Source organism: Argiope bruennichi, chromosome 3 (assembly GCF_947563725.1).
Source record: "Argiope bruennichi chromosome 3, qqArgBrue1.1, whole genome shotgun sequence".
Classification (NCBI taxonomy): Eukaryota; Metazoa; Arthropoda; class Arachnida; order Araneae; family Araneidae; genus Argiope; species Argiope bruennichi.
The window spans coordinates 93477574-93549662 of NC_079153.1; the positions used below are offsets into that span (position 1 = coordinate 93477574).

The following is a 72089-nucleotide window of genomic DNA, read 5'->3' on the forward strand; positions in this document are numbered from 1 at the left end:
TTTGAAAAGATTCCGTACAATACGTAACCTAAAGCTTCACACATTGTAGCTTTTAAGTTTTTTTCAACTATCTATTTCAAATTATTAACTATTATATGTATTTGTTCTCTATCCTCGAATTTTAATTTTAGGATGGAAGTTTCTATTTGAAAAAAAAACATTAATAAATCAATAAAAATATCTCAAAGAGTATGCTAAATCTGAAACAAATAATCAGAAATTAGATTATCTTGCTTTCTAAGAAATATTCACTTTTAATTAAAATGGTGAATAATAAATTAATAAATTAATTAAATAAATAAATTAATAACATAATTTATTGATATTCTTTCATGTTATGACTTTTAATTTAATTTTAACTATGTTTTTTTGCCTGAAAAAAAATTAAGAAACATCGCAAAAAAGAATGCTCGCACAATTTAAAAATGACTTAATTTGGCATTACATCAAAAATAACTTAATATGCATATTATAATTTATTTATTGGATTTAATTATAAACAATAATATTGAAGCATTCATTCTTTTTAAACGAAATAAGCACTTATCATAGAGATTCAGTTTTAAATTACTATGGGAAAGAAAACTATTCTTATTGTTCGAGGTTCTGAACCAAAATTTGGCTTATATTAAACATGAAAATTTCATTAAAAAATTGAGATAAAATTCATTTCAATTATTATTTTATTAAAAAAAATAAGTTTTTATAAGCAAATATAATATACAATCTCATATGTACAAATTATCACAAATGATTAGATGAGTTTTATCACCATATTCATGTATAATACGTAGTTTAACGCATTCACAAAATCAGTTCGGAAACCTCTTCAATGTGTCTAATGATTCCAAAAGATCAAATCGGTTGTTAGTTGATTTCAGTAGACTGGGATTAAATCGTTGGCAAGGCCTCCTGTATTTCTTCTTCTATGAATCTGTAAAAATAGAAATTGTCAGATCTCCAATGAATGTACAAACCAAATACTCTTTAAAACTAAAAAAATCATAGACTTATAATGATATTAATGTTATAAAATATATAATATACTCTTCATTTATTTAATAAAAATAAGTCGACTTTAATTTACAATGAAATTAGATCCAACGTATTGAAAATTCTAGGAATTCTCTCTATATATCACAATTCATTTCCACTTTTTCATCAGTTCATTTTTTCTTAAAATCACAAAACTGCCTATTTATAGCCAATTAATTGAGAAACAGCCATGAAAATTCATCTCTTCATTCTCGGATGATTGACAAATTTTACTCCCAAATCAAGAGCGTAAAATATGTAATTGCAAATAAATTTCAAATCAATATATAATTAAAATTGTCAAGTATATTAACATACCGAATAGTCAAGCACAATAATAACATGAAAACATTATTCATCCTCTGAATCCTCCTGCTGGTGGACCCGCCACAGGTGGTTGAACTGGTCTTCCAGGGATCATAGAAACTGCATTGGCAGCATCTTGATCATTGTGAAGAGGTACATCAGACCCAATATGTAGATTGGCATTCAGATAGAAGAAATCGCCTGATCTTGCGCATGGAATGGAATCCTCGAAATTAGAGCAAGTGAAGGAATACTGATTGAACACAGTCTGGTTGCCGCACAGGAAAGACCAGTGTTGCATTTCAGAAGTGCCATCAGCGTGGACGGCGGTGTGGCAGATATGGAAGATCTGACAGTTATTCTCGATGTCGGCATAATATCCCTCATTACTGCATACAAAAGTTGTTCTTATAGGTCCAACAATAAGCTCTGCACCGTCCGGAAGTTCATAGGCTGCTCGTTTGGACTAAATAGAGACGAATAACATAAAACGCTTGGAAATTTGGATTAGTTTTTGATTGATTACATAAATGACAAGAATGAATTTCTCAAGCTATTTAAAATAAAAATATGGGAATTAAAAATTTACGATTGATTATTTAGAAGATTTTATAAAGCATTTGTGTAAAAATGAAGACATTGTAAAATTTGGTGATAGTAAATGATAATGTAAATTTGGTAATGTAAAATTTCACAAAAAAAATTCAGGACACATTCAAAAATTTTATTTTAACATTGTATGTAATGATTAATATTTCGATGCACAATAGATGCATAAATATTAAATTATTGATAAATTATGTCTTATCACCAACTAGGAGTTACCTAGATTTGGCTTTATGTAATTGATAATTCTTAAATCAAACCAAGGCATTAACATTTTTATGTGTAAATATATGATAATGTAGAATAAGTATTCCGCCAATGAGGTATAATTTTTTTTATTTTATTAAATTGGTTTCAATTTATTTAATTTCCTTGTAATATGGAAATAAAATTTAATATTTATTAGGGCGGATAACTAATTTTTAAGAAAGTAAATTATGTTACTTACTCTAGATGCAGATAATGAAAGGGCCAATCCAGATAAAACTGAAAAATATAAATTTTATATTACTTCAAATTCCTTTCAAATCTAAAAAGTCATGCTTGATTCATTTTATTTTAGTTGATAGAAATATAATTCGTTTTATTAAAACTGATATATAATATTTTTATCAAATGTATAATGGATATAATTCATAGAATAACTAAATAGATCTATTATTACTTTTAAATAATTTGCCTCTATTTAAATGAAAAAAGTGAATAGAATTCATTTTTTTTCTAGGCATGAAATATCAATTTTTATATGAAAACTTTTTAAAATCATATGAAAGAAAACTATTCTAAATATGTAGCTGTTACGTTATTTTTGAAATCATTTATTATAATATGATATTTTATACTTTATTAATATTATAATATGATAATATTTTCTTCATTTATTGTAATTTCTCTGGGACTTATCAAAAATTTCTGCTTTTGTAATATAGAATTAAATCTAAATCAAGACTGAAGAACATGAAAAAAATTATATTTTTCTTTGTAATAAAAATTTATCGAATTTCGTAATTATTATGGACATCATCCTTATTTGCGTGCATCCTTAGTTCGGCAAATATGACACAGGAAGCTAGCATCTGATATTAGAATAAAGCATTCCAAATTGACAATATTTTATCTAATGTTCATGTCGATTTATTAATTTGTGTCAACAAATTGATTAAACAACTAATTAAAATTGATTATGTTCATATAAATGTATAATAAATAAGAAGAGAGTAGAATTTTCAAATTATCAAAAATGATGATTGTGATATAAGAATCATTAATTAATCATAAAAATACATCAAATTGATGTTTGCCAATAATAAAGGTTCAAAACATACGTTTTGGGGCGATAAGAATGAAATGCACCTTTTATACAACAACTAATACTGAAAAATATTCATAACAATTTGACATATTCTTTAAAATATATATGTATTTAAAAATTTTAAATTGATTTTTGATCATAAATCTGCAATTCCATAATTATAAATTTTGATTTTAAAGATCAAAATATTTTATGAGAAATTCTGTTGATGACACTTTAAAAATGACTTACAGATTAATGCTATAGACAGCTTCATCTTGAAAGCAAAGGAAATTATTGATCCTGTAAAAAAATAATAATTTTAGTCCACAATTAATCTTTTTCAAATTCTAAAATATAAATAATATTATATATATATTAATATATATTTTATTTATATATTTATATAAATATTATATAATATTTATATTAATATATAAATATAATATATATATTAATATAGTTATGCAACTTTAATAATAAATATTTCCTTGGGATTGTCACTCTACATTTGTATTAAAATTGGTAATTCGAAAAATAATAAATACTTCTATATTAAATGTTTGCAATATTTACTCGCTATAATTGGCCTAGCTCCTGAAAGGTTTCATCAAATCGATACAAAAATATGGAATAATGTTCCATATAAGGCATTCAGAAAAGCAATCCTCTCTCACATATTAAAGTAAGATGGGAGTCTCCCTCAGATCATATTATCAAGGGGCTCTAAAATTGTTTAAATCGATTAAAGAAGCAACAGTTATCATATAGAATGAATGATATGAATTCTTAACTCGTTGATATTGTTTGGCATGCTTTTCGAAGTGGAATAAAAACCAGTATTACCATAGTTTTATTATAAGATATTTTTAAAATAAGATGTCAAATATCTCTGAACTATAAATAAATAGATATACCTTGTCTTAAATTATATTTGTTGTTTAAAAAAATATTTCTTAATTATTTGCATAAATATACTTTATTACATAAAATATCTTCTTAAATATATTCTTCTTGTAAACTAATGCAAATTTTAAAAAAATTACATCAGTGTAACGATAAATTTCACAAATGTTGCAACTACAGAACAATCACATTTAATTTCAAACATTTTTCAATAATAAACGCTTGCAAAACGCTTTTGTTTCAGAACCATAAAAAATGAGCATTTCGAATTATTTAAGTAGACATTTTGTGAGATTACTAGAAAATTCCCACAGAAAGTAATCTCATTTTATAGTGAAAAGGGGCAACAAAAAGACACGAGAGAGAACGAAACTCATACAATATACTCACGTGTATTCTAGATGGGGGGACGATTTCAATCACCCAAGGAAGGAGAGTGATTCAGATGGTGAGAAGGATCGGAACAACCTCTCATTTTATACCCTAGAATCGCCAATGTCCAGCCTGACGAAATGGGTCGTTTAACCAATCAGAGCGTAGACTCTGACTGACCACAAGTATGTCACAGGAACTCTTCCTCATCCGTGCAAGATTGAAAAAGTAAAAATTAAAAACAATTTCCTGGAGATAGATTATAATAGAAATAATTTGTAAAAAATTTAACTCAAACTCTATCTAAATTTAACTCGCATTAATATTAGTATACATTTTCTTTTTGAAATTTCAGAATTACGAATAATATATTTAAATTTATTTGCAAATATTCATACCAGAATTTCGTCTCAGATTTTTCTTCATCGCACTTTTAGGTGTCTTGATTACGTTTACAATTGTCTGACATGAACAAGCACAACTTTTACATTTGATAAGCAGTGCAATACATGATATATCCTTTGAAACGTAAAAACATGCATATTCTTGGAAATCATCAAATTTTTCATAATAAAAAAAGCATCATCAAAATTGGACTTTTATTATATTTTATACATTTCATTGCTTTTTTTTATTAAAATTATTTGTCTATAACTGTAGTTTATCGTATTCCAATTTAAAAATTACAGAAGTAGATTCTTTAAAAAATAAAATATATATTTAACATTAGAAGATCTAGATGAACACAAAGTATGGCTTATGAAAATTCTTCACACATTTTTGGAAATATAGTTCATAAGTATTAAGTTGATTTTACTTAGACTCTACTTTTTATTTAAAAGTCACGGTTGTTATTAGATGAACTAACGGAAGCGCTCTGCCAAAAAATGTCTTACAAATGTCAAACAAATGTACTTGTGTATTATTCACAGCATGTCAAACAATAATTAGCAAACAATAATTATAAAAAAGCCTAATAGCGTGCAAACTTTGGGAATTTTTTAAAAATTTAATTGCAGAAATGCAGTTAATGCACAAATACCCGAAAACCGAATGTGTATTTTGGGCGCCTTTTTTTCTGATTGATAGAAACTAAAATTGGATCTGAATTATATAATTAAATGAAGGAACACATGTCAAATGGCATACATACAAATCATTTCGTTTGCGAATTATCGGTTTTAGATGCTTGTGAAGGGCCGGGATAGCCTGGTTGGTAGGGCGTTGGATTCGCATCCCTTAAGTTGTGACTTTAAAAGCCAAAGACTCCCCGTGGGTGGCGATGGCTGGCGCACGCATAATTCTGTCGTGGTCATAAAGTCCTCAATGTCGACTATAACTGGGGATACCGGATCAGAGGTGATCGTTCTCTGGTTCAGTTCTAAATTACTATCTGGTTGAATGAATGAATTGCATGAATGAAGTCCACCCCGTAAAAAGGATTGTGACACAGTGAGTGGCTAAGTCGTACTTTTGGACCTAGATGGCGCTATTAAAAAACAAGAGATGCAAAAAGTTCGATTTAAATTCGCTAACTTAGTCAGCGGGCTTATTTATGACAAGTACCATCAGAAACAACAACAACACATGCTTGTGAAAATATAGACAAACAGACGATCAAATCTTTGCAAGATGTGGTTAAAAATTTGATAAAAAAATCTACACACTGGATGCTTAAACTAGGAAACAAATTTCATTCCCCTAATTTGTTACGCTTCTTAATGATCTCGTTTGCATGCATGGAAAATAATAGACGGTCAGCCACTGGTCAGATTTGGTTTCAAGTTCAAAACTTATCTATACCGAACATTTTAAATCTATTTACCAAATTTTAGCCATTTAGCTGTCTGCGTTTTATAGTTATTGTTTTAAATTATATTCCGTCAGAAAGACACAGGCTTTCACTTAACGGATTTCTTTCGAAATTCGAAATCTATAAATTTGATGTAAAAGCCATTTACCAAATTTCATCTATGTAAACCCATTTTTGAATTATCGTATTCAGACAGACAGATATAATTTCAAATATGCGATTTTAGTATTCAAGGAGCTCTGGAAAACGGAGATATGTCGAACTGTCGAGTTCAAATGTTTTAACGATGTCGTTACTTTCTTTCGAGAAACTAAAAACTAAAAAATGCTCATGATGTTTGTCTGATATATTGTAATACGATAATATTTTAAAGCTGAACCATTCTTCTTTATATTTTTTAATAACTCTTAATTCTATCAATGATAGCTTGGACTCAAAACTATATTTAATAACGTTGCAAAGCATTTGAGTATAATCATTGTTGATAAAATAATGAAAATATTGCTGTAAAATGTATTCACATTTTTTTTAATTAGAAGCATGATGAAAATAATACTTTTTAATAATAATTTTTAATAAATTTTCCGTATGAAAATATGCTTCAAAGTTATTAAGGAAAAAGTTTGAATTTATAAATGTTTTTCTAAAATTTTGCTTGAAAAATTAAAAAAAAAAAAAAACCATCTTGTGATCTTCTACTATCCAAGAACAACTACCCACCAAATGGGCAATTTTAAGTTCAGTGTCTTCTTTGTAAAGATTTTGGACAATTTTTAATCTTGCAATCTTTATAAGTCAAAAATGGTACATCTGCCTAAAGACATATATGTTAAAGAATTAGCTTAAACTTTTATATTTTTTACCTGAAATATATGAAATTCCAACCTTCTGTACTGTTCTAAAGGAATTTTAACCAAAGTATGAAATATAAGAATTATTTGAATAAGTAACGGATAATGTTGTAACTTCGAGCGCTTTTCAATATCAAATTTCTATTGGCTTCGTCTGTATGTAAGTTCCTAATTTTGCTACGAATACTGATCTTGAATCCCCTTCACTTTACATTTATTACGTATTTTAAAGAACAAAAATTTTCAATTTAAACATTTTTTTTTAAATTTTTTAAAATTTTTTTACACGATGTTCAAAAGTAGAAGTAGTGTTATTCTTTTGACTTGGACATATTATAGAAGCAAACACATATAAGAAAATTAATTTTCTTTACGTAAAAGGATAAGATAGTTACTTTTTTTATTAAATCTCAAATTTTTATACATAAAATCAAATTATTTACAAAAGTTAGTTTTTTAATGGTTGGTTCTTTTTAAAATATATTCATTATGTTACTATTTAATGAATGATAAAAATCTTTACTGAATTTTATAATTAAAAAATTATCACTACTACTGGAATTCATTTTTTAAACTTTTTGTTTGTTTGTTAAAATAGCAGAATTTCGTTTTCTTTTTATTCAGTTTTGGAAACGTTATTTGATTGCAGTGCCTGTTAAGCTAGTTTTTAAGGACTGTCAGGACTAAACTTAAAATTCGGTTTTTCTTTTTATATTTCTATTATTCGCTGAGTATTGCAGAATAGTCTCACATTTTCATTGAATAACCCTACGAAAAGTATGGAATATTTATATTGGTAAGACTTGGGGTCAGAATCTGTATTTATGAACTTGCAATGGCTGAATTACATATGAGATATAGATGAATTATTGGTTAAAAGGGACAGATGAACACAGACACTCGTTATTAGCAAAAATATTCTTATTCAATACAACAAAATCAATAGTCTATATTACTGAACCCTTCCATCATATTATTTTGAGTGAGATTTGTAATCCAATTTAGCCACTTCATAACAGAAATAGGCTTACGTTTATTACTTAATACTAATCAATTTTGATCATTTTTTTCATTGCCGAGTTGTAATAAGTTTTGAATGAGCCAAATACATTCTTGTCTAAGCGATTTTTTCGACGATTGTTGGGAGAATAAAGTATCATGATAATCACACTGATTTTTTTCTTCTTCTCGTTAACAATAAATAGTAATTACGTGCGTTTAGTGGTTGTCAGGTTGTCAAGGATTAACAAAGCAAATTTTCGGGTCTCTGTCGGATATGATCGATAAAATATTTAAATAACTGTAAAGAAGTAGTCGTGGTGGAAATGAAAGATCGAAAAGTTATCTAAAAGTTGAAAAATAATCCCTTAAGAAAAGAATCGGAGACAAAAAATAATCTAAATAATAAACAACTTACCATTAAAAGATTGCGCAGAATCTTAGATTGAAGTATGTTTACAATTCAGAAATATTTTATTCAATCTTCTTTCAAGTGTAAGCCTCCAATCGACAAAGAAATGAACAGAAAAAATTTACTTTGTTCTTCTGAAACATATTTATCTACCCACTATTATAATGATAATATACTAATCATTATATATTAGTGTATTGTCATTATAATTATAATATTTAATTCCTTTTATAATGGTTGAAAGGAAACTGTCTTGTGATAGGCAATAAGATCAAAAACCAAATACAGATAACAAGCACAAACTATCTTTTTTCTCAAAATACGAAAAAAGCATTATTCCTATGAACATTATTCCTATTTTCCTCTATATATGAATTACTTTACCTCTGACATGGTCAAAGGACAGTACCTCGTCACTATGATGGTCGAAGGTACAACATGGTATACTTTCGCATTAAAAACTGTATAACCTAATTTTCCTTTAGAATAAGAAAATCAGAATTTCCTCAAATAAAAGCATTAGTCTAACTATAATATGCATACACTAATATCATTTCTTAATTGTACTAAAACAATGCTATGAGACAAAATGTTATCTTTGAAATGTTTTCTTTTAATTGTAAAATCGAACAAATATTTTTAAACATTAAGTTATCTATTTCTTAATATCAACCACAATTTATATTAAGTGATCATTGGTAAATCTTTGTACTAAACACAAAAAAAAGCCTTCAAAATTTGTCGACTATTACCAGCACACAGAGAAGTGTCCAAAGACGCAACATTCTCCCCTATATGCTTTCCCTGGGCAAGGTATGTGTAGCTAAGCCTTTTATAGAATATCAAAAGATATATATGTAGAGAGTGACAAGAACGGTATGATAAGAGTTCTATTTAGCATGTATTCTGCAGAAATAAAATGCTGTATAGAAAAATAAGAGTGACATTATAAACCTTTTGTTTAAAATACGTAAAGCAAGCTGTAAGATTTTATAAAATAAAATTCATCGCAATCTTTTTAAGGAGACAAAATAAAATATGAAAGTACTGATTATTAACAACACATTAAGAACGGAAATACTTTTGTTTTGTAATAATTTTATTTTTTATAAAAAGTAATTGTTGATACATTTTCGGTTTGTCATTTGGCATTGTTTAAAATCTTTTGGGAATGTGTTACAAATGCCTAGGCGTTCTAGAACATTGAATTTTAAACTTACGAGTAACATATTCAAACTGTCAAGAGAGAGACTGCTTCACGAGATTTCCCCTTACTTTCTTTCGATGCCTTCTTTTTAATATTTTTATTTATCTTGACTTGTCTAATGTTTGTAAAGATGAATCTAATAACAAAATTTTCTCCTGGTTTGCAGTATTTTTCAAATTTGATTCATTTACAAATTTTGGTAATACACAATTTAGATATTTTTAAAATGTAACTTTACATTTATCGAGTAATTTAATTGAATTTCGATTCTATTCGTGTAACGCTACCTGATAGTAAATTTGAAACAGAAGTAAGCGCAAAATTAAGGAATATTTGTGACAAATAATTATGACTTAAAGACTAAAAAGTAGCAAAATAATTGAAATAAAATAATAATATTTCATTAAAACGGTTTTTAAAATTTTTTTATTATTTTCACTTTAATACAATCAAACATTAAATATGTACTAAATCATCGTGAAAGTTTTTTGATACCCTTCTCGGGGTCTTTTCCTTTATATTCTTTCTTTTGATTCTGTATACCATTTATGGTTTTTTAGACTGAGATGCAACTCAGAGTAATTTTTAAATGTGGTTATTTTTCTGGTTTTAGAATTTTGAAGGGCTCATTTGTAATAATGGTAGTTGAATCATAACACCAAGGTGTTGGTGTGGTTTCTTCTTTCAGCTTTTAGCTAAAAGTGAAAAAAAGTTTTTTTATTTAGTGGTTTTGGCGAAATTATAAATCATTAAGCATATTGAGTTAATAGCATTTGTTTGTTAAATTAATTTTAACTTATTTTAATAATGCCTTTATTTTTGGTTGGAAATGTACTTTGTATGCGTAAATGTATGTGCCTTTATATTGGTTTGAAATAAGGTAATGAAAAAAATTATTGTGCCTTGTTCTGAAAACTTATATTTATTTGTATATAGCGAAGAAAAAAATAGCTTTAAATTATTAAATTGAAAACTTCAGAATTAGTAGAGCGACAGTGATTTGTACAGAATAAACTTACTTAGTACTCAATAGTACTTATAGCAATCAATAGTACTTAATTGGACCGCTTTTCAAAAATTGCGTTTTATTATTAATGTTCAATAAATTAAAGATTTATCAAACCTTTCTCTAAACCTAATTAATTTTCATCATCAATTGTTATGCATTTAAAAAAATCAATTTTATTGTTAGCTAATTGAATTTATTTGTTACTTTATACTTCTATAGATAATCTGTTATAAAAAAAGCATACATTATAAATGATAAATTATAATTTTATAAATTTTTTTAGTATTTCTTTTGAATGAAATGCTTTATTCTATTTTGCATAGACCACCATGGGAATGAATTGCTTCGATTAACGAGTATATGGCATTACGAGTAAGATTCAAAAACGAATTATGTTGGTTAAGTGAGGTTCCACTGTATTTATTTTCTAAAAATGATAAAAAGTTTATTCTAATTGTTCGATTTTAATAATCTGTAAAACAGATCGGAGTATCTTAAAGTTTTTTTTATTTATCACACATATACTTTAGATAATATATTGAACATTAGCTTAATTACATAAAATTTTTATTAAAATAGAAGCAAAGATTTGTATTGCTTTAGTTCAAACTTTTCTGATAAAAATTTTGAATGAAAGCTATTCTAACTTCATCTTAATATGCTTATTATCCTTCTCATGATAATAATTTAGATGTCGAATCATTTTTTAAACTAAATTCCATCTACGGCTAAATGAGTTTCACATAGTTGTCTCTAAAATTGTCACTTGAAATGTCCAATTAAATCAGACAAAAAAAAAAGATTAAATAATTAATATGTAGTATAAGAGATATTTAAACATTAAATCAAGAAATATTTAATTAAAGTTTTACTTTATTATTATTACCATTTTATTTTCTAAGTCCGTTATTTTTAAACACTTTCTGAAGAAATGATATTTTTTTTATATAACGGTTTCTTTTTGATTTACGTAACGTCTGTATAAAGCCCCGTACAGTATCACGACCCCCGTTAGACAAGGCCGGAAAACTTACGTCACAGAAAGTAATGACGTCGCTCCGAGAGGTTACACGAGTGGGTGCGAATTGGGGGACCGAGGGAGGAATTTCACCCTCTTCAAGTTTACTGATAAGAAACGAACTCTTTTCCTCCCACGCCATGTTTTAGCCAGTGGCCCTCCTGGGTTTGAGTAGACAGGAAGCGCCATTTCTTATTTGCAAGAAAAATCATTTGGATTACTAAAAATAAGGAATAGAAATGCCTTTGATCTGTTGTGTTCCAAACTGTAATGGAAATTACAGGAATGGCCCAAGAGTAAGTGTTTTTGCCTTTCCTAAAAATGAAGAGCTTAAAAAGAAATGGTTAAGTGCCTTACATCGTGAAGGATTTTATCCGACGCAGCATAGTAGGGTAAGCTTATTTAATTATTTTTAACTAATGCTTAATGTTTCTAAATGAAAAATCATTTATTCTCACATTAGAAATTTAACAGCTCAGTAATATCCATTATTCGTGATTTTAATCAAGTGCATTATGAAAAGAATTATATTATAAAATGCTGTAATACAGGTAATAATGTCTGTAATTATTGTCAATAATAATTATAATATTTGCCGTAATTATGTTTACATGCTTTATTTACTATTATATCTATAATTACGTTTATATAGGTAAATTTTATTATATAACATAACGATAAAAGCATGAGAGTAAACAATAAAAATTATATATGTTATGTTGTATATTTGTTACTGTATTTAAGTTAAACATTAAAGGAAGTCAATATTTACGAATAATTTCCTTTACTGTAGGTCTGTGAATTACATTTAAAAAAAATGATATTGAAAGAGAAACTAGTCTATTTGATTCGAAGTCAGGAAAATTATTAAGTGCTCCTCTTAAATATCCGAGACTAGTGATTGGAGCAATTCCATATATTTATCATGTAATAACCTTTCATTTTGTGGAAACCATGAAAATAATAGAAACTCCTAATAATAGAAATTTTTGTATGTTTAATCGAATAATTCAGTAAATACAAACTGTACTAATAAATCATATAAACAGAATTAAAAATTCGAAAATTAGAATTGGGCATCATTTAGCACTGCGATCAAATGAACAAAATATTCCTGCATTATGAAATGAAATCCTTAGCAAAATTAAAGTCTATTCAAAATCATCCAAGTACAGCAGTAACCAAATGGAATATAATCTTGATTTTTCCCCATTAAGAACAAACGCACTTCAGTCATTATTAGGTATGAAAATATTGAAGAGAAAAGATTAAATATAAATGCGTCGTTTATAGGGTTTATTAAAGTAATCATTGTGACTGGAGAAGGATTAGTAAAACCTCTGTTGGAAAGATTAAGTGAGCTGGATTTAAATATTATGAATTGTAGAAGATAGGCGTAAGGCAAAGATAGCAACACGAAACGGAAGTACAAAGTTTTGCAATTTAGAATAGTTGCTCTAAATCCACATGCAATTTATATGTCTTGCACATCATATTTTTTAAATTTATTAATTTGTGATACCATTTCCAGCAGTATATATTGTAACTTTTTTTTTGGATATTACAACTTCTATATGCTTTTTTATACCCTTTGGGAAGCCAGAATGAATTCAGTTAAAGCAATGTATACACAGTTTGAAAAAATTTTTAATGTCCTAGAAGAATTTATTGAGGTAAATAGAGATAGTACAGCGGTATGCGAAGTAAAAATATTGGAATCAATAAAAGAAATGCCATTTATTTTATACTTAATAGTATAGTTTTCAATATTGCCCAAAATTAACACTACCAATGAACTATTTCAACTAAAAACAGTTGTTTTTTATTCGGCTTTTAAATTGATCAGCAAAATTAAAACTGAAGTTCACAATTTTAGTACAAAATTCAACACATTTTTAGACGAATCAAAAGTGATAGAATGCAATTTGAATAATTCAGAAAATTTTCTTAAAACACGAATTTGAAAAAGAAAAAGACCATATTCCGAAATAAAAGAAGATGAAGTTAAAGAATTTGGGTATTAAAAATATCACAGCAATTGATACTGTTATTGTACAGAGCGAAGGTAGATTTAAAAATGTGTCAATTTAATCACTAATATAAAAAATTTCAAATTAAATTCAGCAAATTAAAAGTAAGGAAGAAGTGTAGTTGGTCAAGGCGTGAAGAAGCTTACAAGCATTTGCTATACAAATCATCGAAAAAAAATGGTTATTTTTCTGAGGTAATTAAAAGCAAAAACAAATTCATTTAACAAATATACACGCAATAGCATTATATATAATGTTTGTAATTTTTTTTTTTTTTACTTAAAAAAAAATTGCGGCTCCAAATGGTTTCTTGCACCCAATCTCTTTTATATTTAAGGCCGGCTCTGATTATAATTCAGAACTTCTGTACCTTATGTGAATAAGAAATTTTGAAATTTTCTAATCAAAAATATTTCGCAACAGATATAATTTTTAATGATGTAGTGAATGAAGAAGAAGTACATCATCATGGCAAAGGCATTTCAGGACATAAACCGGAAAATGTTTATAGATTGGCAATCTGGTCTGCAGTCAATGCATTATTGAATAATTACATGATAGTTTGAAAAGCTCTTCTAAAACCGGAACGGAAAGAAAATTTGATAAATTTAGTAAAGATATTTCTAACAAAGTAATGATAAAATATATAGTTAAATAAGAAAGCTCTTCTAATGTTTCAAAGATTTATTGGATATTTTTTTGAATAGAATACTGTTTCGTGAAATATTGTTTTTATTGCTTTCTTGGAGTTGAAGCCACGACAAATATTCATAAAACCATTATTGTATGGAATTGTTTTGAAATTAATCAACAAAAGCATTGCAAATGTATTTTTTATATTATAATTTAAAAATTTATGTACCATATATGAATAAGAAATTTTGAAATTTTCTAATCAAAAATATTTTGCAACAGATATAATTTTTAATGATGTAGTGAATGAAGAAAATAGTTTTAAATCTAAGGGAGATACACCTACTGGGAAACCTGCCCTGCACTTAATGCAAAAAAGGTAATGCATACCAAGCACCCTACCTCCAGGGTGATGTGGAAAGCGGCTGCATTTTTATTATTAATGAATTCTACAATATATGTGTGTTGAATTGCATGATATGGAAGTATATGAAATGATATTAACAAGTGAAAAGTAATTTCTCTTCACTCTCTAGCGCGCTGAGACTTGACGTTAAGGGAATGGAGTGTGCCGTCTCGTCGTGACGTCACGGAAACCCGCAGAGGCCTTGTCTATCGCGGGTTGTGACAGTATTGTCTTAAATAATGCAGTGCTTATCTTTCTTGGCACTTTCATTTCAAAATATTTCACGACAAAGCGGCGTGAATTCCAAATTAATTAACTGATAAAATATTGTTATGGATGATACTATACAGCTTGCTATATTACGCCTTTCACCTATAATTTTATCTTTTATACATTTCAGCCAAAGAATCTCCAACTAAATAATTTAGATATTTTTATTATTTTTGTTTAGATTAGCCGTTTATGGAATTTATTTACCTCAATTATTTCTTCTGAAGTTCAATTCTATATTCTCATTTAAATGTTGACCATATCTTTAAAATATTTAAACATTTGATGAATTATTATTATTTCTATTTGGCTTATTATAACATAATCTGTGTCTGTTGGCTTATTATAACATATCACTACATATCTGTGTCTTCTTCCTTTCATCCTTCAGAGGTCATCGCCTTATTCATTCAGTAATTTTAAATTTAAATGATTTGATTATTTTCTGTTTTTTAAATGAAAAATTGCCAAATTGCAAATTTGATTTATTTCACTTTTACAGTTTTTTAGGACTACCTAGAGAATCACGTAGGAAGGCATGTATTGATTCTTTTAGTACAATCAATATAATATAATACTGATCAATAAGAGCACCATAGTCAAAAAGTCTAATATCTTTTTTATCTCAGGAAATATTTCGGCGCTGGTAAAATATAATCAATAATAGTATTATTTATTTTCAATAACGTTTTCTCGGTGCAAGTCTTAAAAAATATTTCTGTAGGTATTATAAGTATTTTATGTATACTTCATTCTTTTAAATATTTGAAAACTTACTTATTTACTATTAAAACATATCTTAATAATAAATCACGAACGATATATATGAAAATATGCAATAGACAATCTAGAATGTTGTTGGTTTGTTTCTTTAGAAAATGTGTCCTTTTTCCATAAAAATATGATAAGCTTATGAATGGATTTCTTGGAAAAATCTTAGCTTTTTACTTTCTTTAGAAATATTTTTTGGAATAAATTTATATAGATAAAAATTCGTTTCTTTGGTTAAAAAAGCATTTATTGTAAATATGCACTAATTTCTTCAAGAATTCATTTTTAGCATGCTAGATAATATTTTAATAATCAAATATTAATAACTCATTTAAAGTAAAAATTATTTAAAGCATAATAACAAAAATGTAACTACGCGTGAATATGAAAATTTCATAAAAACAATGACTCAGAATACTGTCTTTGAAATCATGATTTTATTTTTAAAAAAACAAAATTAAAAACTTTTTTATATTTATTATACACAAGCTAATATGTACAAGTTATTACAGATGAGAAAATGAGTTTCTTTACAGTGTTTAATTCTTTTGTTATTTCCAAAACAAAAGAGTTACTTGAAGATCTCCAATAAAAACAGATCTTCTTTATGCAGACATTTCCAAAAGAAACATTTATTCATTCCTTGAAGGTGACTTTCATTCAGCAGGCAATGAGTCATATCCATGTAGTTTGGGGTTCTACAATAAAACAATTTTGTTATTTAAGTCAAATCGAATTATTTTATATATTTAGATGAAACAAATCGAATAATCAATAAAAAAGTTCTATAAACATACTCCTTTCTTCAACAGTTAAGTTAATGTCTTCAATATATATGTAAAAATTTCCAAAATGTTGAAAGAATTTTTGCACGTTACCTATTATTTCAAATTTTTTCAGAATCAATGGTTATTAAAATAATTCTTTTTCTGAGGCAATGGAAATAAAGAATTTGCGATAAAAAACTATCAACATAAATAAAATTTCAGCTCTCAACGTGTTTTCTTACATACCAATGATGTAATAGAACTTTCATATAAAAAATAAGAAACTATCTTCTTAAATTTTAATTTGCTAATACTTACATTAATTTTTTTTTAAATATTCAGCTCTTAATCCTGTCATAGTTCAATTGCTTTTCTTTTTCTATCAGTTTAATTTTTCTTAAAATAACCGCAATGTAATGGCGAATTGGAACAAAGTATTTTCGATTTTCTCGATTAGGTGCGAAAAAATGAGGAACTTTCCTCTGACACCAAGAATGAAAAATAATCAAATAAATTTCTGATAAACAGACAATTAAAATATTAAAATTCTTTAACATACCGAGCCGTCAAGCAAATAAAAGCATAAAAATGTAATTTATCCTCTGAATCCTCCTGCTGGTGAGCCTGCCACAGGTGCCTGAACTGGTCTTCCAGGGATCATAGAAGCTGCATTGATAGCATCTTCTTCATTGTGCAGAGGTACATCAGACCCAATATGCAGATTGGCATTCAAATAGAAGAAATCGCCTGATCTTGCGCATGGAATGGAATCCTCGAAATTAGAGCAAGTGAAAGAATACTGGTTGAACACAGTCTGGTTGCCGCACAGGAAGGACCAATGCTGCATCTCAGATGTGCCATCAGCATGGACGGCGGTGTGGCAGATATGGAAGATCTGACAGTTGTTCTCCATATCAGCGTAGTATCCTTCATTACTGCATACAAAAGTTGTTCTTATCGGTCCAACAATAAGCTCTGCACCGTCCGGAAGTTCATAGGCTGCTCGTTTGGACTATGTAGGGAGAAATTGAGAAATATTACAAAATGAGTTTAAATGTTTTATACATTGAATAAAATTCAAGAGAATACATAGACTATCTTATACCAAAGCTAAAAATGTAAATAATTTGTGAATATGACTTTTTAATATCAAACAAGTAAGTGCAAAATATGATTAGTTAGTATTTTGATTTATAACATTGAACAGCAGCGACCCAAATGTTTAAAAATAATGTTGCAACACCGTTTAAATTTATGAATGTGACCAAAAGGAACAAAAGAAGTTAATAATGTAGTTCTTAAGTATCCAAAATTTCTCACATTGTTCAATGAATGACATAAGATTATAAATAAATAATTTTCTTAAACAAGATTGTTGCCAATATTTCCTAGGAGTTCCAGGGGAACTGCCATATTTCTCCATTAGCGCCTTCTTCATTTAATGAATATTTGCTCATACATTTTGATGATCAGCAATATTTTTCATAGTTTTTTCTTGATGAGATCGATAATATTTAAATTTGGTCAACAAAAGGAGTAGCAACTAAAGACATAAATTTATAAAAGAAATGTAATACCATGATTCAAAATACACTTTTGAATTCAAGCAAACTCATATAAAATTTTAAATATATTAAGTTTTAAAACTATATTTAATTTATTAACATTAAATACTCACTCTCGATGCAGCCATTGAAAGGGCAAATCCAGAGAAAACTAAAAAGAAAAATAATTTTAGCATCAATACAGATTATATCGAAAATTGGATCATTATATTTTAGTAACTTAATATGATTTGATTGAATATTGGGTGTTATTTTATTTTTATTTAAATAAAAGAGCGAATATAAGTCATTTTTTGTTTGCATTATTTAAAATAAGAGAGTAAGTTCTTGATGAAGTGAAGATTGTCTGTGAAGAATTTATCGGAAAAAATATCTTGACAGTACTAGACACTCCGAATAATTTCTAAGCTATTTTAAATCTAAAAAAAGTTTTTTAAAAATACTTTTTATTTAAGTGAGAAATTAGAAGTAATGTTTGTAACTTGCTATATTAAATATGATGTTAATAATATCAGTGAAACGTGCCATAAAAAGACTTGGTAAATTAATTAGAAGCCCTTTTAAATTGGAAGATAAAAGATAAACTAAATATGATTTTTTAGGTTATGAAGTATTTTCTCCATTATGAATTATTTTTCTATTTTTATTTGGCTTTTAATTCATAATTTATTTTAATTAATGCAATAAATTTTTTTCGTTTATTTTATACTTTCTTGCTTAGTTTCATTTAGATTTCAAACTACATATTTGGCATAATTATAATGTTTATTGTTTTCCAAAAGCTACATTTTTTAATTTAAAGTTAACATAACTTAAAATCAATTTGTTGTAAAACACAAAAATTTTCGGTTAAGTTCACTTCAAATAAACCAGATTAATTAAACACATAATTAGTAGTAATTATATAAACCATGTAAAATTGCAATATTTTCGAAGGGGATGATATTGATAGTAAAAATACATTTTACATAAATACATCACAAATCATACATATAATATATAATTTAAATAATACATTTTACATAAATATATTACAAATAGAAAAACTAAGAATCATCTTTTTGCTAAACTAGAAGACATAAACCATTTTTACAAAAATTAAAATGGAAAGTTATTTATAGCATCAGACTATATATATATATATATATATACTAGCCGCCTTTGGCGACCAGCCGGTTCGCCAATCTTAATGCTCGTTAAAATTTTAATAATTAAATATTTTATGCAATTTCTACTTTAATAGCTTCTTCATCAAAATATTTTAAAACTTCAAATTTTGATTATCATATAATTCATTCATAATATTATAAAGGCCTTCAGTCATAACGAAATATGTATCTCTCTCATTTTCTGTTAGCACCCGTAGAATTTATGCTTTAAATTAAAGTGGAAAGAATTTATCTTCAATTAATATAATAATATTTTTTACTGAAACAAAGCATTTTTTTATAATCTGATTACTGAAAATAGAGTCACTCAGCGTTTAAACTTTATGGGAACTAAAGAATATCTGTTTTAATTTATGTAATATCTCAAGAGTTGGTCAACAAAATTTTCTTAGATTCATTATGAGCAGATCGATTCATTAACAATGTTTAAATTTAAATGCATCAAACACTAAGAAAATAAAACGAATCGTTAAAAATAAACGGTTGAAAACAGGTTTTAAAAAAACTACTTAAAAAACGATGTACTTAAAACTATAAGCATATACAAAAAATATATAACTAACATAAATACAATTTACTTACAAAGCATGCAACTAACCCAAAAATAATTTAAATCATCCATTGATAACGTTGTCATGGCAACAATCAGAACAGAATGCGCATGCGTGAATTTTCTTCGCCGGTTACGTAACGCTAATACGTGATTTTTTCTACGCCAGTTGGGGTAACGCTATGCGGATTAGAAATTTTTAATTTCCTTTATTCTGTTTTATTTTAATTCAAAAGTACTTCAGAATGAATCTGAAAGATTGATTCATTAACAATGTTTAATTTTAAATGCATCAATAATTAAGAAAATAAACAGAACCGATTGAAATAATCCGCCGAAAAATTTTAACCCTAGCCTCATTACTGTTGGGAGAAAAATAAACTGAATCCTTTCTCGTTTGGCGCTGGGGATAATGGAAGATTTTTTTGGCGGAAAAGTTGGCGGTGGGGAAAATGGAAGATTTTTTTGGCGGGAAAGTTAGTTTTTAATTAATAATTAAAATTCTAATTAAAAATTCGAAAAAGAAACCCCAGGTGCACATTCCCAACCTCCAAGGTATACATGTACCAAATTTGGTAGCTGTATGTCAAACGGTCTGGCCTGTAGAGCGCCAACACACACACACACACACATTGAGCTTTATTATAAGTATAGATATATTCTGAGTGAATAATCTTTGTTTTATGTATTGATATAATCTTTAATTGACTTTCGTTGGTAAAAGAATAACTCATACTAAAAAAATCTTTAGTGATATTAAACTATTATTAATAATTTTCTAAGAAGGAGATCCCATAGATAACTTACGGATTAATGCGATGGACAGCTTCATCTTAGATGAAAAAGTTCTTGAAACTATAAATAAAGCAAAGATTTTTAATCATTTGTTGGAATATTTAGAAATATAAATAATATAATAATATTATAAAGTTAAAAAGATGAACATTTTCTTTCGATTTCGCGTTACTTTTAGATCTATAGCAATAAATTGTAAAGTAAAACAGAGCATTTTAAGCAGGTAACTATTCATTTACTAAAACTAACTATTCACTAAAAAATAAGTAATTATTCATTTGTCCGCTACAATAAGACTAACATCAAGAGGTTCATCTGGCTTCCATATGAGACGCAAATGATGACTAGTTTCATCTGAAAGTCCTTCAAAAAAGCGAACAACGCCCCCATTTATTGGATTGAAGTCAGAATTATGCCTGATATCATGTGATAATGGTTTTATAGTAGCATTTATCAAAAGAAGTGTGACATCAATCTTAATTATTAATTCTAGAATCGTGGACTTAATCATTTATGCTAGAACAAAATAGACTAGAACCACCAATCACTGTTTCATCATTAGTATCTTTTTTTATTATTATTGGATTAAATCTAAATACATTTCTTTATAACTTAATAAATCTATATTCATCTAAAATGTTATATTTGTTGTTTTGAAATTCAAGTTCTAAATTACTGGCATCAACATACTAAATTATAATGTACCTTTTCTTATACATTAAAATGCTAGCGTAACATATGAAAATCGTGAGGTAAATATAAGATTAGTTTTGATAAAATAACAAATACTATATCCATGCAATCGTATTTAACTCTGTGATATATTTTAACAAGAAGCCTTAAAGGAATTTTGTCTATTAAATATGCTCTAAGTACTAAAAAAATAGACTTTCAGATAATTCTTTGTGAAGACTCTTTAAAGCATTCTTTTAAATTGACATATAGATTTCACCAAGATGAAAGTGTAATTTCAAATTACTTTCCAATATGTAGAGTAATTTTATTTTACTGAGTAATAAAGAAGATAAATTGTAGAAAAACAGCATCCAATATACTCACGTGTATCAAATGAAGGAGAGGAAAGGTACCTTAGTAACCCAAGGAAGGAGAGGGATGCAGATGATGAGAGAGGATCGAGACACCCTTCATTTTATACCCTACCACCTGACGAAATGGGTCGGTGGACCAATCAGAGCGTGGACATGGGCTGACCACAAGTATGTCACAGGAAGTATTCCTCATCTGTTAAGTTCGAGAAAGTAAAAATTAAACTTTATTATATCTAGAAATATAATATGATGGAAGTAATTTAACATTTAAATACATTTTAAGCTAAAATCTTGAGCATCATGTATGGATATTTGTAAAAAAATTAAGAAGAAAATCATTTGTAAAGAATTAAATTTAATTAATGGAGAGTTAATAAAAAAACCCAGAAAAGGCCTTAAAATTTATAAATCAAACATTTTTTTCAGAAAACTAACCAAATTTAGAATTATGAAGTAACTTTGATTTTCTTTAAAAAAACGATTTTGACAGAAATCCTTTAGCTAAAAGAGTGTAAATTGCTGAAAAGTTAAAAAGAAGAGAGTAAATAGTACTCAATTTAAAAAGAAAAACTTCACGGAGAAATGGAAAAACAACATTTTTTTATGGTAAGCAACGTACTATAAAATCTTAGCTTCTAAAAATTTTTCTGGTGTATAGACAATACTAATGAAGATTATAAAATTATCCAAATGACTTTATTGCCTTCCTGATGTAGAATTTCTCCTTTTATTTTGAGTGCCGTAATTAAGACTCGAGCCAAATAAATCTTGAACAACGTGTAATAAATCTTGAAGGAAGTTAAAATGTCATTCTGCATTACATATTATATTATTAAATAATCCAATAGTTGAGAGGAAAATCCAAGGATAATGCGAAGAATCGTCATTTGGGTTGCGGATATCCAACTAGACTTCGAAGTTCTCAAACACGTTTCGGCGCATTTTTGTGCATGCTCAATATGCGTTTTATATTTACGCGTTCTCAAGACCTCTTTAGTTCTGATTTGTATAAATAGGAAAGAAAGTTATTGCAAAGATGTTGACCATTACACTTCATTATTCGACTGAGATGCCATAAAGGATATTATTTTTTTCATGTAAATTTCATTTTCTTTACAAAAATTTTAACAGATTCTCACAATGGCTCCCGCTGTTCTTAGCATTATCGAAAATGTGAGTGAATGCACGTTGAAATATGCTGAGTACTTTTAAAAAATATTTTTTTTTTTGCCATGTTGCTCTTTTTAGGAAAGAAGCAGGAGTTAGAATGGCATGTCAAAGAGAGTTTTATTAGATATTTTTTTAATTTTATTTTTTTGCGCTGGAGGCTTTGCAACAACGGAAGACGCAAGAACTCATCAAAAGGTGGCACGCTCTCATCTCTTGTCCTGCAAGGCGATTTCGAAAATCACTCAGAACAATAGGTAATTGTTTTTTTCTCCATTTCAATCGTCATTAGATATGTTCTGTAATTTAAAAGAAGGTGTTTCCGACTTGAGAAGAATTAATTTAATTTATTTACATTAACCTTCTACTTCGAAGTTACATTGGGATGCATAGAATGACTTTTAGCCGTAATCAGAAGATGAGGATACCTATGTTATCACACAAATGCACACACACTTCAAAATGAAGCAATTCCAGCAAAAGGTATTCCCTCTGGTGTGGTGTGGAAGTTTGGAGAGGAGGTTTCAGCTCAAATGCCGTCCCCGTCATCGTACCGTGGTTCAAAATTACGAGGTCCGTCCCAAAATAGCCCTAGTGTTGCTTTAAACCATTCTAAGGCCGTGGGAAGTATGCTTCCCACCAAATTTATCAATCTTTGTATGAATTTATGTAGGTTGGCATAAGTTCTGACAATTTTTTTTAGAATGACAGAAACTTAGATGCTTCAGTTTTTTATCTCCCCCAAAATGATGTGTCTTGATTTAATACTTAATAATTGATTAACCAAATTAATTAATTAATCAAATTAAATTTATCTAATAACCTAAATGAATCCCTTTTCTTATTCTAATTTTAAGCCTAAAAATATTTTAGCATAATATGACTAGAAAAAAATGGCCCTTTGAAGGGTTGAAACGGGACGTTAATATAACTTAACTAAACAAACTAAACAAAATCTAGTAAGAGGTTGATCAATCCATGCTATTAGATTTAACGTGTTCTAGCCCCACATTTATAGCTAGTGAGTAAATTTAGGTCTCTTTCCAAAGAGCTAAAGTCGAAGGAAATCTGAGAAAAAAGTGTGATTCTCAGTTAAAAGTGATTTGCTTAGTGTGGAATCCCTAAAAAATTCCTTAGAAATGAAAAATTTAATATATTAATGAGACTGAAGTAAAGCAATAAAAGGTATCTTTTAAGAGCAGCAGCTATGCCCTTTAAGATGATTTCTTTTCCTCTTAAATTCTAATATTCGCTCTTTGAAGGTTAAGATTAAATAGATATTAACAAAGTAAAGGAGATATTAAGAAATTTTCTAAAGAACAGATTAAATAATGCTCTGGAGATTTGAGAACTGCATGAAATTTTCGTTTCTTTAAATTGTTTATCATGTCGTTGAGAAAGTTGTAGTGAGAAAGCTAGTAACTGTGTGATAACACTTTGATAATTGTATATAATGTATGAAGTAGTAGATTATTTTCAATACTTTTATACCACAGCAAATAGCGAAGATTGCATTCATTGTCTCCAATATAGATCATCTACTTTAAACAAATTGACGTTAACGTATTTTAAACTGGTGACGTAAGTAATTCGAGCAACTGACTGAAAAGGCATTATGAAAAAGATAGTTTTGAAAAAGACAGCTTAGAAAATTCTTATTATACACCAAATGGGAAAAAAAAATGTTTTAATAGAAGAATAGTGACTAGGCACGAATTTCAATATGCGGCAATCCTTAATGATATTTCAATTAAATATTCAAGTAAATCTTCTAATATTACTTACTAGTCGCCTTTTGTGACCAGTTGATTATACATAATTAATAATTGTTAATAATTTTAATTAAATATTTTATTATATTCTCAGTATAGAAATTTTAAGCCATATTTTCATAGATTTATATCTCCTACTAATTTAGAAACCTTACACAGTTCTGTGCATTGTATTATGTACCTAAATAATTTTCTGCCATCTCATGAAAAATTTCATTCTCAGTTTGAAAAAAAATGGTAAAATTTCAACTAATACAAAAAAAAAACTTTGCTGAAACTATTTAAAAATGACGCCACTTTAAAAAAAAATAGTATGTTGTATTGTATAAAAAATAGTTTACTTGTGGAATTGAATTTTAATTGCAAATATAACAAAATTTCAAAAAGTTTATTTAAATCATGTTTATTTTTTTAAAAAGGTTTTTTTAAGAGTGAAAGTTTATAATAAGTTTATTTAAACAGGAATCTTCTGAGTATGGAAAAATAAATTGTTTCTTCATTGTCAACAATGGAAGAAAAATCCCTGAATAAAGTATTAGTTTCAGCAATGAAAAGAAAAATTAAATTTCTTTATAATGGTAAATTATATTATTGTAAAATAAATTTAAAAATGTTTTCAAAACTTAATTAAAAATTGTGAAAAAAAAGTGTATCAATAAAATTAGTATCGTTGAAAAATAATTTTGCTTGTATTTTTAGAAGGTATAAAATTTATTTTTGTGCTTTAATAATGTCAGCAGTTAGGGGTATAAAAAAAGATGAAATTTTACATAATTATGAATCAATTAAAATACTAACAAAATTTCGAAAAAAAAATTGGTCTGAGGTGATCATTCCCGTTTCCTAAAATGCATCTGTGACAAATATGGGACATATTCTTATTTATATCAAGTAGAGACGAACTTTTTGTAATCTATTAGCTTAACAGTAATATATAGAGGTAAAAGTGAAGTTTAGTGACGACCTATTGCACATAGTACAATCAATCAATGGTTATTAAGTGTAGTTACATATATATGAAATTATTAGTTTTTCGTTATTATTCCATGCAAGATACAAACAACTATTTTCTGTTTTTTTTTTTTTTTTTTTTTAAATATTAGCCATTTCAATCAGCTTAGTATTTTTCAGTTTCATAACAATCGAATCCGGAGGGGGTATACTATTTTGGTATCTTGATTCAAACTTTTGTCCATTTAAAGCATTTATTAGCACTAATTAACTTACCTCTGGCCGGCGCCCTGGCGTAGGGGTAGCGCGTCTTCCCCTTGATCTGGGCTTCCTGGGTGCGAGTCCCGGTTCGAGCAGGGTTGTTCTTCATCTGTTCTATCTGTGAGGTGTGTGAATGTGCCCCCCCCCTGTATAAAGGGGTTGAGCAAGCGAATGTGATGCATGAGTAGCTAAGTCGTACTCTTGGCCTTAGTTGGAGCTACTAAAACAAGAGATGCTCCCTCACCGGCTTAAATCGCTGTCTTCGTAACAGCGGGCTTGTCCCTGGCAATTGTCATAAGAAACAACAACAATAACGTATGTTTATTTGAAATGTTATTTAAATATAAATATATTCGAAATTAATTGTAAGATTTGTTCTTGTTGATATTAATATGTAATTACTAAATAATATGTTATGATAATGACTGGAAAATTCAAATTATCAAGCAGTTTTCTTATTCAAACAACTCGGTTTGAATGAGATTACATAAAATCAAATTCTTTGAATCCAATATTTTTTTACGTTAAATTATTATCCTTTTTAGACCTTTGCTTAGGACGATGATGATGAATACAGAAAATATTCTAAATGTGTAATACCAAAATCATAAAAGCAGTCGTCGTCTTAAGTGACTCTTTCAAGTTAACTCTTCAAAGTAATTAGTGTATATTTTAGTTGCAAAAGAAGAAAATGTAAAATATTTAAACAGAGCTTGATATGACATGATTTTTAGAATTCTTATAAGTTCGGCTGATGCATTCAAAAGGCAAATTACATAATACAATAAAAGAAATTAATTTTTAGAGTCAAAGAATGTTATCAATATTAAATATCTGAAATTCCATTCTAAATTAATTATTCTTAGGAGTTGTTTCTTCAGAAATGTCCGTCTATCTATTACAATGCAGCATATTAAAAATTTCCTCTAACTCTTCTGTTCAACTGTGAACTAAAAATTTGCTAAAAAAAGGTTTGTAAAAAATCTTCAACACTTCATTTTCAACTGTTAATATTTTTTTATTAACATTTTATGAATATATACTTCTGTAACCTTTATATTTAAAATGTACTTTTAAGTAACATGAAGTGAAATTCCCATGTTTGGAGTTGAAAGTACTTAGAATATAAAACCAGCAATTCATAAGCTCGGTGCTAATTGATATAACCTGAGAAAGTTTTGATTCCAATTTCCAGAATATTCATTCTTGTCTTAGTGAAAAGAAGTTAATGCTGGCCAACCTAATATAATTTTCTCTCATTCTGTGGTATTTGTATACTGAGTAGGAGACATTAGATATCAACTAGATGTCCTTAAAGTCATGAAATAAAAAAGCGAGAAGGATTTGCACAAAATGATGATATTTAACAAAGTCTTATTAATCATATTCTATACATAGTGTTACAAAAAATAAAGAATTATTTGCTGTAATGATTATCAATCAATTTTAAGAAGCAGATGTATGGCATCAATGCACTATTCATCCCGATTAAGCACTTCTATAAAGTGACGTCATCTTCAGATAGTGTTATTAATTTATCGTTTGTTTCTTAATTTTAATGAATTTATCTCGAACCACAAGGAATTGTGACAATATCGTTTGGTATTTTCGCACATTTTTTTTTCTTTTTTAATAATCGCACTCATGTATTATGCGACTTAGGATTATTCTTTAACAAGTTTTTGTATATTATAAAATTGCATTTTTTCGATTCGAACCACATTCTTACGAAATCTTTCTTAAAGTATATGTAAATATGTTGTAAATATTAGAATAAAATTTTAAAAACAAGCAGCGTTATATTCATTGGATTTTATCACATATACAGCAGCTTCCAGAATATTCCAATTATAGCGAAAGTATGATCGCTTTATTTGGTACTATTTTATTTATTACTTTAAACTACGCAACATAACTGACACATCTCATCAACAGAATCAACGGTCTCTGCTAGCTGATACCAGGGAACTTTGGCACATAATCGAAGAAGATGAAAGAAGGAATGTCAAACACTTTTGATAAACAAGAATTAGTTGCTAGGGAACACAGTAAATACTTTGCTTTACGATATGTTCTAAACACTAAATGGTTCACGGACAATTTCTTATTTCTTCGGAGTTATTATCGATGACTATAACAGCAAATTCAAAATACATCACTTCTATTGACCGGAATAAACAATTTGCAATAAAAGACGTATGACTACTAGTAAAATGCATATCGTGATTCCTACAACATTTATTATATAACAGGTGTTCTCATGCATTCTTTTTTCGAAACAGAAGTAAAGTAAAAAGTTCATTTACGCCATTCAATCTTTCCGCACATTTGCATGCCATCATTTGTAAATCTTATATATATTTTTTATGCGATGAATTAAATATATATATATAGGATTAGTTTTTCGAAACTCTCTCATAAATGTTTTATCACCTGTGGTGACTTGTCACTCCTACTATGCAAGCTAAACTATAGCGACTATAACTACCCACTAGGTAATCGAGCCGGCCAGAACTTAATATTTTACCCCAAGTCGAAAGAGCTCTTACTACTTGCTTTCTTAAATTTTTCTTGTTTGTTTTTCTTTTCTATGTAAAATACATCTAACCGTGTTCTTGTTAACGCCGTTGCGTTTTTTGAAGCTCTTTAAGTAACGAAATCTGACAATTCCCTCCTCCCTTGTTAAAAATGAATGTACATGAGCAATGCTTTCAGTGCAACGAATGTTCAAATTTTTATTATCAAAAACTCTGAAATGAGAGTTCTGTGCTACGTATTATATATAGTAAATCGTAATCGTAATTGAATATAAATTTCCGAAGCATTTCTTTTGACCTATTGTAAAAAAAATAAAAAATTTGGCATTGAATTGCAAGTTTAATAGCAAGATTACATACCAAATTTCATTTATCAAAAATCATTGCACTTTTGAAAACCGTGTAAGCATGTATGCGAAAGTATAGATCAACAAATGATCAACTCCTCAACGAATTTTGTTCAAAATCTGCTACAGCTCAACATATGATAAATCATTGCACTTTACATGCTAAATTGGCTTACCAAATTTTATCCATCTAACCCTTTACATTCTGTGATTATCGCGTCTTTAAATGAACAGCAAGAATTCCTAAGGAAAAATTTCGATCCAAAATTGAAATAAATCTACGAATTGATCATAACATATTAACATCATCCGCTATCTCAAAGCATTTAAAAATTATTGCATTAACAGACAGACGAAATTTCGAGCATAAATTTTTCGGACTTATTGGGGAACTGAAACATGGAATTTCGTCAAAATCTCGAATTTGAATCTTTTTTTACATTTGCAATGCTTTCTCTTTGTTTCCTTCGAAAACAAATAAATAAACAAACAAGCATCCATCGAGTTAATCAAAAAATAAATTTTAAAAAATCAAAATGAAATCTACAATCTTTCTAGCTGGCAAACAAAGTTTTGGAGCTCGACCGATTTTGAGATGAAATAACAGCCATGATGTCATAGTTCTATGATAGCTTTTTAAAAACGCAACGCATCTGCTGTTAAAGAAGCATGCGTAATAATAAAGAAATACTAGTAAAAGCAGGTCAACGTTTTAAAAACGGAACTGCTGTCAAAGAAGTATATGTAATAATAATGCAATACTGATAAAAGCAGGTAAAAAAAATATATGCGATTAAAAGATGACGATGAAAATTGCCATTTTTGCTTTATTCATTGCCTACGCAATTTCGAGCTTCAAAACACCCCTAACCAAAATAAAACCATGTTCTCACATATAAAAATGAAAGAAAGAACTGCAGCAAACAGTGAAGTATCTGATTCAGAAACATATAATTCCCATTTTCTATTTAGAAGTGCTTTGGTCTATTACTTTGAAATATTTTATATAGTTTTACGAAGATATGTCACATTCGTTACGAAATAATAATTGCCAACATTGTTTTTCAAAATTTATATATGTTGTCAAAAATTAATTTAAAATAAAAAATAACTAGATCCAACTGCTATGAAAAATTCAAAATTGTGGTAGTTTGATTTTTATGATTAATAAACTGTTGATAAAGTTGAGTAAAATAAAAGTTAATGACGATTTTTCTGCAGAATGAGTTTCAGGAAGACTAATAATCTGGAACAGATTTATTGAGTTTGATTTAATTGTTTTAATCTTTATTTATGCTAAATTAATTTAGATATCAATTGAGTCATATAAAAATTATTAAAAAAGTTTTAACTTATCAAATTTTCCAAATGATCAGTACTCTGTTTTCCCTTCTGATATTTAAAAATGTTATTAAAGAAAAGGAATTAGAATATCTATTTATCATCATTTACTTTAATACTTCATTTATTTGAAATAAACCTCACACTGACTAAAAAATGAAGTATTTTAAATATTTGGAAATATTTTTTCGAATATGGTGTAGTTTTACAAATAAGCATTTATTTATTTGTGAATATATCAATTGCAATCTTTAAAAACACGGACAGATGTCGTAAACAATTATCTTTGAAGAAATATAGATATATCTTTCTTTACCCCTGAACTTCGACTATCATGGGTATTTAACTATAAATTATTTATAACAAATCGATAGTGAGTGTTTTTTTATTAGGTGTGTTTATTTTTTTGCTTAAGTGGTAGAAGTAAAGATTTTAAATTGCACTCTGAAAGAAATTTCCACTAAAAAAACGATTGCTCAAGAAAGTAAAAAACAAGTTTAATAAGAAGAGAAAATTCAACTAAATAGATATAGACTATTGAACATATTTTTATAAATTTCATTTCTTTGGGGTTAAGATGATACGGATATTCGGAATATAAGGCATATTTCATAAAAAATACAAAATATATTCAAATTATATAGTTTGAATGTATTTGAAAGATTACATAAGACAATAAAAACTTTAAATTTTGAATAATTACGTGTAGAAAATTATATCTAAAATTAGTTGGTGTTGCGTATCATCCTTTCCGTTCCGTCTGTAGCATTAAATTGAATTTTAAACAATATTTATTATAACGTTGGTTCTAACAAATGTTTTTATTTTTAGTAGTGAGACTTTATTCCATTAAAGGTAATGTTAAAAATGAATGTTGATAAAGAAACCATGTAAAGAAAAGAAAAAATAATTCAATTCAAATGCTCATTTTATTAACAATAAATAAAAAAAATGAAACACATTATACACTAGCTAATATTTACAAATTATTGCAAAATAACAACTAAGCGTTTTTACAATGTCCGTTTTTAAATCCACCGGCCTCCTTCCACAGGCTTCTGTGAGACATTGAAAATACTTTTTTAACAAAGCAAATGACTCAAGAAGATCGACGTGATGGCAGATAACCGGTTTCAATCAGTTGAAAATCTATTTCCAGTCAGGGCCTTGCTGAATCTGCAAATAAAAAGTTTATACTTATTTTTGTAATCAGTTCTAAACAAAACCCGTAAAATAATTTAGGTATGCATAAAATAGTTTTCATGTACCACTTATTTCCCACACGATTGTCATTAGGAAAGAGAATCGGCAACCCTGTACAGCTTTAAACAATTAATTTAATTTTATTCGTATCAATATGTGAAAGTATAATCAGCGGAAATGTCTCCTAAAAACTTGAGCGTATTTTCTTCAATAAAGATCTTATCCCCTCTCCTTCCGCATAACATTGGATAGTGTGGAGAATTCCTCGCATGTCATAGGCAAACAAAAGTTACGAAATGTTTATCTATTGCGTGGACTTAACATTTATTGAATCTATCGAGAAAAAAATATATTAAATCAAGGCACAAATAATATACACACAGAATAACACACGAAAATACATTACAATTACAATATTTCCTCTATTCTATTTTCTCTATATATGAGAAATAACCAGGTATAAAACTTAAAAATTCAAAATCTATCAGTTTTTTTAGTTAAAAATTTCAGCTTATAAAAGAACTTTTTAATATGTCAATTTAAGAAAGCAGAAATTAGTGGCAACCAGCTATGTAAAATATTTAATCTTGTTTATAACACGATCTTTCTTTAAATTTTGAATAAAACTGTTTGGTCAGTGATATATTTTATTTACTATAATAAAAAAATAAAATTCTGTGAATTGAAAGTAGAATGGTGCACTTTATTAACCATTTTTAATTTAAAAAAAATAAACTTAGGATTTATGAAAAATAAACGGAAATATTTATGCAGCAATCAAAACTTTCAAAATTCACGTACCGAGTAACCAAATGAAGGAACCATGTTGAAAATCTCATTTAACCTCTGAATGGGGGTCTTCCTCCTACAGGAGGGCGTACTACCGGTGGCTGACCTTGTGCTGGCCTACCAGGGGTGACAGCAGCTGCCCTGGCAACATCTTGATCGTTGTGGAAGAACACGTTGGGTCCAGCATACAGATTAGAATTCAAATAAAAGAAATCTCCAGAGCTTCCGCAAGGAACGGCATCTTCGTAGCTAGAACAAGTGAAAGAGAACTGGTTGAAGACGGTCTGGTTACCGCACATGAAAGACCATTGCTGCATTTCAGATGTGCCGTCAGCGTGAACAGCGGTGTGGCAGACGTGGAAGATCTGGCAGTTGTTATCGATGTCGGCGTAGTATCCCTCGTTACTGCAGACAAAAGAGGTTCTCACAGCTCCGACAATGAGTTCTGCACCAGCTGGTAGTTCATAGGCTGCACGCTTGGACTATGAGGGAAATTACCAAAGCGAAATACATTTAGAATGCTTATTAAAAAAGATACTATTTTTTTACAGCATTTGATAAATAGCTTTAAGCAATGAAAGCATTTTAATATATTTTAGTCAAATAGGTTTTTAAATTATATATGGTTTAATTATTTGTTTTTTTATATATAAATTATTTTAATAATACTAATTTTTAACATCTAGCAATTCTATACCTATTAGTGCATGGCATTTTATGATATTTTCGTGAGATAGTTCGACATTCTACAATACTGTTAAGAATTTCATGATGATATTGTTAGACATTTTGTGTCACTTTTGACTTGAAAACGAAAAATTTAACTACACAGGAGATTCCCCCCTCTTAATAGCTTCAAAAATAAAGCAAATCATTTTCCCTTTATGAAATCATCTGACATTTTTAAAGTTTTTACAGTATTCAAGAAATATTAAATCTTTTAGATATTCATATTAACAATCATAATTCATAACTTTTTATAATTTAAACCAATAAAAATGTTAAAAAAAAAATATTTTTTTCTTTTTTCTTTTTGATTTTCCTTACTTTAGCTTTTCCTTTTCCCCTCAACAGCGATTATTAAACATCATATTTGCAAACAAAAAAAAAAGAAGCTAAACAATGAAATATAGTTTTGTAATAATTTAAGACTTATTTAAAGATAAATAAATCACCACCAGCAAAAAATATCCACCTACAAAGTGGTATTGAATGTTAAATTATTGATGAAAATTTAATAAACTTCTTTCTATTATAAAAATGTAAGGTTCAATTTAACATAAAATTTGAACTTTCTAAATTTCAAAATAGATCAAAATTTCTTAAACACATTTAGATAATAGTACGTTTGATTGTTTATTAATTTATCATATTTCTTGCGAACATTCATTTTAAAAATATACTCACTCTAGATACAGCCAATGAAAGAGACACAATGGATAAAACTGTAATAAAAATATAAAATCATTTAAATATTATGACGCAATTAGTCATGTGTCATTTTATAAGTATTTACAAATCATTTTAACTATATTCATGAAATGTTTCTATTTTTGCAACTGAAATAGAAGCAGAATGAACTCTATTGCATGCTGAATAATTCAAATATGCCTGAACCAGTTTTTATGTCTACTTTTGTCTGGACCATATCTATTATAAAGAGACATCATAAGTAAGTAAACGTAATTAAACGATGTTTTGAAATATTTCTAATAAAAATAATTAAAGATGTTTTCATTCAAAGCTCTAGTAAAAACATAAATCACAAAATTTTAACAGAAATTTATAGTTTTAAGAGTAGATAAAAGACCTAGTTGTAGTTTGGATTTGAAATCTAGATTTTAATAAAATATCAAAATGTTTTTTTTTCAAAAATCTAACAAATCACACTACAAAATAATGAAATAAAAATTAAAATATTTGGTCTCATTTTTTCAGTTGAAATTAAGATAAAGATATCAGAAATTAATGCATTTTAAAGGATATCGGTATAAAGAATGAAATTAAAAGCAATTTTTGATTCTTAGAAGTGAAATTAATTACCATTAAAGTTGCTTCGAAATTAATATTTATTGTTTATTTTTAAATTTCTAGGTAGAATAGAAAGAAATGAAAATAATCTGTATGATTAATATGTATTTCAAATATTGTCATTCATTTGAATATAAAATCATACAATAAATAAAGATCTATTCAATGCATAGTAAAGATGCACACATGAAAAACTTAATAATTATAAGCATTATGTTTGTTATTTTAGCCTTTGGATTTTGACTCTCAGCTTAACTATTTTGGATGTTATGCTATTTGGTAGTGCTGCCTACTTATTGTAACACCCTCAAGTTGCCATTTTTAAGAAACAATCAGTTTTTTTCCCATAAAATCTCATCTATTAGCCTTGCCAACGAAAGTAAACCATTCTCCTTTAACGAATAAACAAACAAAGAAATTAAAACTTTAACTTAAACACAAAAATATATATATATATTATTCAAGAGGCCCGTCTTAGTTCAATTTTCTCTATTCGATTGTAATCTTAGTGTCATGAATTGAAATAATATTAATAATGTAAATGAGTAGTATTATCATCAAATATATTTAAAATGATATGTAATTAAACTGAGAAACTCACAGACTAATGCCAGGGACAACTTCATTTTGAAGGTAGGAGTTCTTGGATCTGTAAAAAATAAAAAATAGAAACATTTAAAATTAAAGATGAAACATTTTCTCAGATTGATTAATTTTCATTTAATATTAAAACGAAAATTATATGATAACAAAAATAGATTGCAATATTTAATCTCGAGTAAGAACAATGAAACTGCTAAATCTAATTTAATTGCATCATTTTTATAAGAAAATGTGATAGTATTTTTTATGATATAACACTCATTGATTTTATATCTTATTAGTTTGAGAATTAGAATTTATAAAATATATTATGAAATTTTCAGTAATCTAATGGGATAACAGCAATATTAATGGGACTGCAATGACCCATTCCAGTTGTCATCTTACGGGATTCAACAAACTGCTGTTTAAGAAATGTATTGCGATATCTATTAATAACAGGTTAATGGTCAGTCATTTGTTCGGTAAATATCCTAATCTAAATCTGTTAATAGACATTTAGCAGACGATTCCTTTTCAGACATTTTATAACTGCTACCATTTTTATTTTGTTAAAATATTATTAAAAAGTAAAAGCAAACGATTTTTTCTTTGATAAACATATTTTGTTAATATTATTTCGTTTATTTTTTTGTATAATAGCTGATGATCCATTGTAAACCTTCTGGAATCTGGCAATGTTTGTAATATACGCTGTTACGTTGAAAGAATAAACAAGCCGATGGAATTCTAAATTGCTTGGAGTATTATTTTAATTTTAAGAATTTAAGATACTCTGTAAGCTATAGTTTGAAGTTGAAAGCATGCAAAAGTCAATATTACTTCACATAAATCAAATGATAATCAACTAGTTTATATTTGCTTTCTTCTATACAAAGTATTTTGCTCAAAATTAAAGCATTACAATCGTCAATAAATTCGAGATAGAAAATTTGAGGCGCTTCCATATTTCATATCTCTGTGAATTCAAAGCAGCTTAAGTGGTCGACCTGAAGCATTATCGCACACTCTCCAATTAAATTCTTATCTCCATCACATAAAATTATGGTACCGGTATAAAACCACAAACGGCTTACATGGCGTTAAAGAATAATAGCTACGAAATACAGAACTTAAGTGTGAATATGACTTTTTTTCTGAATCTATTTTACGAATATGTATTTTGAAACGCCTAGATCTAGACCTAATTTAAGACTTAATAAAACTGAAATATCACACTGCATTGCAGTTGTAATCACGAAGATAGCATACAGAATTTCATTTATTTAAGTCACTTCGTTTTTGACTTATTGAAATTTACATATAATCGAAAGTACATACCGACAAATCTTTCAACCCCTTGACAGATTTGGTTCAAAATTTGATAAAAATCTATATTTTAGATGTATGTAACAAATTTCATTTATCTAGCTCTATGCGCTTAGGAGTTACACTTGTAATAGTTTGTGTGCCTGTAACAGCCAAATCCTGTGAAAAGATGGACAGGGCTTCCTGTGAAAGGATTTCGTTAAAAATTTGATAGATAACTACAAATTTGGTTGTGGTCCATATACAAGTTTTCAGCCATCTATCTCAAAGCGTGAGATAAATGGCTGAGATAGATGGATGGCGCAGGACTTCCTGTGAAAGAATTTCGTTAAAAATTTGATAGATCACTACAAATTTGGTTGTGATCCATATATAAGTTTTCAGCCATCTATCTCAAAGCGTGACATAGATGGCTTTTTGAGTTACTGTATTCAGAAACATACTTACATTTTACTGAAAATGGGCTTTTCGAATTCAAAGGTGGTCTGAAACATAGAGATTAATCCAAATCTCTAGCTTGAACTTTTTTGCGTCTTCTATATTTCGTATACGACAAAGTAAAAAAAAATTAATTAAGTCTATCGACCTGTGAAATCTAAAACTCAAAAATACTTAAAACTGGACAGACGAAATTTGGAAAACGGACTTTAAGCCGATTTGTAGAATTCTTTCAAATTCTGTAAGAAATCTTATCAGAAGAATATTATCTGTCCAAGTACAAGTGAACGCGTTATCTATCAAACATAAAAAGTTAGATAAATAAAGTTTGGTGTACGAATTTAACATCTAAAATATAGATTCATATCAAAATTGGAAAAAATTCCGAAAAGGGATTGACCATATGTCGGTCTGTACTTTTGGATAGAAACATGCAAGTACAATGGCTTAAATAAATAAATTTTGCTATGTTATCTTGAGATTACAAACATAATTTCGCGTCAAATATAGGTCGGAAAAAAAGTATTCAAAATACATATTCGTTTGATAGAATTCAGTAAAAATGATAAATTCACTCCAAAGAACTATATTTCGTAAAAATGATATAATTCCTATCATTCACTTATAAGTATTTGAAAATGTTTGTGGACAAAAACAATATACTAATTTTCGGAATTAGCTCGACCAGTTGTTTAGAATTTGTTGGTGAATTTTAAACGAATATTTTCTATTACATTTCACGAAATTGGGAAATCATGTGGCTTTAAGCCAATGATAATCTATCGGTATTGTCGAGAAAATATCTATTGTCGAGAAAAAAATTCTTTCAGCTCATTAGAAAAAAATTGATTAAAAAGAAATGAATAAAAATATTTCTGACGAACTTGTATTAAATTAAGAAATAATTTATCTATATCCAGAAAAAAAAACTTCGAAAATATCGATACAGAACATATCGAAAATATCGATACAGAAACCTGAATATCGACTACAGAAATTTCAGTTTAAATCATTAGTCTTTAGAAAAAAATTATTTTATATAAAAAATATTTCTTGTAATTAATTAAATATAATTAGATACGTTATTAAATTTTTATTATACTTGAAACAATTTTATTATAACAAAAGTTTCTTTTACACAAACTATAAAAATCATTAATCGAAACTCAAATTTTTTCAAATCAAAAATATTTATACCAAATTTTAAAATTCAGGGCTCAAATGCATTGAGCCATCTTTGCAATTACCTATGTGCTAAATTTATATCGGGAAGTGAAATAGATTCGTCTATATGCCGGACATGTGCACTTTCTTTTAAAAATATAAATATATTAAATCATTCTAGATTTGCCTCAGGGAATGCAATAATCGAAATCATAGCTAAACCTTTTTATGCAATTATAACAATTTTGACGTTATTATTGCATGAAAGTACAAACGCGTTTAATCAAAAATAATAATTTAAAATTCAAAAATTTTTGAAAAGGCACCAAGGATAGCGAAAAGCTTTTTATGATTTTTAAAATAAAATTTTGCAATAAAATTTCAGTATAAAGTAGACAAGGCTTAACATTGTCCCTTCGGGATTTTGATAATAACACTACAGTGAAATAAAAAAAATGAATTGGGTGAAATCAACCATATTTTTAACAAATCAAGAGAAAAAAATACTTGTCTCTGGACTATTTATAATTTTTTCAAAATAAAATTTTCAAATCTCCATTAATTGTTGTTTATCGACAATATTCTTTACTTATTCACTTGTATATTGTTCGTACTATTATATCATTTTTAATGTGTTAAATTTCACTTTAAAATATCATGTAATGACTCATTTCACCCTCTGTTGAAGGGATTTCTTCAATATATTTCTCTCCACTTAAATTATCATTATTATTATTAGATTCTATTTACAAAAAAACAGGAATTTTCAAAAATTTTACTAAGGAAAGGCTGTAAAATTTTCAAAATTTGTACCGCAGCGTTGTATTGGCTCCTTTCAGATAAACTTTTATATCAATTTAGAATTTCAGTTTTGTTCAATATGTTCTTTATTATCCATTTTGCTTTCGTAATGCAATAGCAAACGAGAATGGCTCTACCGATTTTAAGCCATATCTGACAGTTTAGCTGTACATTTCAACCAATCTAGACGGCTCTATTTTAGACAAAAGAATGTGAACTAGACCGCTTTAGTTTAGACAAAGAATGTTTAGTTTAGACAAAAGAATGAAACTGACTTTCAGATGTATAAACTGCTCAAAAATGTACACGAAGCTCAATTATTAACGCAGAAATTCAAAAGGAAGGATTGGTAAATTATCCACTTCATAACTGATAGCATTAAACGATATAGTGATCACGTAAAATGAATATTTTTCTAACCATTTGAATACGTCGATTCAGAACCAGTGAAATTTTATAATTTAAAGTTAATGATGCAATATCCACGATCCCAATTAAAGACGGTCTCTGTATTTTGAAAACTTAACTAGAACAATATTTTATGATTACTACTTTTTAAGATCCATTTCCATCGAAATACCATAATTCACAGAAAATAATAATAAAATTTTTAGTTTACAAACAAAATATAGCGAGCAATATTTCATAGCAGTCTTTTTAAGAGATTTATTTCCAATAAGTCTTCATATAAGGTTGAAAATACTAGAAAAATCTTTAATTTAAATGCGAAATTATAAATGGAAAAACATCCTATACTTACGTATATCCTAGAAGAAAGAGAGAGAAGCTATATCTCACTAATACAGAGAAGTAAAAGGATGTAGATGATGATGAGAGAGAATCCCAACAGCCCTTCTTTTTATACCTGAAACCATCAGCAACTCACTTGAGAAACCGGGTTGAGCAACCAATGGGAAAAGAGATGCAAGTTGATCGCAAGTATGTCAAGAAATTTTCTTTATTCTAACAAGTTTGAATCAAATTTAGGGTTATTTGGCTCAGTGAAATGATACACCTCAAACCTCCATTCCCTCCCCCTCTGTCAATCTGCGTTGCCATGAACTATAATCGAATTTCACTCACTTTTTCTCTCAATTCTTTCTTTATATCACATGATGCTCGGAATGGAAAGACTAATGAAACAACGTCAAACTCAGCTTATTATCATGCTGCATTGTTTGAAGCTGGAAATATTTTCTCTTTCATACACACACACACTTAAGTAATTTCTTTTTTATGAAATATGAGTAATATATGCAAATATGAATATGTTTCATATTATACTCAAATGAGAATATTAGTTCGTTCCTCACTACTTTCTGTTTGTCAAATTTTCCTGCCGAAGCACTTTCATACACACACACACACACGTTTAAGAAATTTCTTTATTAAGAAACATGTTTTTTTTATTATGCGCAAATGAGAATTGGGCTCTTTCGTCATTACTTTTTGTTTGCCGTATTTTCTTTATTCATTCACAAAATCAGTTTCATTTCAGTAAATCAAAGAATACAGACAAAGTTTGTTGTCCATATATTAGGAATAGTGAAATAAAAACTGTGATAAAATATAAATAAAACACGATATTTTTGAGAAGATAAATAAGAGAAGTTTTTTACTTAAATTTCAATTAAGAGAAAAAATATTTCATCTGTTAAATTATTACATATTAGTAAAATCCAAAGAAATATTCTAAATATTAAAAATTTTATTTTCGTGAGGATTTTTATTTATTACACAAGAAATTAACATTGCAAAAACTATTTCAGTATAGTTCTGAACTTCTGATGATAATATATAATTCTTTTATATTATTTATAAATTAGAAAGAAATGATTGTAAGGAATTATATACCAAATAAATAAATATTGTAAATCACCCTTCATGTTTCCATTTCTAAATTCAACTTTAGTAAATTCAATAGCAAATGAAAGCTTTGTTCTGTTTGCACGCAGATTGAAATCCGGCAAGTAAACCCTGAAAATTAAATAGTTTCAAAAGTTTATTTCATTCACAAAAAAAATAATAATTTTCGTAAAACCTGTAATATTTTTGTTCTTATTTACAAATTGTTGAAAATGAACGATTAAATATTTTTACAATGTCCAAGTTTCAATTCCATTTCGTCTAAAAGCAGCTACCACAGAAACACTGGAAATGATGATGTCGTGCCCGCGTTAACACGGAGAAGGGGTGCAGTAGCTTCTGAGGGTAAAGACCCCTGAGCACCCGAGAGCAGAAGTCTGACTTCTAGCTCATGTGAAGATGAAACTCGCACATTTGCTTGCACGACTCCTTTTTACAGGGGAGCACATTCACACACCTCACATACATAACACAGAAGAAGAACTGCAATGCCCGAACCGGGATTCGAACCCGGGAAGCCTAGATCACAGGGAATAGGCGCTACCCCTATGCCAGGACGCCGTCGAAGCATTGGAAATGTATATTATTAAAGAAAATCTATAGAGATGCCTCAAAAAGATCGAAATCATAATAGAGTGTCGAAATCAATGCCGAATCTATAAAAGAGAGAGAGAGAGCAAATATTTATTTCTGTAATTGATAAACAGCAATTCATAGAAGTAACTTAATATTGCAATTTTTTATATATTTTTCAAAAATTACCTGTAGAGTGTATTTAATAATTTTACTCCGTAAATTAGTCAATAAATGTCTCTTGGTTGGAAATTTTGCATTCCTAATCGGAGAGCAGAAATTCAAAATTCTATAAATCATTCTACGCCACAAAGGTAAAAGAATCTTTTAATTTAAGAACATTCTATTATTTTATTATTTTAGGAATAAAATAAACGATACATTCAATTTATAAAAATCTTTAATGATACTTTCACTTTTTTTTTCAAACATATCTGCTGATATCAATCCTCAGGGCTTCTGTAATTTAATAAAATAAATTGAGGGATGATATGGGTGATACAACGACAACTGAAACTGAACTCTATGAGACATTAAATCAGTTGTTTGTTATGAAATACAGTTTGATATCTGTATCTTGACTTTCATTGCTACTTCATACAAGGTTCAAAGTAATCATTGGTTTTCTTTTCTTTTTCAGCATCTCAGACTTATTATTTTAATAAATATAGCTAAAATCACAGTGATTTTTTTTTCAATAACTAAGAGCATTTATACCTTCATGGGTTTAAATAATCAGCCTAATACTTCTTTATTTCAAACATTTTCATCAAATATATTCGAAAGAAATTATAAGATTTATGTTTGCTGTACTATCGATTATAATAACTACATATGAAAGCCATTAAAAGATAGAAATTCTCCATTACTGAATATGACTAAGCTCTAATCCTTAGTTCTCGGAAGTCTCGTCACAGACACCATTCAAGACAGTGCATCATTTTGATATTTATTTATTTAATTATTTTTTATTTATTTTGTTAAGTTATATCACTTAACTCCCCGACCCACCCGAAGGCACACGGATAAAAAAACTGAGTTACCGGACCGCCGCTACAGCAACACTGGCGAGAACTGTGGTTGAATCCTATCGACCACGGTACAACCCTTTCCTAAGGAAGGTACGTCCCGTCATCGGTGGGAGGAGACCCCTATCTTTTAGTGTACCCATCAGAATGGCGAGAACCATCCACCATGCCGGAAGTTTCTCATCCTCAATTACGAAGTGCCCCCAGGAGGTTATTTTGATTGTTAAAAATACCTACAGAGTGATAAGATGTAGATAGATTAACTTCTCTGGGAAATTGAACTTAAAATAACTTTATTTGCTTATTTTTCGGAGTAATAAATAAGACAGTGTATTAGGTGAATAAATATGCATCGAATTACTTATCTGATTGTAAAGTGTTAACACATTCGCTGCCGGGATTCATGCCTATGATTAAAACCGCTACCTAATAAGATGCTTATTTATTAGATGGAGGTTAGTTAAAGTAGAGAAGAGAACATCTAATAGATAGTAAAAGTGAATCATAAGTGATTCACATAATGAATAGCATACTAAAACAATGACATATAAGCTAAACATGGATGTGTTATACTCGCATCAAATTCTACACTGGGCGAGAACTTCTGCTATCACTTGAGTATGGATGACACAGCAATCGATGTGTTAATAATAACATAATTCCTATATAATCATCTCTTGAGTAAGACGAGGATGACGAATATAAAAGTTATTTACAATGAGTAACGTGAAGATTATGGAGAAAGCAGTTGTCGCCTTAATAATAACTGAGAGTTCATTTCAGGAAGACTCTACAAAGTAATTAACCTACATTTGTGCTACACAAGAAGAGAAAACTAGAAATATTTAAACCGACCTTGATGTAACAAGTTTTTCGGAATTCGTATTGTCCGTCTCTTTCATAATTCACGACGGATGACACAATAGCGACATTCAGTCTAAATTAGTCACTCTTACAAATTTCATCCCTTAGAATTACTTTAAGAATATATATATATATAATTCAGAAATAATAAACAGAGATTTTGTATAATTATGCCATATTGCATCTCATAGCTAACAAAAGTTTCTAAAATTCATTTGAAATATTTAATTAGGAAGGTAAATGCTTTTAATTATTGGGCTTACTAACGAATTCATGATATCCTCATTGACGGAAATTGAACGCAAGTTGTTATTATTTTGTTTTATTGTAGTTTAAAATTTCACTCTGAAATCTGTCATGTCACAAACATTTCAACATTCAAGAAAGGAAAAAAATTACTTAAATATTTTTTTAAATGATTAACTATTTTTCAAAATCAATATGGCATCTACTTAAATAAAGATTGTGTTTGTGTGTGTGTGTGTGTGTGTGTGTGTGTGTGTGTGTGTGTGTGTGTGTGTGTGTGTGTGTGTGTGTGTGTGTGTGTGTGTGTGTGTGTTTTGGCCTTTTATAGGCTAGACTAGACCTAGATCTTCCAATTTGCTTGCTGTAAATACACTTTTGAAATTTCGAAATGTGTACCTTGGAATGCTTTTTAAAATTTTTTAATTAATTAAAAAATAAGCGACATTTTGATATTTTCTGTTCTAATTTCCGAAAATATTCCGACATAAAATTGATTTTTATACCATTTTAAAAACTTTCAATGATGCCGATTTAGTTGCTCTAAAAGGCTTTAGTTAGGATTTCATTGACTTTTCAAACATGTTTTTAAATATACTTCACGACAATATTTTCCTTTTTGTGAATAAAATTGAAGTCTTTTCCTTTGTTTCATCAAATATTTGATCGAGACGTTTTCGTCCAGTACTAAAGCCAAAGAATGGTCCTGTTTGACTAGGTAATTTACATAATGTATAAAAATGTGAAAATAAATTTAGAAAAGGAGGGGACACAATAACCCTTTGATATCATGGATCTGGTCACCATTAAAATATTTCGTACGTATGTACCATGAACAGAGCATTTACCTAAATAACGATTTAAGTAAATGCTTTATAGATAACACAACTTAGATTTTATAGATAACACAACTTTAGAAATTAAAGTTGTGTTATCTATAAAAATAAAACAACTTTAATTTCTGACAATTGGATGGAACCATGGACATGAGGTTTTATCTAAAATTCAATCAATTCAATTCAATCTTAACGATATGATTCAAATTAAATATAACCGCGATCTCCAGCGAACCATCTGATCGCTAAAGGCGACTAGTATCTTAATAATATACGTGATTTAACCAGTATTTTTATGACTGTTGGTTTTAAGTTTTTAAGAATATATATGTGTGATAACCTTTTCCTCATCTCTTAGTTAAGTATTAAAATATATATGCTTTAAAATATTTCTCTTTATTATATATTAATTTTCCTCTCAGTTCAACTACTTGGTCATTCCATCACTGCGATCCTCTAGAAGCATTGTACTGTGCTCTAGAACACTGTTATATTATATTCCATTAAAAGGGAATCTTTTCTGTTTCATTTAATATAAACTAATATTACCACTTTGAGCTTCATCTTTGCTTTAATTCTACCAGAATCTTATTCTGCTTATTCTCCATGCAAGTTTTTTTTTAAATTATACAACACAAAAACAAAGGAGAAAATACTGATAATGACGTGAGAAGAATTTTTTTCTTAATTTAAATATCAGCAAAAGAATGAGACTGCATCATTTGATGTAAGTTTTGGCATATCAGCTTTGTTATAGGTTTTGTATCAATTTAAATGACAAAAATTTATTAAAATTAGAGTAAAAACAACAGAAATAAAACTAGCATCATTAAAGAAAAAATAAATTTATTGAAATTAATATTCTACAAATCGCTGTACGATCAAACTAAAAAGTACATATATAACAAAGTAAAAATAGTGTCCAAAGAAAGCAATTACTTATCTTAATTTTACATGGCAAAAACACATTTAATGTTTTAATGAGACAATGAACATGTTTAAATTTCATCATAGAGATAAAAACACAGTCGGAAATCTGTATCAATTTAAATTTCAAAACTCTCTCAACATTAGAAAAGAAATTATTCGGAAATAGTATCATTAAAAAGGTAAATGAGTTTTAATGTAAATTTTTTTTTCCCAAAACATATCTTGGAAGATATAACTAAAATCATCAAAAAGTTTGCTTGATTGATTTTTAATTAATTTCCATTTTAATAAATGTATATTTTGAAATTAAATTTTGAACTTTAAAATGTTTACAATTAACTTCTTTCTATCTTGACGAATACATGCTCCAAATTTCATCAAAATTTGTAGATATAAAACAAATACATAGAAAAAGCATTCATCATCGACTAACTAACACATTGAAGAACCTGTTAGAAGTGCCGGCACAGCATTGTCCGTTGCGTAATTATTATTATGCCGTTACTCGTAACCTAAAAATACTTAAAGAGAAGAAAATCTTTTGATCTATGAGTAAAGGGCTTTGTCCCCTCCTCGCTTTCCCTCACCAACCCCGATGTTTGATATTGTAAGCGATGCTTGTCAGTTCCATTTAGCAAATTTTTAAACTCCACTGGTCAGTCGTTCAATGCTTAATCTTTCCATGGTGAAAACGTGCATTTTCCTTTGACCTAATTACGATTCAAAATTCAAAGCCCCACATGGAGAATGTTATTTGCTTATATCTCCAATATTTAAATATTGAATCAACTTTTTGCTTTTTGTCGCCAACTTAACAGCTTCATGATCGGCTTTTCTTTTGAAATTGCCAGATTTTCGCTTTACATTTTCTAATTTTTTTCTTCATCTGATATTGCTGGCCTCTCCATTACCGTTTTTAAAAAAATATTATGCAGAATTAACATTATATGGTATTCAGACGATTGCTAATCTAGAGATGAAAAATTTCCGTTACTTGGAAAAGGTAAAATAGCTATTCATCAGTATTGTCAAAAGAATTAATAAATATTGTTTTAAACTTTTTTTGCTACTAATTTGGTATTGATTCAAGTTTTACTTCTCCTTTTTTCAGCCATTTCACCATCGGGTGCAATATAAATGCTTACCACAATGCAATAATAATTTTCATTAAATATTTTAAACCATACCGGCAAAACGAACTTCAAATGACATGGATCGAGTGATTTGCTATCTACCAATCACAAAGCTAATAAAATGCAATCTTTACATATTTTTTATATAATAGATATATAAGAAGGAACCTCACGAGTCATTCAGAATTTAAAAATATTTCTAAAAAAGAATTATACAGTTACTAGTGGCTTCTATTGGTGAAAATTACAAAAGCAACATAAAAAATAAAAGAGATCGGCCAAAACCTCCCATTTGAAAAACTCAATATTATTAATAAGATCATTATATTGAATTAATTAATTAAAATATAATTAATAATACCATATAAAACGCAGGAAAACGTTTCATGGTCAATCTGTAAAATTGGTGGAAATATTTGTGAATAAAATTATGAAATTTCCGTGACTTGGAAAAGAGTTTCATTAAGGGAAAAGGGTTAAAATTGAATTCCCCTCCCCTGAGTATGTTTTTCAAAGTTTTTGTATTATTTTTATTTACTTCCTTCAATGCTTAAACTTCATTTCGCCTTTAATTAAGAAAATGTATGAAAACATTTTTCAAATTTAGACAAACCCTTTTTCAAGTCACACAAAGTTTATAATTTTAATCGCAAATATTTCTTTCAGTTTCACAAATAATAAAAACTTTTTCCTATGCTTTTATTATATAATAGCGTACACTTTTCCAGCTGAATGTTTTAGCCTATCTCTTTTACTTATTTTTTTATATTATTTTTTTAACCCGTTGCTAGGTTCTCTGCAATCTATCCCAATAAATACAGCATAGTCACTTTACATTACCACACTTTATTTTCCCGAAAACGCCATTTTCCATTTTGAGAACTTTAAAGGACTTTACTGATCATCCTGTATATGTGTGTGTCTGTAATGATATTTTTAAACCTAAATTAAATTTCACTTTCTGTCCTAATTTTTATTTTAAATTAGTCCACACTAATTTCATTTTAAAATGTTCTCTTAATTTTTGATCCAATTCCTATTTTTTTATTTAATTAATTCTACACACGCAATAGAAAACTGGTGACTTAAGCATCTTCTCATGCTCCGAACGAAGAGATAGAAATCTCCAATACTTGCACATATCTCTCAAAAATACTTAAGATTCCCTAGCCTAAATCGACACGTGCCAAAGAAATACTTATCTATATCTCACAGTAAAATCACTCAGTTTATCACCGACTCTTTTCTATCTAACCCTTTAGTGAAATAAATCGAAGTTAAAAGTTCAGAAGTTCCTTCTTTTAAGCCACGTAGTTGCTAATTTATGTTATATGTGCATGCATATATAATATGATTCAAAGCTTTTTTTTCCTGAAAGTTTTGAGTAGTTGCTTTAAGCTAATCATTCCATTTAACATTCTAATCCATAGCAATGTAATCGAAATCGAATGGCTCTGTCTATTCGATAAGCGCTACTGGTATGTAGTTTTACTGAATGTTAATAGAGTCTATATCCTTGTCTTTACTGTGTCCCTTTACTGTGTAATGTAAGAAGCTGTTTATGGAGCAGTGTATGGTACAGTATAAAGCAAAATTTAAGAGGCATTGTATATGTAGAAGACGAGCAGCATTCTCTCTCTAAGGTGTAAATATCGGAACTATAAATATGTTCTAAAAGTTTGTTTGTCTTAGAAATATTATTTTTAAGGAATCATTTCGTTATCATTGATGCAACTGGATCTTTCAATGAAATTCATTCATTAAAATTCCACGCAAGAGTCAGGAAGTTTCAGCCTATCATTCTGTAACGTACCAGACCTTTAAGCCAAACTGCCTGTCTCTAATACGGGTTCATGGCCATTCTGGAATCAAATGACATTAAATGTAACAAGGGTCCTTGGACAGATTGTTTTCTATCCATAACAAAAAGAATGTTTTCTTTCGCAGTCTGGCGATATTGGAAAAGCAAGGCATGTAATATACTAAATTAATTATATCTTGAGCAGGAACTCCAAAGATAAAAATTTCAAATTGTTAGGAAAACAAGAAATAAAGAGTAATAAATCATGTTTTTAAATCAAAATGGGTAATTAATCTATTACTAGAAACAATTTGAAAAATATGATAAAGTTAGAAAATCGATTGCAAGTATTTTAGTCTTAATTCCTGAAATTGCCTCCTTAATACCATGATGGTTATTATTAAAATGAGCTCGGATGTCAAAGCACCATTTTTAGATTTCCCCGAAATCTATTTTCAATCAACTAATTTTTGTAAAATTCATCAAATTTCAATACATTAAGTTTAAAACCCAAAATAAATCATATTATAACAATAATGATTTTTTCCCCAAAGGTACATAGATTTTTTTTTCTCTTCAATCCTTAGAAATAGTACAATAGACAATAAAATAGTGACCAAATGAATACGAAATATTAGATATATATAAGTTTACATAATACATTTTATTACATGTTATACGTTAATAAATAATATACGTTTTTTTTGTGTGTTAAATATTAAAATTGGGGCTTTAAAGTGATTTTGAGCATCATCGTTGCCATCATTTGCGTATACAATGTCATAAACCATACTAACACATGCTGATCATGCTGAAACATCGATCCTCTTGATGCCGCACACTTGCATCTTGAAAAATAAATGGCATATGGATTGTTTTCCTTTTTACTTAATAATGTTTTTTTTTCTTATTATACTGCCATCTTTACAAACTGAAGGTAAGACTTGCTTGTGCAGTTGGGACAAAACTCTGAAGTAGTATGTATCTGAAAGGACTTAGCATTACGAAAAAAGTTATGTAGCGACCAATTTCCATATTATAATTTTTAAATCTCAGATAAAAACGCAAGCGAGGATATAATAAAGATATAAGATATAATGATTAAACGAAAAAAAGTCCATTAACTTTCTGTAATTATAAGTCTACAATACATTCATTCTAATATAAGAGTAAGAAGAAAAACACAGAAGTGATGAATTTATAATTTCTTATTAAATTTTGAACCATGATAAATATGGTATTGTGGAATACATGGAAACTCAGAAAACTTTCTGGAGAATTTTCTATTTAAAAATGTTTTTAATACTCCAAAAAATATTCATTAAATATATCTCATCAATTTTTCATTATTCATTCTTTACTAATGTTTCTGGCAAATTATTCAATTATGTATTTCTTGGATCTAGAGGATAAAATGAATTTGAGGGAACAACAATTTTGTTTTTGTATTTTTTTCTGAGTAAGTAGTTATCGTTGCATTTATCACTGATAATTTTCATTGCATGATAATTGGGGCATTTTTATGTAAAAGAAACATATCTTTTATCTATTTGGAACATTTTATTTTATAATAGAAAAAAATTTAAACCTAATAACAGAATAGCGACCTTCGCTATTTTAAAGTATATATATTATCATAAATCAACAACTGACATTTATACATTTAAGTCTACATGGTACTATTTTTCACGCATGGTAATTGATTATTAATATTAATAACATGAAACCCTTTGGCTTTATTTACAGAAAGCAAGCAACTATATCGAGGATAAGGAAGATGAGACCTTGGTATCAATAGAGGGATCTCAAAATTATGATTTTGATTCTTTTCGGCAAGAGATGAAGATTTCAAGTATAGAGAAAGTAACTTATTTCAAATCACCGAAGACAGATTTTTTTACAAAATGTGTATATTCTAGTTGATCATGTTGAAGGAATCAAAACGTCTATATGTTTGTAGAATTGATGGAGTTGTTGGTGATGAAATAGATATGACAAATCCAAAAGACAAATTTGGTTTGATGATGAATGGTCAGTTGGTAGTTTCCATGATTCAGATAAAAGTTTTCTATTTTGATAGATATTCAATGAAATCCATAAATGTTTGGTATACCATATATTTCATGTATTTGATTTCTTTGTCCAAATCCAGAGAGGATGGAAATTAATTCCCAATTCGCCTCATCCATTCATTGGGATATTAGTGTATGTCTTATCATTGGTATTCGAACAGAATATATGCCATCATACATAACTATATTTCTTATATTGCATTGCAAATTAAGCACTCTAATGGACAAAGAAGTAAATAATTGAAAAAAAAAGCACAATTCTCATCGTTTGTTTCGAATGGTTTCAATCTCTTTCTTTTGTATTGTAGCTGTATACCAAAGATATTTCTGATTCTTTTCGTCACAATAGTTTTAAACGTCATTTCCTAGCACTGTGAAAGAACTGAAACATAAATTCTTTAACAAGCATCAACAGCTTACAGAAAAAAAATTAAATAGGTTAGATTTCTTTGTTTTCAATTGTTGATAAACTTGGAAAAAAAAGGAAAGTTGGTAATGATTTTTTTTGAAGAACAGATTTTATAATCATCGACAACTTGAAAAGGTTTTATTTGATCGGATTTAATTCCCTTAATCTTAAATTAAATCAGAATTTTCAAGCATTTATATTTAGGGAATTTTCGGATTTTTAAAGTATTAAAACTATAAATGCTTTTCTTTAATCCCAATTATTCGCAAAGAGCAACAATAACTAACAGAAAATACATCATTTGAATTCTAAACTAAACTGAAAATATCATATTAACTCAAAAATAAAAGTAATGTTAATAGTGTATTAATTTTTTTAATATGCAAACATTCATTTGGAAAACTATTCCTATAAAATGCGAGAACTGAATAAATTTAGAAAAAAAATTAAAATATATAAATGACTTTTGGATAACACATCTGTGGTTATATTTCACCATTCGCTTCTAGCATTAATGCATGGTTTTCAATTTTTAAAAAGGTCTGACTTTAAAATTTTAGGATTTTATGAAAAGTACTTATTTTCTATGTAATAAAGATAGTGAGCTTAAAGGTAGCTCTTATAACATAAGAATGAAACTATCATCAAGGGCTGAGAAAATGAAAACAATATTTAATAGGCAAAGAATAGGAAATGCGAAGGTAATAGATAAACTTTTTAGCTAGAATTTATTTAATATACATAAACGGAATTGAAATGCCACCATTTGAATTGAAAGGAAGCAGATGATCAAAGAATGAATGGATTAGTAAAAAAGAAGAGAAAAGGATAAGGCAAAGATAAGTTGATGTTATATTAATTGAATGGTGAATAAGGAATTATTTAATTGTGTTACATAAATACAAACACTTTTCGAATATAAATTGAGGAGATTATTTGAGATAAAGAATGCCTTGAATCAGAAAGAAATAGTTCTAAAAAATGATATGACAAATTAGTAGATATTGTAAATTATCCCTTATGTTTTTATCCCTAAATTCAACTGCAGTAAATTCAATTATTAAAGGAATGTCTGTTCTTTTTACACATAGATAAAAGTATTCAAGAAAACCATGAGATTGAGAAAAAAATACAAAGTTAATTCATTTCAAATGCTCATTTTATTAACAACAAATAACAATTTTTATAAAACACATAATATACAAGCTCTTATTTACAAATAATTGCAAATGAACAGTTAAGCTTTTTTACAAGTGTCCATGTTAAAATCCTCCGTCGTCCCCAAGCAACCTCCACAGAAGCATTGGAAACACATCTTATATAAAAGCAGATCTATACTAAGCAGATGCCTTAGGAAGATGAAGGCAGATGACCGATGTCAGCCAGCTGGAAGTCTACCTGCAACCAGGGCCTTAGTGAATCTATAAAAGAATGAAAATTATTTATTACTCTAATCGGTAAAAAGAATAGAATCATAAAAGTGATTTAATATAGCAAGAAAATTTTTCATAACCACACAGTTTCATGAGTCAATGATCTCCTGCCCAGGAAATCAAACAATGAATGCTTCTTAATTAAAATTCTACTAAATTCTAAAATTCCTTCTAGGAAATTAAAAATCGACTGTACAAAATATTTAGTTTTAAATTTTTTATTAAAATAAACAGGTATCAACCCAAAATTACTTCCATATCAATACAGAAAATTTCTATTAACTAAACAAAAAAAAGTGTGCACTTATTTTGTCACTTTATGTGAGAAGATTTCGTAGTTAAAATTTAGGACAAAATCAGTGAAAAAGCTTATGAGAAAGTAGAACTGAAATTAACATACCGAGCAAATAGTGAACGAACCATGTTGGAAATTTCATTTAACCTCTAAATGGGGGTCTTCCTCCTGTAGGGGGACGTACCACTGGTGGCTGGCCTTGTGCTGGCCTTCCAGGAGTAACAGCAGCTGCCCTGGCAACGTCCTGTTCGTTATGGAAGAATACATTAGGTCCAGCATGCAGATTGTTATTCAGATAGAAGAAATCTCCAGAGCTTCCGCAAGGAACAGCATCTTCGTAGCTAGAGCAAGTGAATGAAAACTGGTTGAAGACGGTCTGGTTACCGCACATGAAGGACCATTGGAGCATTTCGGATGTTCCATCAGCATGGACAGCGGTGTGGCAGACGTGGAAGATCTGACAATTGTTATCAATGTCGGCGTAGTATCCCTCGTTACTGCAGACAAAAGTTGTTCTCACGGCTCCGACAATGAGTTCTGCTCCATCCGGAAGTTCATAGGCTGCACGCTTGGACTGTAAAGCAAAATGTTATAGAGTAAAAAAATGTTGAAATTTTCATCAAATATAAAGCTGTATTCCAACATTTAATAAATAACTCTAAAGTAGTTGAACTATTTAGTAAGCTTTTGTGAAATAATTTTAAAGATAATTTGAGTTGTGATATAATTTAACATGTATTTGAAATACTATTGAATAACTTGCTGTTATGAAATGCATTTGGAAATGATAATTTGATATATAGAAAATTAGATTTTCCACTCATTAGTAAACAATAAATCTAATTAATCAATTTTTTAAAGACTTTGCACAACTTCTTTAAAATTTTAAACTAATTTTTGCACGTTACAAAACGACAAACAAAATTTTTCGAATGTGTTCTCAGACTTCGTATTTATAGTTTTTTTTACAGGATTTCCAATATTCATTAAATAATAAAACGACAAAACGTTAGTTTTGCCTTTTATCCTCTTTTATTAAATAATCTTTGGACATAAAAAAGGTACATTAGATTTTTATTTATAAGTTATACAATAAAAATAATTCCAACAAAGAGAAATGCATTATTGCTAATATTTAAAAGCATTATTTGTTATAAAAATATTTACGTCTAATTTGTAAAATAAAATACACTTTTTAAAATTTAATGTCCGTAAAAAAATCTTTAAAACTTTTATGGTTTCAGAAAATTAATCCTTTTTTCACATATCTCTACTTTTTATGAATATTTATTTCAAACTATACTCACTCTAGATGCAGCCAGTGAAAGAGCCAATGTGGACAAAACTGAAAGAAAATCCAGATATATGGTCAATTTAGTTTAATAAAACAGTAATAATATTTGTAATATGAAATTTTTATCTTCTTTTCTTTATATACAGGAGACGCACTTTTCTGTAATCGAAATTAAATAAATATAAAAATTATTTTATTTCATTCCGAATGTTAAAATATTTTGTTATTAAATATTAAAAAAGTATATCGCTTTAAACAAATATCTCATCTTAAAAACGAATATCATCAAGAAAAATACTTACAATTTTTTTAATTATTAGAGGTATTGCTTGAAAGTTAAAATAACAAATTTCGTAACGAATAAAGGATAGTGAATTATTGCATTAGATTAGAAAGCTTACTTTTTGTCATCTTGATGAAACGAAAATTTTTAACTTAACGCATAGAAGAATAAGGAAATAAAAGAAATCAAATAATTGCTTTATTTACTCTAAAACAAAATTACAATTGAATTTTTAACTCAAATAATTTATATAGTTTTTTTAATGGCTGCTGAATGCAAAGCAGCTTTAGATACTACGAGATTCATTCTTCATTGCAAAATTAATACAAAACTTTATTTTTTGTGGCTGCATTCTGTTTACATACTAAAAAGACAATGAAAATAGTTACTTAACTATTCTATACTATCTTTACGTCTTAATCAATTTAATTAATAACATAAAATCTTACAAAAAAGGGGGGCATGTTAAACGGATTTTAAATATGCATCTTTGCCTTTTTCCTTATTTACAATTATGATGATTAACTATATAAACTAACCTTAAGAAATACGTTATAAATTATTATTATTTTCAAAAGAGATATGTTTAAATATAATCATAAATCTCAAAATTCTTATTTTTTTCAACAAATATGGAACAAGAGTAATTTTTTAATCAAAGAAGGTGATTTAAAACGTCGAGATATAAATAATTATTATAATTTACAATTGAGAGAAAATTATAAGAAGTACTTACAGACTAATGCGATGGACAGTTTCATTTTGAAAGTAAAGGAAGTTTGAGGATCTGTAAAGAAATTTTTTAAAATCAAATTTGAATTTTTCTTTAAATTAATGTATAGTTGATACAGTATAAGAAATAAACTACATGATATCAAAAATAGATTATAATATTCAATTTTGAATGAGATTAATTAAGAGATTTCTTCACAAAAAAAAAGAATCTACTAATTGTAGAGCAGTCTGCGACTAGGAAATAAGGAAACGAACCAGATATATATAATCAGCAAAGATCAATTGGTGCCATTCTAATCACAATAATTTTTAATTTATGGAGTTTGGACACTTTACAGCATTTACTAGTTACGAAATAAAGGTGAACAAATCTAGGTTCCACACACAGAATATGAACTCTGTATATGAATACTGCATATGAACACTAAATGTACAGTGCTTGAAAGTCCTACATTAATTGTTATCTACAAAATAAAATGAAAAAAATCTTGGAGACATATACAATAACCATAAGACATTTTAATGTAGAGGTCTTGGAGACTTTATGGTATTTATTGTTACGAAATAAAATTGGATGAATTTTAATGTCAACTGATTAATTGTTCACTATAACTTCATACAAACACAATGCAAAAAAATTACTGCTCAGTTTCCTTTTTTAAACCTGTAAATTTGCTCTTTAAATCTGTGAACTATTGCAATATATCCTAGTCTACCAAACGGAATATACCTCTTAAAAGAACTATTTAGGGAAATTAGACCACATTGGTGTTATATATAAAGGGGAAATTCCATATATTTATCTAAAAGATGTAATATTAGACTTTCAAAAATTATATTTAGTTTCTCTATCTTGGAAATCATAGAGACTTATGATATATGAATAAGATCACTTCAAATTGATTGACCAAATATTAAAATCACCGAAAATACATTCTGTTATATAAAAATAAATACTCATTCTTTATATTTGTTCTATAGAAAGCTAAAATAAAGTCTAGTAATTATTACTTTTGATTGCAACTAATTATTGAGATAAAAATTTCTAAATTTTTTTAACAAATGGAGAAAGATAATTTTCTTTTATTTCGAAAGTTTATAAATGAATTCAACGATTCTTTAACGCTGAATGAATTTTATATTAACCATGCAATTCTTCAAAAAAAAAATTTATTTTAAAAGTAATCAGTGTATTGCGTTAATTAATAAACTTTACTTTCTTAAGCTGTCATTAAGACTATAATTTTTTAAATAGAACAATGATTATTTTATCACACATGATGAATCTTTTGCTCTGTGTGCTATTCAGAGTTCAAAAAAGCCTTTTTTTAATTTATTGCCCTTATTAAAATAGCTTCAGTTCAATCATCCGGTTTATCTAACAATCCCTTCAAATGCTGAATTTTCAGATTATTGCACCAATGTTGAATTCCTTCAAACATAATTTTTCCTATTGTAATTGATATATATGTTTGAATTTACTAGAGTGGAATATTTTTCGCTTTCTTTTTCCATTAATAGAATGAATATTGTGGCTCACATCTTTAAATTAATAATAAGCCTAAAATAAGCCTTTACAATTTTTCTATGAAGATCGCTTTGCTAATAACTTATCAGAGAAAATGGTAATTATTTATTGATGGGCTATTTAGACTCTTATTTATGCTAAAATATCTAAACACGATCAAATATTACATATGCATATATATAGAGAGAGAGCGAAAAAACACCAAGACACAGTGAAACCCTCACAAGGCACCAGATAAAAGCATAATAGCTAAATATTTCAATTCAACTAAAATAATCAGTAATATTATATCTGAAAATACACATATATTTAAACAGGAATAGACATTCAGAACTTCGAAATCTGTTTGCTAAAGTGCTCTTAAATACAATGAAATGTGCTTCACAATTACTACTTTCATTGAAGCTTCATTCTATAGAAAATTTTAAAAAAGAGTAAAATTTTCTCTTTAAATCCGCATTTTCAATGTAAAGATAAATATTGAAAAAAATACTTCGCAATTATTCCTTTACACGATTTCCCTTTAAGTATCCCAAGGAAAAATTTGAAAATCTTCAATTTTAAAACAAAGTGAAGCGAGGAGATACTGAAAGTGAACAACCAATACTCACTTGTATCATAGAAGAGAGAGAGAAACTGTATCTCACCAATCCGAGGAAGAAAAGGGATGCAGATGATGAGAGAATATCCCACCAATGCTTCATTTTATACCTGAGACCATCGGCAAGTTATCTGACAAAACGGGTTGAACAACCAATCAGAACAGGGATGCAAACTGACCACAAGTATGTCAGGAACTCTTCCTCATCCTTACAAGTTGGAAAGAGTAAAAATGAAAGTTGCTTTCACTTTTTTTCCTTTCAAAACCACCTAGAATCAGCAGATCTTTTTTGCTTTTTGGTTCATCTTTAGCTCGTCATCTTAAGATAATGAGAAAGGGGCGTTAGAATCTTCAGTTACCTGAGTTGAAATTTTTCTCCTCTGGCTCTGATAGTTTATGAATCATGTGATAATGAATTAGAAATTCTTGATTTCTTCTTTTTTTTTAAATTTGTGTATAGCTTTATATTTTTCCTTTTATTTGAAATATATACATTTTGATGAAAGGGACACATACATAAGCAAAGTTTCACACATAATCAAATTCTCATCTGAAAATTAAAATCAAATTGGACGAAAAAAATATGTCGTTTTTCTTTTTATTTTTTATTTTTATCTCTTTCAAGAAATGAAGCAGACGATTTGTTTTAAACGATTTTTAACAAATCATTGGCAGATGATTTTTCTCAGCCTATTTACTTTTCCTTTAAAAACTCTAAGTAATTTTATTAAAAACTAATTATGATTTTTTGCTTTGTTTCAAATTATTGCTTTGTAGTAAATTTTTGCTTTGTATCAATGGAGAAAAAAAATTTTAGTCAACAAAATCATGATTTCTTTGTCATTTAAAAAAATTTTTAAGACAAATTGTTATGAAAAAATTTTCATGATTTATTAATTTAAAATGCATGTTTTAATTTGTATCTAAACATGTTTTATAAAAAGGTAAATTAACTTTTTTTAAAGAAACCGATAATTTTTTCTTTATATTGATAAATAATTTATTAAATTAGAACTCATAAGTAAATTCATGATTTTTAAATGTTATCGAATAAGAAAGTTTTTTAATTTTCTCGGAAAAAACCCTCCATCAGAATAGAAAAATATTGCTGCTGTTTCAAAAACATATTATTTTATCTATCATTATCTAGTTATTTTTAATTTCTTTTATCCAAAGTAATTGTAGAAAAAGTGTATACTCATCAAAAATCTTGACCTACAGATTTTGATAAAGATTTTAGTCCTCATTAATTCAGAAAGAGTTATTTTGGATTTATTCCAGTATTTTCTCAAGGGCATGTGAAAACAATAGCTAATTGTCTCAGATGTCTTCACCCTGTCTGGATGGAGAAAATTTACTTTACATGCATTAAATTCAGAACCAGTATTCAATAAGAATTATTTATTCCAAGGCTTTTGTAAGCGAAAGCATAATAATTTTATTATACAGCGAGCTAGATTATTGAAATTTGAGTATGGTCTTTTATTGAAATTGTGAATCTGGATTGAATTTTGAGCAACGTTAATTAATGGATGAAGTAAGAAGGGCACTTAAATAAGCAGAAAATATTTTCTTCGCAGTACGTTATAGTCCTAAAAATATATCTTAAAATTATCTTTAATCCTTATTATCTTTCTTTTCCTTTTTTTTTCAAAATGAATGCTATTGTTCATATTAAAAAAATCAAACTAATGTCAATGAAAAGATTATTATTTGAATTTTTAAAATGCTTAGGTTTTTCCCAACCTGATCTACATTTGGATGCCTGAGAACTTCAGACTCAAGAAATCCACATCCCAATAATGAGCATCAGTGGAACAAGCGATTTTTGTTATTCTTAATATCTATTAACAACCCTCTGCATTTGTAAGTTCAATAAAAAAGCACCCTCTGTATTGTCAGTCTCAAGGCATTAAAGTTAATGTTTTCAAAATTATGTCAGTGGTTTTTAGCATGTGATTCAAATTTTGATTCTTTATGTTGTATTAAAATTATGTCATTCATTTATACAAATTCAGACAAAATAGATCGCTTTGATTATAAATTCCATCATTTTGAATTGGCTTACGTTTATGCTAAATTTGACTTCGATTATAACCTAAGAGGCTCTCAAGGTAGGCTAATAATAAGTATTGCCTGTCCTCTTTATGTATTATCATAGGTGCCAGAGATAGATTAAACTATCAGAAGTTGTGTTTCAATTCTCTTTTATTAACTTAAATATATCTATGGCAGAAACTAAAATAAAACAAAATCAAGAAGAATTTTCTCGCATTTTTGTGTTTCATCAGTTAACAGTACAGGAAGATGATCTTGAAGCTGTATTCTCTTAGCAGACAAATTTATAATAATTTCATCACATTTTAAAATCCTACAACCTCTATTATTTCTCTTCCTTCTGAAACTTTCGAAAATATATGAATAGAAGCAAGAAGGGTATATCCAAACACATAAAATTAAAAAAATTTCAGCAACAAATATCATAGTAAATTGTTTCCTAACAACATAGAGTCAATTTACTCTAAGTTAGAGTATTAAGCAGGAAGACGCTTTATTCTAAACAGGCACTCGATGGAAAATTCTGACAACTGATTGTTCCATGAAATTACTTGCTAAAAAACATTATTTTATCTATTCGCTTTTTTTGTTGTGAGCGAGTTTGTTGCATTTCAGAAGCATCAGATCCTTAAGAGCATCAACAGTTTACATGAGACTCAATTTTTGAAGGAAAAAAATCGCTTCCTACAACTTTTAAAAGCTGTTTGATAATATATTAAATATATTCTATGTTAAAAATACGTAATAAAATTCTGCAAAAGTATTTTTTCTAGCTAGAACTTTAAGTTGAAAAAGACGATATATTTTATTTCAGAATCAGCAAATTCATTATTTTTTGGATTAAAAAAGAAAAGTGGCATGTTATTCAAATGACTGTGTTGATAAAATTAACTTAGTTAACATTTGGGGAAATTTTTTTTAATTGTTTTAAAAAATTTGAAGAAGAAGAAAAATTTATTAATAAAGTTTTTTTCCAGCATATGTTACGATATTTATGTATTATATGTTACGATATATGTCCAGTATATGTTACGATATTTATATGTTGGTACTTGTATGCTATATAAATAACTCCATTTTCTCAAGCGAATATCAAAGCTGCTTGTTCTCGACAATAGTTAACAGATATATCATACTATTTTCTCTTTTTATACATGAAACAAAAATTTTCCTTGGCAAATATTACTAAATAACTTTAAAGCAATAGATTTGTGTTTTAACCATGTAATATCTATTGTTTGCTTTAAAAAGGGAAATAATCGGAAAAATAAAATAATTTTATTTATTAATTTTTTTCATTTTGTTTCTTCCCTTCAGCGGAGATTCCTGTAATTTTATAATTTTGAATCCAAAATTTTATAAAGGATAACTAGAGACTAAACCATAGCTGAAAAGATATTTTATTTTTCAGTTGTATTTTGCTTAAAATTTTACCTGAAACATTATATTGGATTTTTTAAGACTTTAAAAAAATTATAGAATGTTCCACGAAACTGACTCATTATTTAAATCAATCAAAAGTTTAAAAAATTAAAAATTAAAAAAAAAATTTTTTTCTTTGAAGTAAAAAATAATTTCCCATTTTTCTTATTAATTCGTTTTTACCAATCAAACTTTTATATGAGACTCTAAATCAATGTTTAATTTGTTCACTTTCGTACTTTTTTCAGGTATTAAAAAGCACCTTTATGGTACATGTTTTGTGGGCGTGTGTGTTTTCGATTTTTTTAATGCTTATTCTCTTTTTCAAATTACTAAATAAATTTAAGTTTAGAAAAAAAATTATTTTAGAAAAGAGGAGCTTATTTTAGAAAAAAAAATTATGAGTCTAACTCTTTCAAACAACTTTAAAAAGAAACAATGAAATGTTTTGATACAAAATTAAACGGTAGTTTAAAAAAGAAGAAAACTCCTCGGAAGATAAACTTATTTTCACAAGCTTTATTGATAAAATTTCTATATTTTTATTTGAAAATATATTCATAAATAGGAAACATTGCAAGCATTCTCAAAAAATAATCATAAAGCTTTATTATGCACATTTTTTTTCATAATTTCGAATTTTAGTTTTTTTTTATTATAATTAACTCAAATTTCTATTAAAAATATGGAAAAATACTGAGATTATTTTTCCACTACAAAGACAAAGATTAAAACGTTTTTCACCATTTACCTATTTAAAAGATTTTTTTTTAGCATTTTAAATAAGTTTAACTCTATAAGATGTTCTTCATATCATCTAAGACACATTTACATATGATTAGCAGGTCAAGCATTCCTGTTGCTTTTTTTTTTCTTCATTCCTTTTTTTTTTCCAAGAAACTGTTGAATTTGTGTCATTCCTAAATGTGAAATTGCTGGCTGAAATTTTTGTATAAATTATACTTTATTTAGCACTTCCCTTTGCTTACAAAATTTTTCATATGCATTAGCATATGATGTTTATTCATTAGAAGCTATAATAAAGAAAATATTTTTACAAGAATATAGAGCTCATAGTATACGAGTTCGTTATCAAATTTTTACTATCAAAAAGTTTTAATTGGGTTTTGAAAACACAAAGGGCTTCGGTCGTAAGTCTATTATTGATTGAGCTTATTCTATTACCATTCTATCTTGTCATAAATTTGTCTTTTCTTTTATTATGTATTTTGCAAGCTTTGAATAATTCATATGCTACGTATAAAATTATTATGAATTACCATAATATAAAATCTTAAATTAATTTAACCTCAATTAACCAGTAACGACTCAATACTTACCATCTAAACAGCAAGAGATGAATTTTATTTATTTCATTGTATTTTATGATGTTTATTACGTTAATTGTAGATATTCCAGCATTTTTGTCTCAAATTTGCCATTTTCTTTTCCTTTTCTACTTCTGTATATTTTAATTGATTTGTATTCAATCTGTAGTATTTTTATACAATCAATTTGCAGTATATTTAATAAATCATAAAAATATTAATTCATATCTTTTATGATTTAAAATTATGAAAAGTTCAAATTATTTCCTAAAGATAAAACTTGAAACTATTCTGAAAAAAAAACCCAGTTTGTTGGATGATATAATGCAGCAAATATTATTTCAAAATTATTGGAAATACAGTGGCTCCCAAAAGTGTTCGTACACTAAAGAAATTTGCAGAAATTGTGTTCTATACTTCTTAATAAAGCATTTTATTAGTTGGGTTTTTTTAATTAGCATCTTTAAATGGTTCTTAATAAAACTGATCAAATATTTTTATAAAAAATCAAGTAGTATTGTTCTAAAAAATAAATAAATAAAAAATGTCACAAAATTAGAACACAAAAGTCTTCGTACATCCAAACATTATTTATTTAAATTCATCATAAAAATATCTTTTGCGGCTTATTTTTCTTCTAATTGAAAAATACACTAAAATCGTTTGATTTCAGTACTTAATATCACAATTATTTATTCGATTTACTTTATTCTTAGATATGACGCGCATTCAACGGTGCAAAGCATAATAAAACGTTACAGAGAGGGAAAAAGAATTGCAAGCAAGCCTCGTAATGGTCGACCTCAAATTCTGTCAGCTAGAAGTCAAAGAAATACTTTGAGTAAATTTCTAAAAAATCCACGTCTGAGTGCAATAAAGTTTACTTCACAATATAATGAATAAAATGGAACTTCTATTTCCTGTGAAACTATTCGTAGAATTCTTCGGAATGCTGGTATACATGGCCGTTCTGCACGAAGAAAATTCTTTGTAAGTCAGAAGAACAGAATTGCTAGGCTTAAATTTGCCAAATCTATGATAAACCAGCCAGAGAGCTATTGGAATCGTGTCTTATTTGCAGATGAAAGTAAGTTTAACATCTTTGAGTCGGATGGGAGAATCATTGTATGGAGAAAAAAAACGAAGAACTTAATCCCAAGAATTTAGTTGGAACAGTAAAACATGGCTGTGGAGGTGTCATGGTTTGGGGGTGTATGTCAGCGGCTGGAGTAGGCAATTTAGTATTCATTGATGGTATAATGGATCATAGAGTTTATATAAATATTATCAATAATAATTTAAGAGTGTCAGCACAAAAATTGGGCATTTTAAACAACTTTGTGTATTACCAAGACAACGAACGATCCTAAGCACACGGCCATGAATGTTCTTCTTTTTTGCCTCTATCATTGCCCTCAAACCCTTAAAACACCAGCTCAATCACCGGATTTAAACCCTATAGAACATATTTGGAAAGAATTAGAGGTGCGAATAAGAAGTCACGACATTAAATCGAAAATTCAACTGAAAGCAGTAATGATTGAAGAATGGAACAAGATCGGTGCAGAAGTAACCGACCGTTTAGTTAAATCTATGCCCAAACGTTTAAAAGCTGTTATAAAGAATAAAGGATATCCTACTAAATACTAAACATTTATAAAAAGTTAGAAAATTTCATATTTAGTGATGTTTTTTTAAAGTGTATGATCACTTTTGTGTCCTATTTTTGTGCAATTTTATTTATTGTCATTTTTTTAAAAATAATTTGCATCGTAATTAAAATCTATTCTTCACTGCTTTATTAAGAACTGTAAAAATATGCTATGAAAAAATTTTCATGTAAAAATAAGAATATATAATGGTAAATAATGAGGTTTTTAATTGATTCTTGTTGGTGTACGAACACTTTTGGGAGCCACTGTAAATGTTTCTTGCAAAGAACACTGTAAGGAAGTAAACGTTTGTGATATATTTTAACAATGTTTTACATTTTCTGACCTTTTAGGCTAAAAATGCCGTGAAAATAGTGATTAATTATAAAAAGAAGTAAATAATTAAATATTGGAGTAATAACAGTATAGACATAGCCATACTTTATTCAAACACTATGATAATCCTTTTAAAAGAAAACATCTTTTAAATAACTGCAAAACAAGTTATGAAAGAAAATCTTTAAATAATTCTTTTTTGCTTATACAAAGAGATAATAATTTTTCATAATAATAATATGTAATAGCAAAAAATTTTCAGATAGAATTTTTGTAGCGGCGCAAAACATTTTCAATTATATTGTACTTTTTGTTTATAGCAGATTATCCATCCATTTGGATGAATCATTATTAAAAAGAAATATACTAACTTTATTTACTGCACTGATATGAACGTGAAATCATCAATTTCATCAAAATCAATAGTATATTTTAAGATTTATACTCTTTTTCCGTTTTCTAATCATCTGATTATCAATTTATCATTACTTAACGCTACAGCCGAACTCTGAAATAAATAGATAAATAGTATAATGGTACATTTTTGACAAAAAAAAGTGAAGAAGGTAAAAATAGTTCAAACATGCAGTGTTCTAATCATTATACTGATATTTCAGCAACACAATCCTGTAGCTAAATCAACTCTTAGTTCATTTATTCTATAATTTTGATTAAAAAATAGAGTTCTTATTGCAGTTATAAAAAAATAAATCTATACTTATAATAAAGCTCAATGTGTGTGTGTGTGTGTGTGTTGGCGCTCTACAGGCCAGGTCATTTGACATACAGCTATCAAATTTGGTACATGTATACCTTAGAGGTCGGGAATGTGCACCTGGGGTCCCTTTTTTGAAATTTTAATTAGAATTTTAATTATTAATTAAAAACTAACTTCCCCGTCAAAAAAATCTTCCATTTTCCCCACCGCCAAATGAGTAAGGATTCAGTTTCTTTTTTCTCCCAACAGTAATGGGGCTAGGGTTAATATATTTCGGTGGATTATTTCAAACGATTCTGTTTATTTTCTTAATGTTTTATGCATTTAAAATTAAACATTGTTAATTAATCCATGTTTCAGATTCATTCTGAAGTACTTTTGAATTAAAATAACACAGAATAAAGGAAATTAAAAATGTATAATCTGCATAGCGTTACCCCAACTGGCGTAGAAAAATTCACGCATTTGCGTTACCGTAAAAGGCGAAGAAAATTCACGCATGCGCACTGTGTTCTGATTGTTGGCATGGCAACCATTATCAACTGACGATTTAAATTACTTTTAGGTTAGTTGTATGCTTTTGTAAGTAAATTGTATTTATGTTAGTTATATATTTTTTGTATATGCTTATAGTTTTAAGTACATCGTTTTTTAAGTAGTTTTTTTAAACCTGTTTTAGACCGATTATTTTAAAGGATTCATTTTATTTTCTTAGTGTTTGATGCATTTAAAATTAAACATTGTTAATGAATCGATCTGTTCATGATGAATCTGAGAAAATTTTGTTGACAAATTCTTGAGATATTACATAAATTAAGAAAGATATTCTTTAGTGCCCATAAAGTTTAAACGCTCAGTGACTCTATTATCAGTCTTATATTATTAAAAAAAATGCTTTGTTTCAGTAAAAAATATTATGATATTAATTGCAGATTAATCATTTACACTTTAATTTAAAGCATAAATTCTACGAAGGGTAACAGAAAATTAGAAAATACATATTACGTTATGACTGAAGGCCTTTATAATATTATGAGTGAATTATATGACTATCAAAACTTGAAGTTTTAAAATATTTTGCTGAAGAATCTATTAAAGTTGGAATTGCATAAAATATTTAATTATTAAAATTTTAACGAACATTAAGATTGGCGAACCGGCTGGTGCCAAAGGCGGCTAGTATAAATATAATTTAAACATTTAATCATTAAACATTTAAAATATAAATTAGAAATCATTTGCAAATTTTTAGGAAATATCTTTACGATTCATGTAATTATCTGGCAACATTCAATATTTGATTTCATATTATCGTTTGAAAATAAATTATTTTTTATTGAGATTGGAATTTTGTCGATTTTTCAAAACAGCGAATAAAATTTAATATATTATAATTTTCTTCGTAATGCAGTTGCTACTTCAAAATGTTTGAAATATTGCAAAATGTTTTAAACGTAATTGCTTTATCAAAAGTGGATTAAAAGCTAAAGTCTTGTCATAACATCTTTATAGTTACATAATGAACAATGTAACTTACGCGATTTAATTTAAACAACTCAACTTAACAATTTCTAGAAAAGACGCAAACGATAATTTAAGGAAATTCGTTCCGAACTTAGTTTTTGTAAATATTAGTTTTATTTATATTCTTTTCTGACAACTGTGAGCGTTATTTTGTCACACAAGCGAACTTGCCTAGCTGTATATCAATTTACTTTAAGTTTTATTTATAGTATTTTGAAGATACTAAATGCTGATGCAACAAACAAAAAATGTTCATCCAAGATTTCAGATTAAAAAAAAGCGGATCAAAATTAAATAACTTTAATATATCAGGCTAGAACCAATTTTTGTGATATTCAAGAATGACTTTAAGCGTTCAAATACGGTTTGATCTACAAATTTTGGTAAGTTATTTTCTTTTTAACATTTACATAGGTTAGCACTATGAGATTTATATATACAATTCATATATCAAATTTGTTTAATAAGAATAAGACATCCATTAACTAGAAATTATTTATTAAAATTTTAAAATTCTTGATAGCGTTAATTTCCTGTAATCGTTAAATCAACCGGGCTTTATAATGACATTTCAATACCGGGAAATTCATATTGTAGACCATGAAAAAAAAAACAAATAATTAGAAAGAATTATTTTTCCTTTTAGGCTGAAAGGGTCAGTTATTTTTCAATTATGGTAGTTAAAAAGCAGGCAGCACAAAGAAAATGTCTTAGACAATGCTTTCTCTTTATAATAATTCTTTCTAAACACAGACCTTCTTAAAACTTGTTCAGTAACTGGTTTCTATTGTATTAAGCAGACAAACATATTCAAGAAGGCAACTGAAGTGTATTGCAGTGTTTTGTTTACTAAGAATTAAATAAAATTTTAGTAAAAATAGAGAAAAATGTTTTATTTCATAAAATATTTGCTAGAAAGAATATCATTGTAAAAATAAATAAATATTGTTACTAAATTTGCAAATAGTGTATCCCTGGAATAGTTTAATGATTTTTTAAAGTCCAAATAATATTTATTTACATTAAATAAATAAATTTAATTATTTTCCAACAGCAATATATCATTATAATAGACCAATCTTTTCTTTTTTCGTTGTTGTTTGCCTTGTTTTTGAATCAAAACTTAAAATTACAAAAAATGACTCAGGTTTGAAAAGTTTCTACATTATTTTAGAAGGGCATAAAAAGTTCGAAACTTTAAAAACTTAATATTAACTGAATTTTGCTAAAAATATTTAACCATTTTATGAATTCCATAATAAAATTAAAAAATGACTCAGATTTGAAAAGTTTCTACATTAATTTATAAAGGCATAAAAAGTTCAAAATTTTATAAACTTAATATTAACTGAATCTTGCTAAAAATATTTAACCATTTTATGAATTCCATAATTATGGTTCCGTCTTTTCATGAATCAAATTTGAAAACTATAATTTCATTATCAAACGGCTTAAAAAGAATACCTTCCCTATTTTTGATGTGAAATTTTGATTGGATTGTTTTTAGTGATTAGTAACAATATTTTGTATTCTGCGGCTGTCCTTTATATGGGATTATATAAAGGACATTTGTGCAAACCAGAATAACTTATTTATGTTATTAATAAATTTAAATAAATTTTAGCAACATTTTTTTATATTACTCACCATGTTTACTCAAACATTTTCTTGCAATGTATTAAAACATGTTACATACATTTAATTTGTAAATGAAATGGATGTTTCGAAATTTATGATTGATGTATACACAATATAAAGTGAATATGCATTACTCAACTTAAAAAATAAAAGTAGAACTTAGCATTTCTATCTCAAACTCTATTTGAAAGTTGTTGAAAATTCTTCTATAAAGTTATTCAACATTATTGACATAGTAGAAAGGGATATTTCATCGGCATGAATGACTTAAACAAGAAGCGAAAATTGTAGATTTGATCTTTTTTTGCGTTACTGCTCCAGCAGTAGCAAATAATTTGAATGCAGTTCTCTGCATCAAAATTATCAGCAGTATCTACGAGAACTTTTAAAATTAACTTTTGTTCCTTTATTTTTTAATATTTTTATGATGGCATTATGAAAATTCACTCTCAACATTTAAAGAAGCTTTGGATTTTCTCTGTGCATTCACTTTAATGTGTATAGACACTGCTTTTGTTATAATGATTGCATCAGATCACTTCATTTCATGCTTTCTATCTATAGATAGAAAACAACACCAACAAATACACCATACTGGTGTGATTGTAACACAATCATGTTTACTGACAGTTGTATGTAACTGCAAAGTATAATAACCAGCAATATTCTTAGTAGTAACTGTTACGTAAGCATGTTTCCCAGCCTCTCACTTGTAACGCCCTCTAGCGGTATATGTAAAAAACCATCAGTCTTTGTAACATCATCGACGAAGCAGCACGCCGAAAGGCAAAGCTCAAACCAACTCCCGAAAGCGGAGAAACAATAAAATCTTTAAAAAAACTAAAAAAGGTCCGTCATCATTATTGAACCTCTCCATTCTGGTCCGTCGAGCCGGTGTCGAACCAGCGACCTATGGATAAAAATAAAACAAGAATTAAAAATTTTATTCAAGGATTATTTAGAAATCGACGAAGATGAAACGTTAAACTAGAGGGCGTTACAAGTGAGAGGCTGGGCAACATGCTTACGTAACAGTAACCAGCAAATTTCTTTTAAAGCACTCCATTGCTTTACTTATTTCCTAAATAATGGTAATGAAAATTACCTTAATCTAGAACAATGTTAAAGAGGACCTTACATAAACTGATACATGATTAGCCCCGGATGTTTTTATAAATTCTTAAAATCATTCTTGATATTTTATTCTTACATGAGATCTGAATTTTAAAAAAGCAGTTTCATGCACTTCATGGTAATCTACAAAAAATTCTTGTATTTAACAGAAAATATTTTCTAGTCTTAATTAAAAGTATTAATTTTGTAAAAAGAAACAAGAGTTTCTACCACTGACAAGTTTAGTGTAGGTATGTAAATATCCCAGTCCCACAAGAAGCGCCTCAGATATGGGGTTGAGAAGTTTCCAATATGTTTATTAATGCTCACATCCTGGTGAATACGATAGTTGTTTGTGGTTGGTTGCTCTGCGGAAGACAGAAGAGACGGGAGAGACGAATACGAGAGGAGTTGTACTGTGCTCGGTTATAAACTTAGTTCTCACCAATGCTATCACGTCGTCTAGTTCATTCAATTTTTCAGTTTCAGTTTTTCTGGGCGATTTAGGAATTTCTAGGCGATTTAGCTAATTTGGCGTTAGATAAATCTCCCAATTTATATTTGCAAAAGGGAATCCTAAATAGATTTACAATCTTGAATCACAATTAAATGATAAGGATAGATAAGTCTTAGTCGATTTCGTACAAAATTTCCATAGTAACCAACAGCAATTCCAGAATTCACGGATATTATGTGAAACCGGGTTTCGATCCAGCTTTAATGTATTTGGCCCGAATCTCAGATACTACCACTTGAATAATGCTTGCTTTAAAAGCTAGCATGAAAAATCCTCGATAGAGCTTATCATCGCTTAGAGTAAAAAATAATGTAATTATTTCATTTCACATATTTTCTTCTCAAATTATCAAGAAATACATAAATAATTTTAATAAATAAATATTTTATGAGCATTTAAAGTTATTATTAATCTTTTTTTTTTGTCGACATTTCTTTAAAACTTGAACTGAAAATGAATGTAAATGACTTAATCAAGCTATGCTAAATTCTGGGGTTTATTTATAGACTAAATTTTGCAAAATTAAATTAAATTGTTTCTGAGACTTTTATGTTTCCCTTGAAATAAGCGTAATGAAACATTCAGTCCTCAGAAATTGTATTTAAAAAATATATTTTTTTACTTATACTTTTAAAAATATTTCTTTAAAAGAATTGCCTAAATAAGCTAATTATGGTTGGTTAGGCGAAGAGTTAAACTGCTGATCTATAGTTCAGTTTTACATAGATTAAAAAATTTAAAGTTTGAGTCTTATTTTTAAATAAAAAAAAAGAATTCGAAGTTTTGAGGAAAAGGACAACTAAAAGAGAATCTACTGAGAGTGGTCTTCCTGAAACTTTCTCGCATACTCTCCAATAAAGTTCTTATCACCTTTCTTCCGTACAAAATTGGGGACCTTGCGCAAAGCCCCGAATTGCAAATTCGTTTGTCATTCACTATTGTATGGCATTGATTAATGATAATTACGAGATATGTATTGTTGGCTTGAAGCTAGCATTTTCACTTAATTTGTGGCGGATTGTTAGAGCGATGATAGAACCTCGGATCTTGTGGCTGTAACCCAGTAACATGACCACAATACAAAAGCAATTGCTCGTGTAGCGTAGCTGTTAACTGGCTTATAAGCTTTCACCACAAATTTATCGCGAGAGTATGTAGTTTCGATACCTATTTACTGGCCGATTAACACCAAAATTTGACACTATACAATGGCTGTAGTCGAAAGCTAACAAACTGAATTTCACATATTTAAATCATATCGCTTATGAATTACTGTTTTTATATGCATGCGAAAGTTTAGATCGACAAATGGTCAACCATTTGACAAATTTGGTTTAGAAGTTGATAATTATCTATATTTTAGATGCTAATCCTCTGTACTAATTTTTTATACCTTGCTTTTTCTACTTTGAAGTTATTATCCATTTGTACTCAAATTACCAGATAGACAAACTTCTTATGAATAAATATCGTTCAAAATTTCATAGAAATCTAGAACGTTGGTCCTAATTCCCTATATCAAATCTATCTAATCAGATCTAGGTTTAAAATGTTTATAAGTTAATATGTTCACAGATAGACAGACATAATTCTAAAAATGTCTTTTTCGGATTTATAGACGTCTGAAACATAAATTTGTCAAAATCTCTCTATTCAACTAATCTAGAAATTCGTCAATCTCTCTCCGAATTTTTTAACAATTATAATACTTCTTCTATATTTCGTTTACGAGAAAATAAAAAGTTGGGCATTCTTAGATTTGAAATATTTGTTAGTTTTAGTCTTTATATCTTTTTTAGGATTGGTCAAGAGAAGAAAATTATTTGCGAAATAATGTATTATTAGCTGCCATCCTACTTTTGAAGTCTTATAACTGCATTATTCATTACGATATTGAAAGAAAATATGGAAGTTGGTCATTATCAAGAAAATTATTAAAGATGCTTTTCACTCTTAAATTTTGCAAAAATCCTTAATATTGTTTAAATTGTTCATTTATCTTAATAAATGATCATTCATTTTATTTATATAAAAATCAAAGTTATAGATAATAAATTTTTGTAGATTTTTTTTTATAGAAAATCTGTACTAATTTGTCTTTTTGAAAGAGGAAGCAATAAACAATATACAGTTCTTAAAGAAAATTGGTACTATATGAAGAAAAACTTTCATTGCAATAAAAATCGCAATATGCTGTTTATGGAAAAAAAACTACAATACATTGCATATAAAAAATGTCCCGTTGTAACCTAGTGTATTATGGCATGGAATAATATTGCATATGTATTTTTGTAGAAACTTTTTGTTTTTCCTTCTTTGGTTTTGCTCATAACCAGCATTATTCCAAAACTGATGTACTGATATTCAAATTAGCCACTAATTAATATAGTGGTAAGGATGACTGCTTGAAGTCTTCTTGGTCTTTCTGTTAATAAAACTCAAATATGGGCGATATCCTACTAAAGTTCTTATGGAAAGCAGCTTACTTCCATGCATTTGAAGCAAATCGAGTCTTCTATCTTAAGCACTACCTAGAACGCCCTGGCCTACAAATGAGGCAACACATCATAAGTCATGCACAAAATTTAAAAGGGCTCCAATTACATGGCTAGATATGCTAGTCATGATTCATAGACATGCTGGGTACGCTAAATCATATGGTATTAGAATCGTTAATACATATCAAAAATTGCATAAAAATCGATATTTCATATTTAAATCTTTTAATGAAAATATTTCAGTAATCCATAAGCTGCCTTTAATAATTTAATTTATATTTAATGTATCTTCATAAACTTCATTTTTAAAAGCATTTTTTAAATTTCATTCAAATACATTGTAATTTTTTCTAAATAAACAAATATTGATTTTTAATATAATTTCGAATAAATATTGTTGTTGTTTAAAAAAAAAGTACATACAGACATCTTTCTCCTAGATCTCCTTCAAAAATTAAAAAGTACTGTTTACGTACCAAACTTTCTTCATGCTCTCTCTTTTATGAATTTACAATTCTAATTGAATAACAACAAAATAATTATAATATTCATACAAACAACATCTGAGTTATAGATATATCAGATCAATGTACATTCTGATTTCAACTCCGATAAAGTCAATTTATGTAGTATTGAAACAAAATAAAGAAACGCATTTGTCTTTTGAATGCTCACTTTATTAATAATGAATATAAAAACAACGGTTTTACATCAACATGAAATATAAGCACATATGTACATATACAAGCAAAGGGATAGCTATTCATTACTTATAATATTAGATTATATATGTTATCGTCCTAAAGCAACCATATGGA

General features: G+C 27.9%; 4 protein-coding genes across 4 annotated transcripts; all 4 read right to left on the reverse strand.

Annotated features, from left to right (window-relative positions):
* Window positions 1-1390: 1390 nt before the first annotated feature.
* Window positions 1391-11967, reverse strand: LOC129962906 (uncharacterized). The gene is made up of 4 exons (XM_056076908.1): window positions 11778-11967; window positions 3491-3541; window positions 2396-2433; window positions 1391-1807 (listed from the first exon to the last, which is right to left on the reverse strand). Exons 1-4 carry the CDS (start codon window positions 11965-11967, stop codon window positions 1391-1393), a joined length of 696 nt encoding a protein of 231 aa, XP_055932883.1.
* A 5330-nt stretch (window positions 11968-17297) lies between these two features.
* On the reverse strand, window positions 17298-20837 carry LOC129962907 (uncharacterized). The gene is made up of 3 exons (XM_056076909.1): window positions 20794-20837; window positions 18381-18418; window positions 17298-17714 (listed from the first exon to the last, which is right to left on the reverse strand). Exons 1-3 carry the CDS (start codon window positions 20816-20818, stop codon window positions 17298-17300), a joined length of 480 nt encoding a protein of 159 aa, XP_055932884.1. The 5' UTR covers window positions 20819-20837.
* A 10279-nt stretch (window positions 20838-31116) lies between these two features.
* LOC129963811 (uncharacterized) lies at window positions 31117-39362 on the reverse strand. The gene is made up of 5 exons (XM_056078378.1): window positions 39304-39362; window positions 34831-34880; window positions 33606-33643; window positions 32211-32680; window positions 31117-31382 (listed from the first exon to the last, which is right to left on the reverse strand). Exons 2-4 carry the CDS (start codon window positions 34853-34855, stop codon window positions 32249-32251), a joined length of 495 nt encoding a protein of 164 aa, XP_055934353.1. The 5' UTR covers window positions 34856-34880; window positions 39304-39362; the 3' UTR covers window positions 31117-31382; window positions 32211-32248.
* Window positions 39363-51439: 12077 nt separating this feature from the next.
* On the reverse strand, window positions 51440-56555 carry LOC129963699 (uncharacterized). The gene is made up of 5 exons (XM_056078211.1): window positions 56478-56555; window positions 54340-54390; window positions 53334-53371; window positions 52132-52600; window positions 51440-51719 (listed from the first exon to the last, which is right to left on the reverse strand). The coding sequence occupies exons 2-4, from the start codon at window positions 54362-54364 to the stop codon at window positions 52169-52171; spliced, it is 495 nt and encodes a 164-aa protein (XP_055934186.1). The 5' UTR covers window positions 54365-54390; window positions 56478-56555; the 3' UTR covers window positions 51440-51719; window positions 52132-52168.
* Window positions 56556-72089: the final 15534 nt, after the last annotated feature.

What these genes read in the sequence shown, in the direction of transcription:
- LOC129962907 (XM_056076909.1), bottom strand. Translation starts at nt 20,818, where the DNA reads ATGAAGCTGTCCATCGCATTAATCC. An exon ending in GCTGTCCATCGCATTAATCC is followed by an intron (nt 18,419 to 20,793) that starts GTAAGTTATCTA and finishes TTTTCTTTTTAG; the next exon opens with TTTTCTCTGGATTTGCCCTT. An exon ending in TTTCAATGGCTGCATCGAGA is followed by an intron (nt 17,715 to 18,380) that starts GTGAGTATTTAA and finishes CTCCCTACATAG; the next exon opens with TCCAAACGAGCAGCCTATGA.
- LOC129963811 (XM_056078378.1), bottom strand. Translation starts at nt 34,855, where the DNA reads ATGAAGTTGTCCCTGGCATTAGTCT. An exon ending in GTTGTCCCTGGCATTAGTCT is followed by an intron (nt 33,644 to 34,830) that starts GTGAGTTTCTCA and finishes TTTTTATTACAG; the next exon opens with TTTTATCCATTGTGTCTCTT. An exon ending in TTTCATTGGCTGTATCTAGA is followed by an intron (nt 32,681 to 33,605) that starts GTGAGTATATTT and finishes TTTCCCTCATAG; the next exon opens with TCCAAGCGTGCAGCCTATGA.
- LOC129962906 (XM_056076908.1), bottom strand. Translation starts at nt 11,967, where the DNA reads ATGGCGTGGGAGGAAAAGAGTTCGTTTCTTATCAGTAAACTTGAAGAG. An exon ending in GCTGTCTATAGCATTAATCT is followed by an intron (nt 2,434 to 3,490) that starts GTAAGTCATTTT and finishes TATATTTTTCAG; the next exon opens with TTTTATCTGGATTGGCCCTT. An exon ending in TTTCATTATCTGCATCTAGA is followed by an intron (nt 1,808 to 2,395) that starts GTAAGTAACATA and finishes GTCTCTATTTAG; the next exon opens with TCCAAACGAGCAGCCTATGA.
- LOC129963699 (XM_056078211.1), bottom strand. Translation starts at nt 54,364, where the DNA reads ATGAAACTGTCCATCGCATTAGTCT. An exon ending in ACTGTCCATCGCATTAGTCT is followed by an intron (nt 53,372 to 54,339) that starts GTAAGTACTTCT and finishes ATTTTCTTTCAG; the next exon opens with TTTTGTCCACATTGGCTCTT. An exon ending in TTTCACTGGCTGCATCTAGA is followed by an intron (nt 52,601 to 53,333) that starts GTGAGTATAGTT and finishes TTTGCTTTACAG; the next exon opens with TCCAAGCGTGCAGCCTATGA.